This window comes from Diceros bicornis, chromosome 3 (genome assembly GCF_020826845.1).
Source record: "Diceros bicornis minor isolate mBicDic1 chromosome 3, mDicBic1.mat.cur, whole genome shotgun sequence".
NCBI classification, from domain to species: Eukaryota; Metazoa; Chordata; class Mammalia; order Perissodactyla; family Rhinocerotidae; genus Diceros; species Diceros bicornis.
Genome location: NC_080742.1, coordinates 89,690,183 through 89,762,271, shown reverse-complemented (window position 1 = coordinate 89,762,271; position 72,089 = coordinate 89,690,183). Strand labels below are relative to the sequence as shown.

At 41.9% G+C, this 72,089-nt stretch overlaps 1 pseudogene and 4 gene segments (V, D, J or C); all 5 read right to left on the bottom strand.

The window, feature by feature from the left end:
- LOC131400280 (T cell receptor beta variable 3-1-like) overlaps positions 1–4,119 on the bottom strand; it is a 15,259-nt gene extending 11,140 nt beyond the window's left edge. Inside the window, 2 exon segments of the V gene segment in view lie at positions 3,281–3,678; positions 3,808–4,119. Coding sequence covers positions 3,281–3,678; positions 3,808–3,856 — 447 coding nt within the window.
- Positions 4,120–17,998: 13,879 nt separating this feature from the next.
- LOC131400269 (T cell receptor beta variable 12-5-like) lies at positions 17,999–18,547 on the bottom strand. The segment is given in 3 exon segments: positions 17,999–18,263; positions 18,338–18,378; positions 18,468–18,547. Coding segments are annotated over 3 exon segments (357 nt in total).
- Positions 18,548–34,301: 15,754 nt separating this feature from the next.
- On the bottom strand, positions 34,302–34,798 carry LOC131400258 (T cell receptor beta variable 10-2-like). The segment is given in 2 exon segments: positions 34,302–34,618; positions 34,724–34,798. Coding segments are annotated over 2 exon segments (366 nt in total).
- Positions 34,799–37,468: 2,670 nt separating this feature from the next.
- LOC131400249 (uncharacterized) lies at positions 37,469–58,873 on the bottom strand (annotated as a pseudogene).
- An 8,799-nt stretch (positions 58,874–67,672) lies between these two features.
- Positions 67,673–68,216, bottom strand: LOC131400240 (T cell receptor beta variable 6-9-like). The segment is given in 2 exon segments: positions 67,673–67,986; positions 68,090–68,216. Coding segments are annotated over 2 exon segments (441 nt in total).
- Positions 68,217–72,089: the final 3,873 nt, after the last annotated feature.

Below are 72,089 nucleotides of genomic sequence, written 5' to 3'. Positions count from 1 at the left end.
TAATCTGTATCTGTGTAGGATGAATCTTCAAACAATACTAGAGAGGAACCACAGAAAAGATTCATCAGCATGTCCAGAGTGGCCATGTGTTAGTAGTGGGACAAAATTAAGCTAGAGCAGGAGTTGGCAAATTACAGCCCAAGGGCTGGTCGCCTGTTTACGTAAATAGTTTAACTGGGGGGAGAATCACTTCCAGAATGGCAGCATGAGGAGCTCTGAACTCCCTTTTTCCAGAGAAAAAACATAACTTCTGTGAATTTAGAAACAACCATTTAAAGCCTCTGAAAATTTTTGCAAGATCATACAGCAAATGGAGAAACACTTATTCAAGGAAATCTACTAAATCTTGGTAAGAGCAACAGAATCTGTGGCGTTTGAGCTACGACTCCCTCCCTCCTGCACCAGCCCAAGCTCAGTGTACCAGAAGCTCCGCTCCTTGTGGGTGTGGAGGAGAACACAGGGATCCTTCAGTTTCCCCGGGGAGGGGCAGGCTGCCGGCACTTCTCATTCCCACCAGCTCCATGTTGTAGAAACGCTATTGTTGGTGCAGCCCAGAGTTCTGAGCTCCCTTCCTCCACCCAGCGCCCATGCCCACTCATAGGGTGCACCCTCTATTCCAGGAACAACAGACCAAGAATACTAGGCCCCAATCTACCGCATTCTGGCTTGCTCATAGAGCAGATGTTCCATGGTGGGAGGAGCAAGTGAAGAAGACGAGGGCATACCACCCCACCCAGGGACCCTCTCAGAGATCAGGCAGATCATTCTAAGAGAAGTGGGCACTGCCCCTGCCCCCCACTCTGGAGCCGAGGTGCAGAGGTTCTGCCCATGAGAGAGGCAGGCCACAAGCACAGAAGCTCCATAGCTCCACTTTCACTTAATGATTCACCTAGAATTGCTGAGATTTTCTTAGAACTGCAGTACAATCTAAGACAAACTTTTCTTCCTTTCTTGCTTCCTTCCCCCCTTTCTCTTCCTTTCCTCTGTCTTCCCTCCCTCTCTCCTTACAGGAGTCAGATCTGCAGCACAGTCTGATGGCCCAGCCTCCTCAGCTTCCTTCCCACTTTCTCTCACAGTCATTTTCTCTACTAAATCCCTTCATGACTAATCCATGGCATCTATTTCTTGGAGGACCTGGACTAATGCATTTCTTATAGGTGGGTTAGTGGTGCTCGGTAGGGATCACTATCAGTATTAAGCTCTGCTGAGGTAACTGAAAGTTCTAGAAAATAGGTTCTGTACATCCATCTGATGGCACTGGATCTTCACAGAGATTCTACTCTTAAAAGATGTCCTTGTTTGGCTGTTGGGAAATGAAAGTCCTGAACAAAAATGAGAGAGATGAGAGGAAGCTGTAGCTGGGATGAGACATACCCCAGGAAGGATCCACTCACTCCTGTAGAAGTGGGACCATGCAGTATTGGTCCTTCTGTGACTGGCTTATGTCACTTAGCATAGTGTCCTCAAGGTTCATCCATGCTGTGCATATTGCAGAATTTCCTTCTCTTTTAAGGCTGAATACTATTTTAGTGTGTGTGTACATCACATTACACTTAAAATTTTAAGAGGGCAGATCTCATGTTAAGTGTTCTTGTCACAATAAAAAAAAAATGAAACTATTCACTCTTGCTCCCCTCCTCTCTCTAAACTCCCAGATCATCCAACACCATGACTTCATGTGTGTTTTCCAGTTTTTTCAACAGATTCTCCTAAGATTTAATTTCCTCCTTCCCTAAATGTGTCCTCGCACTTTTAGTGACCTTCACACCCCCTAGAGAACAAGGTAATTACCTGCTGCTCTGCTTAGCAATGTCAAACTCTGCCCCTGTCCACCTCCTTCTCCATCATCATGCCTTCTGAAGCCATCCAGGTATAAGGATCAGACAGGGTGCTGGAGCACCAGATGCATCTGTATCTTCAGTCCCGGGTCTCACATTTTATCTGGGCCTGGAATGAGATAATGAGTCTGTGCTCTTCATTTCTCTCCTTCCTGTTTTCAGGGGGATGTGGAGTGTTTACATAATCTAAAGAGGGTCTAATAGGCCCCCTGGTTGAGCTTTTTTTGGCATTTCAATCAAGACGCGTCAATATTCTAGACTGTATCATAGAGCTATAAGATGAGAGATGAGGCCCCAGAGACATTTAGCCCCAACACCTCACTTTATGAAAGAAAAAAATTGAAATCTACACAGGAGAATAAAAAGACACAAGCTTTAATAATTTGTGAGAAAAGCAGTGTAGATGTATAGTGAGTAAGAGAGAGAGGAAAAGCAGGATATTATTGTTAGATGGTAGGTGGCCCAGATGACAGTTTTAGCTTCTCTAATTTTTACTTAAAATTATCAGAATTGGATCTTGGGTGGTACTTCTTGGCCTCTTGGTTAAAAAATTAGAAACATGTGACATTATTGTGGACTATATGTAGTGATGTAATAAACTATTCCTTAGTAGGAATGTCTATGTGTTCTTCAAAATTAAAATGAGGACACATTCTCATCCTCTGAGTCAGGCCTCTCATAGCTAGCAGATGCCAATTCCATCTTGCACTGATAAACTTTGTTTACTCAGGAATCCACTTATCAATCAGTCGTCATAAATATTTCAATCTAGCAAAGAACATAAGATACATATTGGCTTTGAGAGAGTTTTTCTAGTAGAAGCTAGAAATCCCTTTTCTTTCAAAGAAGATGTAGTACTTACACTTTTTATTAATATTAAAATGTAGAGAAAATTCTAGTAATTTTACTATATCTTCCAAAGCACAGTATCTAGCTTTTGATATGGATCCTATTTATGTGCCACTTAAATGGTTCATACAGGTTTATATCAGGCAAAATAGCTAAATACATTATAAATAATGTATGTCCCAGGCAATTCATTTCTCTTCAAACCTGGAACAAATTTTTAGCAGTTCTAATCTTCTCTACTTGGTAAGAACACTGTGAGACCACATCCACTTGCCTATGAGGGCCATTTCTTTTCCTTAGGGCAAGGATTCATGAGAATGGGGCTACATCTTCCCTGGGCCTGCTCTTTAATGTATTTCTAAGTCTCCAACTTAGATTAAACAAAACAAAACAAAAAACTGAAAAAAAAAAAGTTGCTATTTATCTACTGAAGAGAACAGAATGGGTGAATTGAATGATCCTGGCAAAATGCCACAAACCGAATGTTGGGGCAGTATAACCACTTTTAAACAGTTGGCGTAACTGTCGATGGTTTTTGTAGTTTTATGCCCATCTTTTGTCTACAAAGGAGATAATGAGACCCATAAACCCACTTCCTGTTGCTGCTGAGGGAGGGGAGGGAGGTCTAAGAAGGCTCTTGGATCTGGGAAACAGAAAGGTTTATGAGCAGAGGGGAGGTAACACTTTAGCTCTGTGTCCATGCTGCTGGCACAGAGATACACTGCTGAGTCCCTCAAGCCTGGTGAGCGGATGCCAAGAGAACAGAAGGACGTGTTAAACCATCTGGGTTGGAAGTTGTCAGAGGTGTCTGTTTCATTGTAAATTTTCTGAGCATAGTAGTAGAACAGCAGCTTTGGTGCTTGGCTCAGCTTCTGTTGGTACCAGTACATGGTATCATGATTCAGATTCTGAGAACAACTCAGGGTCACTGGTTTTCCCTCCCTGGTAACCTGGTATCTTGGGTTCTGGGTGACCATGGCACTCATGTGACCTGCAGAGAGAGAAGGAAAATATAGAGACAGAATCAAGAAGGAGGTGGATATTGCTGCCATAAAATTAAGGTACGTAACTGAGGACGTGATAGCTTTAGTTAAAAATTTCCTTTCTGACCAGGACTCACCTGCTCCAAGGAGACAAAGGGCCATGCAGTGGAGAAGCCTGAGACCCATGACAGAGTCACAACAGGATTAGGTCTTCTGTCTATGGCAGACTCTGGGTTGAGAGGTAGGAGTGCAGAGAGTCCCCAGTTCCCGATAGGTAGATCTGCCTATGGTGACAGTGCTGCTGTTGACCTCACCAGGACGAGGGTCACTCCTTGGTGTGATAATAGACACAGTTTCTTACTTGGCAGGGGAGTCTGGGCTGGGCTGGATCAGGTATGAGGCAGATGTGGTATTCCCTTATTTGCCCCTGTTCCTGTATCCGCCCCATGTCTGCCTAGGCCTCTTCATCTCACCCTTCGTTTCTTACATTCTATAAGGCAACTCAGAGGTTCCTCAACACGGGAATAGCTTCTGCTAAAGTCTCACTTATAAACCTGCTGAGATCATGTCTTTATGTTTTGTTATCCACGTCACAGATGAATGACTGACGTCTGCAATCTATCCCCACCTTAGTACAGAAACCAAGCCCTGGAATTCCTCTGTCTGGATACACTTTTCAGAGTATCAAGGAAATTCACTACAACTTTTGGCTATCCGCGACACCATAGCGCCTCCTTGTGGCCAGTAGAAAAGTGTCTAGAGGCAGCCTTCCTACACTGGGGAAATCTCTGCAGCAGGGTGATTTACAATAAGGCTTTGAACAGTATCTAGTTCCTCATTCTGCCCCTACTGGATCTGTACCCCTCAGATCAACACAACCCCGATGTCCGGCCTTCTAAGAATAACGTAGCCCTTTTGCAGCAACTGGAAGTGACCTTAGAATGTTCAGAACTGGTTGACATACATCCATATACAGCACTAACTCATGTTTTTTACATTAGCAAATCAGACCCTATGGATAATAATGGAAAATTAACTTTAATATGTAATAATTGACTTGGCTTTCTTCTCAAAAATGAGGTTTTAAAAAGCATTTGGAAATGGATTTGTGCTAGACAAATGTAACCTAAACTTATCACCACCATTACCACTATTATCGGTGAGCAACCTACAACCAGTAGTAAATGCATTTTTATTCACTATTGTAATTTCCTTCAGGGAGACTTGCTTATCTTGTGATAAGAAGGGATGTGAAGATGTGGCCACAATGAGAGTCATAATTCCTTTCAGATCAGAGCAGTGAGGTTGGCAAGAAGCTGCTGTACTTTCACCAGGATCACACACACACGCGCTTAAAAAACAGAAATGCGTAGATAGAGTTCTGTGTAAGGAACATGAGAAATCCCCCAAATCACAAATATCTCCACCAAAATTTTCTTGAAACACTTGTATTTCAAGAGTAAATTCTGGTTCTCCTTCTCTTCTCTTCTTGGGGGATGAGGCAAAAGGAAAGACTTCTGTTTAGGGCTGCCATGTGTTGAGAGGAGAGGGGAGAAGGGTCTGGTTTTTTACAGGAAGGGCATGACTCTGAAGCACTGTGTCTTGGCTGCTGGCACAGAAATAAACTCCAGAATCATCCAGCTCTGCAGGCTGGATCTTCAGAGTGGAATACGTCCCTTCAGTCCTCTCAGCTGAGAACCGATCCTTGGGCATCCCTGACTCATCCCGTTTAGAATCTCCTAGGAAGTATACCAGAAATTTTATCTCTTTCCCCACAGCACGTCGGTACCAATAAAGAACTTCATGCCCGGAAATTGGGTCGCATCTCAGAGTCACAGCTCGTTCCTTCTCTATGACCCTGTGGCTGGGGAACTGAGTGACCCCAGCTGATGTGTGTCCTGTGGGAAAAGATAAGAACATAGAACACATGACAAGTGTGGACTGGGAGAGGGCCAAGCGGAGATGCTCAGATTTCTAAAGACTCACTTGCACCCAGGAGACAAAGGGACACTAAGCTGAGAAGCATGGACACCATGGCAGGATCCAGATAAAAAGGAGAACTTTTCCAGATGAGGGAGCTTGTAAGTATGAGCAGAAATGAAAGTTAGTCCATGTCCCCTTGGCCCTAGAAGGTGTGGCCTGGCAGTGACATCACCGTGTTAGCCAATATCCACAGTCTCAGATGCTCCCTCTAGGGAGGGAGGAACATAGAAGAAAGAGCAAGTTTTCTCTGAAGAAGTCTGCCCCTTGAGGGAATGATGGAGAACTGATGCCAATAAAAATTGACCTGTTCATGCATTTAAATAGGTTTTAACATCATATAGGTTAATGAAGAAGTCACCACTCATAGGTCCTGAGTCCAATATCTAGACCCTACCCCATCCCATTGATCCCTAACTTCTCTCATGTATCACATACCTAAATACTGTGGGACATTTCCACTTAAAGTGCCCGCTGTTGCTATTCTTGCTATTTCTAATTATCTATACTTGTTATCTCTAAATTCTCTTTTCCCATTCTTTCTTAAATGTGCTCCAATCAAGATTTTGCTGCCCCCACTCTCAAATTCAGTATGATCAGAAAATGAAAAGTCATCCTCAACTCTGCTCCACCAGCAGCTTTCCTGTTGATCCAGCTGAAAACCTTGTTGTTGACTTGCTTCCTCTGTTGTTGTTTCTTGAGTTGTCCTTGACTCCTCTTCTTCAACTTCACCCTATAGCCAACCCACTGGAAAATTAAACTGACTCTACAATCAAAATATACACAGAATCTGTCCGTTTTTCATCACCATCACTCCTATCAATCTGGACGAAACCACTGTCATCTTTTGCTTGCATTATTGCAATAGATTCCTAACTTGTCTCCCTGCTTCCACCTTCCTTCCTAACTAGCTGTCAAACTAAGCTTTCTAGGACATGTTTTATCATGTCACTCACCTGCTCCAAATCATCTGCTGTCAATTTCATTCAGAGTAAGAGAGTAAAGCTCATAGGCCTTCAAGGTCTTGTAGGATCCACCCACTGATTACCTCTCTGACATAAGCTCCTACTCTCTTCCTTCATTTTTCAGTTGTGCTCGACTCCTTGTTGGTCCTTGAGTAACTATTAGGGCCTTTGTACCAGTTTTTCCCTCTGCCTGGAATGGTCTTCCCCTAGATGTCTGCATGTCTCTCTCCTTCATCTCCTTGATGTCTTTGCTCAAAGGTCACTTTCTCATTGGGCCCTACCCTGGAAATCTTATTGACAGTTTAAACACTCCTTTCTCAGGCAGTCCTGGTCCCTTTACCTTAGTCTTCTTATTCTTTTCTCCATAGAGGGTACCACCTTCTAGATAATATTCAACTTTTTTATTTATTATGATTATTGTCTGTTTTCTGTCTCTGTCCTCCCCAATAAAATGTAAGCATCATGAGGACATGAGTTGTTTTCTTCTTTTTATTTTTTTATTGATGTATGCCCAGAACTTAAAACAAAGCCTGAAACTTTTTGGAAAGGAGGAAATGCTAGAATTGAATCTTGAAAGAAAATGGGAGCCTCTCAATGGTTGGCAGAAGACACGCCTCAGACACGGGGACAAAAAGTCTGTTGGGACTTTGATAGAGATTGTGTTGAATCCATAGATCAATTTAGAAAGAATTACCTTTTTAACAATATTGAGTCTTTTAATCCATGAACAGAGGATATCTCTCCAGTTATTTACATTTTTATTTTCTTTCAGTAATGTTTTATAGTTTTCCTATCTTTAATTCTTGCATTCCTTTTGTTAAATTTCTCCCCAAGTGGTTTTATTCCTTTTGTTGTTGTCTTGAATGAAATTATTTTCTTAGTTTCAGTTTCAGGCGGTTACTGGTGTATAGAAATACAATTGATATTTGCATATTTTTGTATATTGATCTTGTTTCCTGAGATCTTATTAAGTATATTTCTCAGTTAAAAAAACAGAAGAAACATCAGAGCCTAGAGCATATGGGAACTTAGCAAACATTTATTGTATAAACAACTGTGCCAATAGCACCTCAAACTTAATATATCAAAACATTAGCTCAACATATAAGCTTCAAGTCAGCTCCTCTGACTTTCCTTTCTATTAATCATAGAGGCTCAAAACCATCCAATTATGCAGTTTGTCAGATTTGTTCTGGAAGCACTTGGATTTCTCTAGCATGGCTGGAGTTACAGGGGCTGAATTCATGTGTTGAGCACTGAGCTGATCTGGGAGCTTGCATTTCTTCTATAGGTCTCGATACCATGCTATATTCTTTGTCTGTATCACAGTGACTCATGTCATAGCAAGTATCTAATGACAATAGTTTTCAGTGCTGTATCTACAGAAGGAACCCGACATCTATTGACATCTTAACCTATGGAATTCATTGTACAACAAAAAATTATGTTTTTTTCCTTAGGGAAGAAAAGATTAGTTTCTTAAGGAAGTCTGACCTACGTTTCTGGTAATCATAATTTGACTTTCGTCCTTTAACACAGCTCTCAATAGTTCTTCCATAATTTATACAGGAACTCCTCTCATTCATAGAGTACTGGGAGTCTCCAACTCATTTTCTGTCACTACAGTTTGGAGATGAGTGTTAGATAAAAACATGAGGGTGAGGTTTAGAAACAATAACAAGAGGACACGAGTTTCTTGATCTAGTCTCAGATTAACTAGACATGTCCGAGTGTATTAATTTCCTGTGGCTGCTAGGACAAATTACTTGATTGCTTAAGACAACAAAGAATATTGTCTCACAGTCTGAAGAAGAGAAGTCCAAAATCTGTATCACTGGGCTGATCAGGGCATCATCAGAACCCCGCTCCCTCTAGAGGCTCCAGGGGAGAATCTGTTTCTTGCCTCTTCTGGCCTCTGGTAGCTGCCAGGACTCCTTGGCTTATGGCTGCATCACTTCAATCTCTGCCTCTGTCACACTGCTTTTTTTTTCGTCCATCTGTGTCAATTTCCCTCTGCCTCCCTCTTATAAGGATATACGTGATTGCATTGGGCCCACTTGGATAATCCAGAATAATCTCCCCATCTCAAGGTCCTTAACTTAATAGCACCTGTAAAGCGCATTTTTGCCATATAATGCAACATTCACAGGTTCCAGGAATGAGGACATGGATATCTTTGCGTGGGGGGTTGGGGGTCATTATTCAGCTATCACACTATACATAATGTTTTCCTGATGAGTTTGGAAATTTTCATAGGTATCATTTTCCTGCAATACTAATGAATCAACCTTAGTCCTTTGTACATAAATCTGTAACTGGCATTCTCTTCACTGCTAAGCTTCAATGTCTGTCATCTCACAGAAATTAGCTATGGTGGAGTCTGTGTGACCCCAGCGTGCTTGGGGGCTGTGTGCAAAGGAGACTGAGGAGGCAGGGTGTACACTTGGAACTGGTAGAGCTAACTACCTGAGAGGCGTCCTTTTGGACTCTGTGGTTATGAATCAGGCGGCTGACAGTGACTCACAGCTTTCTAGGACGCTGACATAAACACTCAGACAGCAGCAGGCAGTGATGGCTGCACTGAAGAGGCAGACTCCAGTTAGATAAGGGATAGACAGAATTCAAACATTTCTGAAGAGAAGAGTTCAAAAACACCCACAGAAAAAAGTCTCTGAGTCTACCATGTTTCTATTCTTTTAGTTATTTGCATGTGTGTTGTGGAAATGATAAACTGGAATGTTACATGTAAGTTGAAATTACTAGTATTCCAATGCATCTCTGGGAATGTAAAATGGTACATCCATTCTGGAAAATAATTTGGTAGTGTCTTTAAACAATAAGCATACACTTACCATAAAACCCAGCAATCTCACTCCCGGGCATACATTTATCCCAGAGAAATGAGAATTTAGGTCCACACAGAATTCTGTATATAAATGTTTATATATAGCTGCTTTACTTGTATTAGTCAAAAAATAGGAACAACCAAAATGTCCTACAATAGGTGAATGGCTAAACAGACTTTGGTACATCCATGCCGTGGACTGCTACTCAGCAATAAAAAGCAAAAAAAATGAGCTATTGATAAAAGTAACAGTTCAGATGCATCTTAAGGGCAAGATACTGAGTAAAAAAAGCCAGTCTCAAAAGGTCACCTGCTATATGATTCCATTTATTAAACACTCTCAAAATGACAGCATTACAGATATGGAGACTAGATCAGTGGTTCCCAGGGGTTAGGGAAGGTGTGTGTGTGATTACAAAGTGAGGAAGATTTTGTGGTGTTGTGATAGTTCTGTATCCCGACTGTGGTGACGGTTATATGAACCCACATATGTAATAAAAATGACTTAGAACTGCTTGCACAAGTAGTGCCCACGTCAATTCCTTGGTCTTGATATTTTAGTATAATTAGGTAAGATGTAACCATTGGTGGAAACCGGATGGAGGGTACACTGGACCCCTTTGCTCTACTTTGCAGCTCCCTGTAAATCTACAACTATTTTTGAATGAAAAGTTTAAAAAGATGATCTTTTGAAAATGCGAATTTTTTTTTGTTAAAATTAGGAAGACAATTATGAAAAATGCATAATGAGAATAATTCAGATAAATTGGAAAGGGCTGGCAATTCTGAGGCTATAACCATGGTCTGTTTAACCATTCTGAACATTCTGATGGTGAAGAGGGGAAACTTTTAATCATAACTGAAGATGCTGCAGGCTAGGTAACTATCACTGTGCAATGCTGCACAGTTTTAAGCTCACTTCATCACTCGAAAGCTCAGTGGGTGACAGTCACCCTCAATCTTGACTCAGTCACCCTCTGTGAGAATTAGTGAGGAATGCCAAGAACCACCCCCCTATTGCCTTCCTGTGGAAAGTTTCCTGATGTGATTCCTCATTACATTCTGTTCTTGCCTTCCCTGGGGGCAGTAGAACACCAAACCCAGCTCCTTCTCCTCATAGGGGAGGAGCCTGGAGAGACTGCTACAAGGGCTGGGGGCTGGAGGGAGAAGGGGAAGTGAGGCATTCTGCAGAAGTTGCTGGTGACTCTGCAGCACTGTGGCTAAGCTGCTGACACAGAGGTACACGGCTGAGTCCCTGGGTTCTGTGCGCTGGATCTTCAGAGTGGAGAATGATCTATCAGGCATCTCAGCTGAGAATCGGTCCTTGGGCATCCCTGTCTCGTCCATAGGAGCTTGATTGCCTAAGTAAATCAGAAATTCCAGTCACTGCACTGAGGTCTGCCTGTATCAGAAAAGGGTGTCATGGCTAGAAATTGGCTCACATCTCAGAGTTACTATTTGCCCCATTTTTGTCACCTGGTGTCTGGGTTCCTGGGTGACTCCAGCATCTGTGAGGTCTGTGGAAGGGGACAGAGTTTGGTGACAGATTAAGGAACATAAATGAAATCAACTGAGAATATCCAAAGATGCAGGTTCTTTATTTCTGGGGACTTGCCTACTCCCAGGAGACAAAGGGCCACATGGCAGAGGGACCTGGTGGCCATGGCAGGTGGGGCAGCAGAAGGCTTCACCCAGATGAGGCCCTTGTGGACATGAGCAGAGGGGTGGGGGGTTCTAGCCCTTCTTGTCTCCACAAGGTGAAGAGTGGCCTAGCAGTGACATTGCTCTCTGTCCCTGCTCAGAGGACCTCCTTCCAAAGGTGAACATCAATCCTCCACAAAGATCAACTGGAGTAGGTCATAACTATTCTGGGATGTGGTTGGCCAGTTCAGAGACTCCAGGAACCTTCATCAGGTGTCACCTCTCACAGCCCCAGGGCTTCTACCACTCTGCCTTCTCTGTGTATCAGATATCAACCGACTGCTGGTATTTCCACTTGGGTGTGCCATCAACACCTCAAATTCTGGACATCAGTACATTCCTTTTTAAGTCTCAAGACCTTCATTACTCCTCTCACTGGCAATCCTTATCACCCTGGCACACAAAATCAAGATAAGTCCTTGCTGAGTTAGGGCTTTGCCTCAGGTCCCTCCTGGAAGCATTTTGACTTGGCCACTGTGCTCATTACAAAGAGGCCTAAACAGAAGCCTTGGGAAGATATAGGACTGTGAAGGCTATATTCCTAGTGAAGGCTGGAGACCAATGCCCTTGTGCTGTGTGATTCCTCCTGGCCCACAGCCCAGTGCCTCTTGTATTTCTGCATCTCTACCATATAGGGGGTTCCATTTTACTTCTCTGTGGTAAAGCTCAAAATTCATTAATCCTTCAGGCACCAGTATGGATTGAACAGTGAAAAATGAGGGCTTTAACTTTCCCTGAAGATCCACAATAAAGAACTGTCCAATTAATTCTAATCTTCTTAGAATTCTTGCTATGCTTAGCAAAGCTCTGGAAGGTTCTTCAAGTGATAACACCTGGCTCTCTCCCTATACTAAGGCAACCAGTACCCACAGATTAACTTTTTCCGGTGGTGAGGATTAACATCTGGAAAATGAACTGGTTCTGGGGGTAGGGATAGTAATAAGATTTCTGTCCACAGAGAAGCTGGAACACATTAGCTTCACTTTGCTGTTGGCACAGAGATACACTCCTCCAACTCCCCAAACTGGGAGTCTGACAAGTTGAGAGAGAGAAGCATATGGCGAGCTACTTGGAATTTATGATCATGAAACTCTCTTAACAGTGGAGAATCAGCAGTGCTCACTCCTGGTCCAGTGTCTGCTTGTTTCAAGACAGCACCTTGTGGCCTGCAGATGAAGAAGGCAGAGCTGGCTACAGGGTGCATGAGGGGCCATAATAGCAGAGTCACGTAGAAAGCACTCTGAATCAGGGCATAGCATCCAGGATGGGGATTTCTTACTTGTGTCCAGGATTCATCTTCTTTAGGATACAAAAGTCATGAATCAGAGAAGCTGTGAACATATAACAAGTTCTGAGCGAGAGTGGGCTGGCTCCTTCCTCAGTGCTCTGATCTCTAGCGGTGAGAAAAATCAGACTTAAAGTCAATCTGGGCATTGCTGATTTTTTCTGGTGATATTATTGTATTTGTGGACTTCTGAATGTTCAGGGCCCTCTGCCTTAGAGCACAGTCAGGCCTTCCACCTCAGGACCCTGCCTGAAAAGTCCCCTCACAGCAGCAGGAAGGAATCGAGTTGGGTTTAGAGGGAAGCCTGTTCCAACAGGTTCTCTGAGGTCCATGACACAGGAGCGGTTTTGCTTTCCCTCTGTCAGGACACACAATTCAACTCAACCAGCAACCTCTCTGCTCTCTCCTGTGCAGACTCCGAGGAGACCACAGAGCAGACAGATGGCCTTGGAGGCTCATTTCCTAAATCTTTTCAGTAATTTAGCAGAGAGCTGGCTCAATGATCTTCATTAACTCACAGAACAACAAGATATTCTTTTCTATCTTCCCCTAGAAGGGGCTTCCATTATTACACAGGCACAGAGATGGACCCTGCCCTGCCCACATGGCCCAGTGAATAAGTAGAGCATTATGGGGCAGAGTCTTGCTCTACTAGAATATTGGCCATGATCCTTGCAGTCTACCTAAGACCCACCTAAACACACATCTCCGTGGGTTAATGAGACTTGGGTTGGAGGATGGATGGGGATAGGAATCAAGTGTGCTCGTATACTTCTCCACTTGTATGTTTTTCCCACAACACACACACACAATCTATCTTAATTGGGGATATATTGTGCCATTATTGTGTGTGTAGTGGCCCCTTTGCATTGAAACCATCCCAGGCTTTCCCAAAATCCCATGATTGCTATTGGTCTTAACCCATTTGCCTAAGAATAGAAGTCTTTGTGCCCTACTCTTCTTTCTCCAATGCTTGCTCAGTGTCTGCAAAACATGTTCACAATTCAATGACCAAGCCAGAGTCTGTCACTAAGCCCCACGCTGGCTCCTCCCAGAGCCACTGAGTAGTGGTGGAACCACAGTGTCCCCTGCTGGCCAGTGGGGCAGGTCACTAGAAATAAGCCCTGTGTCAAGACCTATAGTGAACTGTGCTGTGTTACATCTGCACAGGGTCAATGGGGGAGATATAGCTGTTGATGTTTTAGGGGTTCAAAATAACCACCCCTATTTCTAAGATTGAAAACATTTGAGAGAGAGATATTGAAGTCAGATAAATCCAAATAGTAGCTTTGGTGCTGTTAATTGTGGGACTAAAATATGCAGCTAAGTGGGCTAGCTAGCATTCCCCTGAATTGAATGTGCCACCCCCCTGACTACCCTTGTCCCTAGCAGCCAGGCTTCCTTACTGAGTAGACTCTGCTCACTAATTTTGCTGTAATTCCAAGGCAGGAGAACAGACAGCATCTTCTCTACAGGCCGACAAGTACAAGGATAGAAGTGGGAGAGTCTGATCTGAGCATGTCCAGTTCTTTCTTTCAAAAATCACTAATCAGATAACTGGGTTCTCTGACCACAGAGAAGAGTGAGGGGAAGAGAGACGGACCAGGAACGTTTTTCCAGAGAACCTCCCACAAAGGAGAGTGGGAATAAACGTTTTTCCTAAGATTCTCAGGATTTGTTTTCTCTAAACACTTTGGGCTCAGCTATGGTGCCTGTGAGCAGCAAGAGAGAAGTCGTCTGTTAGCACAGTTCTCCTCTCACTTTGAGGCTCCCTCTCAATGTCAATTACTGCTCCTTGGGATGTACTCCTGGAACCACAGCTGGGCTATAAAGTTGGGCCTCAGGGGACATGAAATGGTTCACAACAGTATAGTCATTAAATAACTCCAAGACCACATTGGCTGAGAAACGTGAGAAATAGCTTTCCATTCTCCTTTCCCTCCCCAATCTGTCCTGTCATATTTCCCATTATGACAAAATAGAGGATCAATGACATGATTAAATGAATCATAATGGACTACCAATAATATAATAAAATGCCAACACCCAGAGATGCCCTGAATTTGAATATGCACTACATCCATTATAAAATTCCTGGTAAGGACCTAGGAGAAACCAATCTAAGTCATCAATTTTTCTTCATCAACTCTCCCTTTTTTCTCAAATCTGGAATGTTTCAAGTTTTAAAATAGTATTTATTTCCATTACAGCTTTTTTATTTCTATCAAGAATGACAAAAATTTAATCATTTTATTTGCCTCTGCAATTACCTAATCTTTAAGAAAGATTAAGTTGAATTTCCAAAAGTTTAAAATGCTTTTAACATTCATCCTGTTCCTTCTTAAACACAGGTAGTGTTGGCAGTAATCCCCGGGCTTGAATATCTTCTTTAATTTTCTGTCAAATGGTGCCATATTGGACTTGTACTTTTAAAATTTGTTTTAAATGTTTATCTATTTTATCCAAGTAAATTTAGTTTATTCGCATGTTGAGTGATATAAAATATTGGATGAATTTAGAAGAATTTCGTTATCTATTCTCTTATTGATACATTTTTTAATTGAATCCAATTTTCTTTTACAAATGATGCTCCGATTGATATTCATGTATATGTCCCTTTGTGAAAATGTGCTGGAAGAGAATTTGTGACTAAGATGGAGTTCCTGGGTCACAAAACCTGCGTGTTCTCAACTTTATTAGATACTGCAAGACAACTCTCCAAAGATTTTGTAGTACTTTGCACTCTGACCAGCAGTTTATGAAAATTACTGTTTCTCCTCATACTAGCCAACTGAATATTATCATGTTTCTGAATTTTTCTATCATAAAGGATGGGGAATTGAATAGTTATTATTGTTTGCCTTTTACTGATGCTAGTGAATTTGAGCATCCTTTCACATGTTTATTGAACATTCAGCATTGTTCATATGTGAATTGCATAGTTATACTTCCCATTGTTTTTCTTGTTTATTAATGCCAATTGGTTACAATTCTGCACACTTAGTGTAGACTTAAACTTCTCTGACAAATGAACTTCAGAATGGTTGCTCCAACACAATGGAAGCTTATTTCTCTTGGCGTACTCCGGGCTTCTCGCTGGCAGGGGACTCTTCCCATGTTGATTGGGGACCATGAAAAGACCAGCCCCAGCACCAAGGGCTCCATCTGATGAGAAATACCGGTCACCTCTGTGGCCTTCACAACCTCTTACTGCTCTGGCTTTGCCCCTGTCTTTTCCTCAAATCTGAGAATTTTACTTTATCTTTTTTGAGATCTCCTATGAGCTTGAAGAATATTTTACAATTTACGTTGGGAATAAGTGAAACTCTGTGAGACAAAGTTATACATAACACAAAGCTAGGCATCACCCTGCCCTTCCTCCAATCCCACCTTGTTGAATTACTAGTAAGAAGAACTTGCTCTATTTCCTTCCATAGCTTTCTCCTTGCTCATATGAATTTATATAAAAGTATGATATGCATAAAAGATGTGTTTTTGTTTATACCTAAGTAGAATCATTCTCTATGCACTATCTTGCAATTTCTAAAATTTGAGAAAATATATAAACTGTTCTATTATTCAGTAGATGTAAATTTATCTCTATTTACCTGCTTTCTTATTCATATATATTTTTTTACATAATGGGATCATATCATATATTTTGTGCTTAATTATTTAGTTCTTGTATAGTTACAAAGTTTCTGGTATTTAATAAAAAGACATCAACAGACTCAAGGAAATAGATTCTATCACCGTAAGCAAAGTATCCTAATTACCTATACATTTACCTGTACACACCTGACGGCCCAGTGGAACGCTCTTCATTGAGTAGCAGAGAATTCCTGCCCATGATGAGAATGTGGCCTAATCACTGTAGGAATGCTGTCGGTTCATTCACTAACTCCTCCTTTCCCGTTCACAGGTTCCCAGACGCAACTGGATTTAACTAGGGTTGACATTGTGGCCTTAAATCTTGATCTCTGATTTAGACAATGTGAGAGTTAAGAACACAGGAGTTTAAAAGCTGTTGGATACACGGACAGAGGTGCAGTGGATAGAATAATTGTAGGAGTAGCGGCCCTGGAGTTCACGAGATGGAAAGAAGAAAGGAAGTGTTGGAGGATAGGATGATGGAATGGAAATTGTGGAAAGAACTTATTTGTTGTTCATTACATGGTCTGCAATTGTGGAAGTGCAGCTGAAAAGGATTGGAGGCTAAAAGTCACCAGAAGTGAGGCAGTCAAGAAACTGAGAAGCCAAATCAATGAATAAATTGTGGACGTGATGATTAAGCCACCAAGAATGATGACAGGATTGGTCGCAGAGAGAAGTGAATGAGAGGGACAGATCTGACGATAAAAAAGTAGGTGAAAAATAAAGGGTAGTGTTCTAATGTCCTATGTGTAGAGGAAGTGGGTTTTAAAGCAAGAAAAGAAAGTGATCTGGAAGCAGCAGGGAGGAGCCAGGAGGACAAAAAATACACTGAAATCAGACCTAGGAGCAGAGAAGACTCTTGGCATGCATACAATAGAAACTGAATTTCATTCTCCACAGTTTCCACGTTGAAAGTAAGGGCCCCTGAATGGCAAAATGCAGGACACCGGCAAGTGGAATTTGCTTATATGACAGGACCCCAGTAAACCTGAACTGCCGTGGGCATTCAAAATACAGGCACCTTTTGTGCGAGCTGCCAAAGATGCCCCGATAGGGGCTGAGAAGGGATCAGTATGTAAAATAAGACCATAGAAGAGAGTAATTATAAACATTCAGAATGGATTCCAGGTGTTATATGGAAATTTCTGGCATAAATCATAAAAATATATAGACTTGGGTGTTAAGGACACGTGAGCAGGGAGGAAGGTCTGCACACCTTTAGACATCATCTGCGTGCATGTAGATAGTGTGGCATCCATGCTCATTGTTCCAGAGCGGGCAGCTGTGGAGGCCCCGTCAGCCTCCTGTGAGCCCACGCCAGCCTCCAGCTGCTCTGGCCTCTGTTGTCTGTTCTCAGTCAGGCCTGGCTGGGCTCTCTTTAGGCAGGACAGAGCCAGTAAGTCCCAAGATTCCAGAAGTGGCAACTGCACATAATGTATTAAACTGTCTGCTTTACCCACATTTGAGATACTCTTTGAGTGTAGTGAAAAAGCCCCAAATAAATGTTAAGATGATATTAACATTATAAAGGCATGTCCACGATCATAGTAAAGAGGTTTCTGTTACCATCAGGAAAATTGTGGTGGGGACATTCTGTGAACAGTTTAGAGTGAGAAGAGAGTGGAGAGGACTGAGCAGCCGTTACCAGGAGCTCCCTCCGTTCAGATGGGGATGGCAAGTGCAGGAAGGTGGGAAATTCCACAGTGTGGGTCATTAAGGTTTATCTTACATGTGTGGTGATTTGTCAGCCCACAGACAATGTGTGAGGAATCCCTGAAACTCATTTCCTACAGTATTTCCTGCACAAGATTTTCTAGGTTGATACTTGATCATTTTCTGTTCTTGTCATGTTCTAAACCCAGTCATTTCTCTTGGTGAGAGAGGAGCAGGCAAGACCTTTACTCAGGATGGCTGAAAGCTGGAGCAGGAAGGGGAAGCGAGGGTTTCTGCACAGGGAGGTGGTGACTCTGCAGCGCTGTGGCTAAGCTGCTGGCACAGAGGTACACGGCTGAGTCCCCGGGTTCTGTCCACTGGATCTTCAGAGTGGAGAATGATCTGTCAGGCATCTCAGCTGAGAATCTGTCCTTGGGCATCCCTGTCTCGTCCGCAGGAGCTTGATTGAGGAAGTACATCAGAAACTCCAGTCCCTGCACTGAGGTCTGTCTGTACCAGAAAAGGGTAGTGTGGGTTGAAATTGGCTCACTTCTCAGAATTACCATTTGCCCCATTTTTGTCACCTGGTGCCTGGGTTCCTGGGTGACTCCAGTGTCTGTGCACTCTGTGGAAGGGGACAGAATAAGAAAAATATTGGAGTCATAACAGGGAAACCCAGCATGAGGATGCTAAATATTCCGGGGACTCACCTACCCCCAGGAGACAAAGGACCACAGACACACAGCAAAGGACCCGAATACCCATGGCAGGGTGAGCAGATGTGGAAGAACCCCGACCAGGGCCCTTGTGAGCATGAGCAAAGAAGTCAGTTTTGGGACATTTTGTCCCCACAAGATGTGTCTGTCAGTGACATCACTGAATGAGACACCACCCCCAACTCATGGGCTCCCTTCAGAGAAGGAAGCCGCATCTCTGTGTGGTGAATCAGGTCAGAATGAACTCAAATAAAATTGATCTGAAATACATAGTTATACTTCCAGAGGCTCCCTGCAGATTTGTTTTGGTATCATAAATTCCAAAATAGCATAATTTTAGAAATATTCTACTCTATTATACCAGAAGGGAATAATTTTGGTGTTATCAATTCCAAAATAGAGAATAATACGTTCTCTATACTAATTCTTATCTGGAGCCTGCCAACTATTTTCATTTGAACTTCAAACTTCAAATACTCAAAAGGGAATTCACAGAGAGGCAAGTCAGCCTCTCTGTGAGCTCTCACATTCCTCTCAGTGATGCTCCTGGTCATATACACACTCTCAGAATCGTCCGTCACTTAGTTAGGAGTTAGGCTCTGAGTTCTCCAGGAAGAACAAGAATACGCACTGCAGTGTCATGGCTTCAGGAGCTGAATTGATGGCCTGAGAACTGATTCCATTTGAAAGCTCTTATGCGCAGTGGAATACCTCTCTGAATTTATTTATCCTTGAGCTCTATTAAATTCCCGAAGCCCATAGCATAGAATCTCCCAAATTTCTCTATCCCCACCATGAAATAAGCAGAGAAATTTCCTATTCCTGAAGATTTGCAAATAAAATGCTCTAGAGTTGATTTAAATATCTTCCCCCTAGAAAATCTCAATGTTTTTAATCGTTCACACATGATCTTTTCCCTCGAAAAGGGTCCTGGTGCCACAAACTCACTTCCTCTCATGGTGGAGGTTATCGAGAGCTGAGAGAAACCTCTGTTTCTTGAGTTGATCAGTTAAGTTATTTGTTAACCAAGAAGAAGGACCAGTTCAAGTCTGTATTTTGTGGTTATGCAGAAACGAACTGCTGCGTCCCCTGGACCTGGGGAGCACACACTAATTTTAACAAGCAGATAGTTGCAGGCTGGATTGTGTGACCCAAAGTACCTGTTTCTCTTGTGAGTCTGCCCTGTTGGTTTTTCTTGGAACCAGAACATAAAACTGTGGCCATTATTCTGTTTTCCAAAAGACCATTGTTCCTTCCCTGTTACCGGGTACCGAGGCATGGTAGGTAGAATGATGGCTCCGCGAGGATGTCCATGTCTAATCTCTGGAATTGAGGATGTGTTATATTACATAGTAAGGGGGAATTAACGTTCCAAATGCAATTAAGGTTGCTAATCAGTTGACCTTAATATAGGGAGAGTATCCTGGAATTTCTAGGTGGGCCCAATGTAATCACAAGGGTCCTAAAATGTAGAAGGAGGAGGAAGAGGAGGCCAAGTCAGAGTGATGCAGCATGAGACTGATCATTGTCGACTTTGAAGATGGAAGAGGGCCATGAGCCAAGGAATGCTGTGGGCCTCTAGAAGCTAAAAAGGCAAGGAAACAGATTCTCCCCTAGATCCTCCAGAAGCCTCTCTGCTGACACCTTCATTTTAATCCATTTAGATCAATTTTGGACTTCTGATCTCCAAAACTGTAAAATAATAAATCTGTATTGTTTTAAGCCTCAAAATGTGTGGTAATTTTTTAGCACAGCAATAGAAATCTAACAAATTACAGTACCCATGGGACGATGGGTTAAAGAGGCAGTAACTAAATACAAGGTCCACAAAGGAAACTGATGCACATCATGTGGAAAGAACTTGAAATCAGGCCAAGGGAAGCCCAGGCAAAAACTTCTTGTCTCTGCCCAGACCTCATCTGCTTCCAAGGGACACACGGGAGGGAGTCTGGTGTAAATGACAAAATCAGAACTACGTTGTGACATCTTCCTGATGAGAGCAAAAGTTCCTGGGGAGAAATTGTGTTGTTCTGGTCCACCCCAGTCCCTGCCTGATGAGTGGATATGCTGCTGGTGTCCCTGTGACTGTCAGCTGCCTGAGGCCAGGGTCCCTCTGATATGGTCCAGGGATGTACCAGCACTTCTCCTGTTCTACCCTCCACAGTGCAACAGAGCAGAGGGGCTGGCCTGGGCTGGTCTGGGTCATGCTCTCTAAGACCTCTCTGACACTCAAACTGCTCCTTTGCTTTTCCCAGCCCAGAATCTGCAAACTTCACCCACCTAGCTCCTTGTGCTGCCACATCTTAAGCAAACGGGGAGGAATGCCCACTGCTAGCACACCTGCCATTCAGAGCCCAGTTCAGAGCTCATTTCAGAGTAACACCCACCACCACACAGCAGAGGGAGAAGGCTTGGTCTCTAATTCCTTCATTCTCAGCTGTCATTCAAGACATCTTCAACTCCCTAGATCTAAACCCAACCCCATGGTTTTCCCCTAATCCTCTCCTTCCAGGCAGCTCTCTCAGCTTCTCCACATAGAATCTAGGTGACAACACAGGCACAGTACCTACTAGTGCTGTGGGCAGAAACAGCACAAATGTGTTCTCTTGCCAGGACCTAAGGGAAGTTGTGCTTTGTTTCTTTGAGTACAGGGGACATGGGTATTATGATTTGTTGTTGTCAGAGTGTCAATAAATAATGTAGTCTTATTATGACCTAAAATGGAACAACCTGAGAGTTAGACCTTGGAGATAGACAAACAGAGATAATAATGTCAAGTTTAATATCGGTAAATAACAGGGCTCAGATGTGAAACCAAATGGGCAGGCTAAAACTATGCTGAATTAGAATTTAATTCATTTTCTCTCCCCTCCAAACTATGGGCTGACCTTGTATGGAGAAGAAAGTTCTGCACTAATCTTAGTGCATGTTGAGAAAACACCAGAGAATCTCTCTCTTCTCTAGGTAGCCAGGAAGAAGGCAAGGGAATGAAGAGAGACTAAATTAGATGAAGAGATAAATAAGATAATTTATTTCCTTTCCCATAGAGTAGATTAGAACCAGAGGGTTACTTTAAGGAAGTCCCTCAAAATGGGGAATGTATAATAAGTTTTTGTCCCAAGAGACTGGCTGTAAGTGGGAAAGATGGACAGCCACATGTCAGTTATTCTTCTCAACTCCAACCACTGCTCCTTGGGTAGAATCTTAAAAAAAAATGTAGCACAAATGTGTCATGACAGTGCAGCAATTAAAAGAATTCCAATTCCATTCTGTGCTCTCTGACCAAGTCTTAATATTCACTCCCTATTTATTTTCCATCTTGCCACATGGTCCAACGGAATGTCGGAGGTTGTGCAATAAACGTAAAAAAGAGAATTAAATGGCAAGAAGAAATAGATTCCTCAATTTGGTTATAAACGTACTTTAGGTTTTTAAAAAATTCTTTGGTTGAAATTAAAGTGTAACATCCATATGCCATTTAAGTTAAATATCAAAGAAATCACAGACTAAGAATCTAACATTAATTTTTTTTTTATTGATGTTTTAATGGTTTCTAACATTGTGAAATTTTGGGTTGTACATTTTTGTTTGTCCATCACCCCATATATGACTCCCTTCACCCCTTGTGCCCACCCCCCACCCCCACTTCCCGGGTAACCACAGTCCAGTTTTCTCTGTCCATGTGTTGGTTTATATTCCACATATGAGTGAGATCATACAGTGTTTGTCTTTCTCTTTCTGGCTTATTTCACTTAACATAATACGCTCCAGGCCCATCCATGTTGTTGCAAATGGGACGATTTTGTCTTTTTTTATGGCTGAGTAGTATTCCATTGTATATATATACCACATCTTCTTAATCCAATCGTCAGTCGAGGGACACTTAGGTTGCTTCCACTTCTTGGCTATGGTGAATAATGCTGCAGTGAACATAGGGGTGCATAAGCCTCTTTGGATTGTTGATTTCAGGTGCGTTGGATAGATTCCCAGTAGTGGGATGGCTGGATCATAGGGCATCTCTATTTTTAATTCTTTGAGGAATCTCCATACCGTTTTCCATAGAGGCTGCACCAGTTTGCATTCCCACCAGCTGTGTATGAGGGTTCCTGTTTCTCCACATCCTCTCCAACATTTGTTGTTTTTTGTCTTGGTGATTATAGCCATTCTAACGGGCGTGAGGTGGTATCTTAGTGTTGTTTTGATTTGCATTTCCCTGATGATTAGTGATGTTGAGCATCTTTTCATGTGCCTATTGGCCATCTGTATATCTTCCTTGGAGAAGTGTCTGTTCATTTCCTCTGCCCATTTTTTGATCGGGTTGTTTGTTTTTTTTGTTGTTCAATTGTGTGAGTTCTTTATATATTATGGAGATCAACCCCTTGTCAGATGTATGTTTTGCAAATATTCTCTCCCAGCTGGTTGGTTGTTTGTTCATCTTGATTCTGGTTTCATTTGTCTTATAAAAGCTCTTTAATCTGATAAAGTCCCACTTGTTTATTTTTTCTGTAGTTCCCCTAGTCTGGGTAGGCATGTCATCCGAAAAGATTCCTTTAAAACCAATGTCAAATAGTGTGTTGCCTATATTTTCTTCTATGAGTTTTATAGTTTCAGGTCTCACCTTCAGGTCTTTGATCCATTTTGAGTTAATTTTTGTGAATGGCGATAGCACATGGTCCACTTTCATTCTTTTGCATGTGGCTGTCCAGTTTTCCCAACACCATTTATTGAAGAGACTTTCCTTTCTCCATTGCATGTCCTTAGCACCTTTGTCGAAAATTAGCTGTCCGTATATGTGTGGTTTTATTTCTGGGCTTTCAATTCTGTTCCATTGATCTGTGTGTCTGTTTTTGTACCACTACCATGCTGTTTTGATTACTATTGCTTTGTAGTATGTTTTGAAGTCAGCAATTGTGATGCCTCCTGCTTTGTTCTTTTTCTTTAGGATTTCTTTAGCTATTCGGGGTCTTTTGTTGCCCCATATAAATTTTAGTATTCTTTTTTCTATTTCTGTGAAGAATGTCATTGGGATTCTGATTGGGATTGCATTGAATCTGTAGATTGCTTTAGGTAATATAGACATTTTAACTATGTTTATTCTTCCAATCCACGTGCATGGGATATCTTTCCATTTCTTTATGTCATCGTGGATTTCCCTCAATAATGTCTTGTAGTTCTCATTGTATAGGTCCTTCACCTCCTTGGTAAGATTTATTCCTAGGTATTTTATTCTTTTTGATGCAATTGTAAATGGTATTATCTTTTTGAGCTCTCTTTCTGTTAGTTCATTATTAGCATATAGAAATGCAACTGATTTTTGTAGATTGATTTTGTACCCTGCAACTTTGCTGTAGTTGTTGATTGTTTCTAACAGTTTTCCAACAGATTCTTTAGGGTTTTCTATATATACAATCATGTCATCTGCAAATAGTGAGAGTTTCACTTCTTCGTTACCTATTTGGATTCCTTTTATTCCTTTTTCTTGCCTAATTGCTCTGGCCAAAACCTCCAGTACTATGTTGAACAGGAGTGGTGAGAGTGGGCAGCCCTGCCTCGTTCCTGTTCTCAGAGGAATGGCTTTCAGTCTTTCCCCGTTGAGTATGATGTTAGCTGTGGGTTTGTCATATATGGCCTTTATTATGTTGAGGTACTTTCCTTCTATTCCCATTTTATTGAGAGTTTTTATCATAAATGGATGTTGTATCTTGTCAAATGCCTTCTCTGCGTCTATTGAGACGATCATGTGGTTTTTATTCTTTGTTTTGTTGATGTGATGTATCACGTTGATTGATTTGCGGATGTTGAACCATCCCTGCGTCTCTGGTATAAATCCCACTTGATCACGGTGTATGATCTTTTTAATATATTGTTGTATTCGGTTTGCCAATATTTTGTTGAGGATTTTTGCATCAATGTTCATCAGCGATATTGGCCTGTAATTTTCTTTCTTTGTATTGTCTTTGTCTGGTTTTGGTATCAGGGTGATGTTGGCCTCATAGAATGATTCAGGAAGTGTTCCATCTTCCTCTATTTTTTGGAATAGTTTGAGGAGGATGGGTATTAAATCTTCTTTGAATGTTTGGTAAAATTCACTGGAGAAGCCATCTGGTCCTGGACTTTTATTTTTTGGGAGGTTTTTGATTACTATTTCAATCTCTTTACTTGTGATTTGTCTATTCAGATTCTCCATTTCTTCTTGGTTCAATTTTGGGAGGTTGTATAAGTCTAAGAATTTATCCATTTCTTCTAGATTGTCCAATTTGTTGGCATATAATTTCTCATAGCATTCTCTTATAATCCTCTGTATTTCCATGGTATCTGTTGTAATTTCTCCTCTTTCATTTCTAATTTTATTTACTTGAGCCTTTTCTCTTTTTTTCTTAGTTAGCCTGGCTAAGGGTTTGTCTATTTTGTTTATCTTCTCGAAGAACCAACTCTTTGTTTCATTAATCCTTTCTACTGTTTTTTTTGGTCTCAATTTCATTTATTTCTGCTCTGATTTTTATTATTTCTCTCCTTCTGCTGGCTTTGGGCTTTGTTTGTTCTTCTTTTTCTAGTTCTGTTAGGTGTAATTTAAGGTTGCCTATTAGGGCTTTTTCTTGTTTGTTAAGGTGGGCTTCTATCGCTATGAGTTTCCCTCTCAGGACCGCTTTTGCTGCATCCCATATGGTTTGATATGGCATGTTATCATTTTCGTTTGTTTCCAGATAGTTTTTGATTTCTCCTTTAATTTCATCAATGATCCATTGGTTGTTCAGTAGCATGTTGTTTAATCTCCACATTTTTGTCACTTTCCCAGTTTTTTTTTCCTGGTTCATTTCCAGTTTCATAGCCTTATGGTCTGAAAAGATACTTGTTATGATTTCAATCTTCTTAAATTTATTGAGGCTTGCTTTGTTTCCCAACATATGGTCTATCCTAGAGAATGTTCCATGTGCGCTTGAGAAGAATGTGTAGTCAGCTGTTTTTGGGTGGAGTGCTCTGTATATGTCTACTAGGTCCATCTCGTCCAGTTTTTCATTTAAGTCTAATATTTCTTTATTAACTTTTTGTCTGGATGATCTATTCATTGCTGTAAGTGGGGTGTTAAGATCCCCTACTATTATTGTGTTGTTGTTGATTTCTCCTTTTAGGTTTGTTAATAGTTGTTTTATGTACATTGGTGCTCCTATGTTGGGTGCATATATATTTATAAGTGATATGTCTTCTTGATGGAGTGTTCCTTTTATCATTATATATTTCCCTTCTTTGTCTTTCTTAACCTGTTTTATCTTGAAGTCTACTTTGTCTGATATGAGTATGGCAACACCTGCTTTCTTTTGTTTGCCATTAGCTTGGAGTATTGTCTTCCATCCTTTCACTCTGAGCCTGTGCTTGTCTTTAGTGCTAAGATGTGTTTCCTGAAGGCAGCATATTGTTGGGTCTTGCTTTTTAATCCATCCTGCCACTCTGTATCTTTTGATTGGAGAGTTCAATCCATTTACATTTAGGGTAATTATTGAAATATGAGGGCTGAATTTTGCTGTTTTGTCACTTATTTTCTGGTTCTTTTGCATTTCCTTTGTTTCTTGTCCCATTTGTTTTGGACTGCCAATTCAGTTTGGTTGTTCTGTCTTATGATTCTTCTAGTTTTCTCTTTGTTTATCATATGTGGTTTTAATTTGATTATTTGTTTAGTGGTTACCTTGAGGTTTGGGCAAAAAATCTTCTGTATGAGATAGTCCATTATCTGATAGCCTCCTATTTCCTTATACTAAGTCAATTCAGTCACTTTCCTCTTCCCCTTCTAAGTTGCTCTTGTTATACCTTATTCTATCTTGTGTTGTGGCTGTGTGTTTACAGTGATGAGGTTAAATTTATTTTTGGTGAATTTCTTCCTTTAATCTTTGAGTTTAGCATTTAAGTGGTTGCTAACCTATTCCGGTAAAGATCTACTATTTCTCTGATTTTGTCTACCTACTTTTCTCCTTACTCCAAGCTTTGTGTTCCCTTTCTCTTCTTGTTTTCAGGCCTGAGGGCCTTCTTGAGTATTTCTTGTAGTGGGGGTCTCATGGCCATGAACTCCCTTAGCTTTTGTTTATCTGGGAGAGTTACTATTTCTCCATCATATTTGAAGGATATTTTTGCTGGATAGAGTATTAAGAATCTAACATTAATTTTTATTTAAAATTCCAAATAACAAAGCTGGAGGTATCACACTCCCTGATTTCAAAATATACTACAAAGCTATAGTAACCAAAACAGCATGGTACTGGCACAAAAACAGACACACAGATCAATGGAATAGAAACACATCTATGGACAGCTAATCTTTGACAAAGGAGCCAAGAACATACAATGGGGAAAAGAAAGTCTCTTCAACAACTGGTGTTGGGAAAACTGGATAGCCACATGCAAAAAAATGAACGTAGACCCTTACCTTACACCATGCACAAAAATTAACTCCAAATGGATTAAAGACTTGAATGTAAGACCTGAAACTATGAAACTTCTAGAAGAAAACATAGGCAGTACGCTCTTCTACATCGGTCTTAGCAACATCTTTTCAAACACCACATCTGACCGGGCAAGAGAAACAATAGAAAAAATAAACAAATGGGACTACATCAAACTAAAAAGCTTCTGCACAGCAAAGGAAACCATCAACAAAATGAAAAGACAACCTAACAATTGGGAGAAGATATTTGCAAACCATACATCTGATAAGGGCTTAATCTCCAAAATATATAAAGAACTCATGCATCTCAACAATAAAAAAACTACCAACCCAATTAAAAAATGGGCAAAAGACCTGAACAGACATTTCTCCAAAGAAGATATACAGATGGCCAACAGACACATGAAAAGATGTTCAAAATCATTAACTATCAGGGAAATGCAAATTAAAACTACAATGAGATATCACCTCACGCCCGTCAGAATGGCTATAATTAACAAGACAGTAAACAATATGTGTTGGAGAGGATGTGGAGAAAAGGGAACTCTCATACACTGCTGGTGGGAGTGCAAACTGGTGCAGCCACTATGGAAAACAGTATGGAGATTCCTCAAAAAATCAAGGATAGAACTACCATATGATCCAGCTATTCCACTGTTGGGTATTTATCCAAAGAACTTGAAAACACCAATTTGCAAAGGTACATGCACCCTTGTGTTCATTGCAGCATTATTCACAATAGCCAAGACTTGGAAGCAACCTAAGTGCCCATCAAGGGATGAATGGATAGAGAAGATGTGGTATATATACACAATGGAATACTACTCAGCCATAAGAAACGATGAAATCCAGGCATTTGTGACAACATGGATGGACATTGAGGGTATAATGCAAAGTGAAATAAGTCAGAGGGAGAAGGTCAAATACCGTATGATTTCCTTCATTAAGTAGTAGATAATAACAACAATAAACAAACACATAGGGACAGAGATTGGATTGGTGGTTACCAGAGGGGAAGGGGGAGGGAGGAGGGTGAAAGGGATAATTCGGTACGTGTGTGGTGATGGGTTGTAATTAGTATTTTGGTAGTGAACATGATGTAGTTCATGCAGAAATAGAAGTACAATGATGTACACCTGAAATTTTTACAATGTTATAAACCAATAAAAAAAAAAAATTCCAAATAAAATTCTTTTGACGTTAATTCCAGTAATTACAGATGAGAGCCCTCAAATCAACCCTTCTGTTGCTATCTAAATAGTTAGGTAAAATAACATCAAAAACCTCAACTAATTAATGTCATAAAAATATAATGAGGGGCACCATGCTGGGATCCTGGGGAGGGTGAGCACCAGGGAGTGGAGCACAGCAGGCCCTTTGCCCTTGGAGACACTTTGCCTGCCCTGACTCAATGCTCACGAGGTGACTCACAGGCCAGGGGCACAAAAGTCAGAGCAAATGTGGAACACTGACAAACTCAATGTACAGAGAGCTAGAGGCAGATCTGTTTTCTAGGGGATCCAGGACACCTCAAGCCTTGAATTCTGATTCAGCTTACCCCAGAGAGTTTATAACCCCATGCACTTGGCAGAAACAAAATAAGAGAAGAAGGTCTGCGTCCATCTCAGACAGAAAAATTATTTATACAAATCTAGTGTCTGACACAAAGAGTCAAAGATAATTGATTCATAAGGAAAAATACAAACACCATGAAAATACAAACATCATGACTGAGAAGCAGCAGAGAAAGTAAATCAACAAAAATAGCCCCCACAAAGATTTCACATGTGAAAGTGATCACAGAGACTCTGAAACAATGATGTTTCTTAAGTATAAAGAGATAAAAGATAATCTTGGTAAATGTTATTAGGGAATTACTAAATATAAAATGTGACATAGCAGGTTGGAGAAAGAACCAAATAAAAATTCTGGCAAAAAGATGGTAGACAGCTGTGTTCATCAATGACTGAGGTTTTGTCAGACAAGTAAATTGGATGGAGGCGTGGGCAGAGGAGTTGAGGAGACAGGCAATGAGTAAGTGAACATATGTTAGGATCTGCAGTCTCGGTTGGACCAGGATGGAAGTGAAGCTGACAGGGGTGAGGGACAGGGACAGTGCCTTCAGAGGAATCTCAGTGAGCTGCTTTCCAAACAGTTCCCACCAATGCTTCAGAATGGTTTCTAGTGTTATCTTAGAGAGTCCAGGCTGAAGGTAGAGCGGAGGATATGGACCTCCACACAAAGGGTGTGTTATCAGAGGGGCGATTGGATCGGGGGCAATTGGTTGTTGCAGAAGTTCTTACTAAGGAATATTTTAATGCACTGAGGAACTACTGTAGGGCACTAAGGCAGACAGCTGGAAACGTCCTCAGCAGCCTCTGCACTGGCTGGCTCAGCCTAGAGATGGTACTGAGCTGTGCTGGTTACACTGGAGAGTTAGACCTCTCTGGAGAAAAGAGAATTAGTTTTGAGCTAAGATTTAGGACTAGTTCCCAGGATATCCATCTGTGTGTATTCCTCTGAAGTTGGAAAAGGGCTGAGTAAAATAGCTGAAATTATCATCATCATCATTAACAGTATGATTATCAAGGCATTTCTACAAAAACAGGAAAAAAATTTTCCAAACACATACTATGTGTTGAGAGTTTGATGCAGAAAACTTCCTGAGTGAGGGCAGAGAAGAAACATGAGTGAAGGATGTCAGTTCAAATCGTTTAGACGATGACACAACCACAGAGGGAGAACCCACTGTTTGCTACTCTCATATCATCACCATCTGTATTATTAACGTTTATTGAACATGTTCCGTGATTGCATATTTTTATAGGAGAACAATCATCATTAGCCGTTGAGGGCTGAGTCTGTGATAAGTCACTTTCAGCTTTGAATCTGAGTTGTCACCAAGAAGTGCTTCAAGTCCCGGAGCATAATTATTTTCTAACAACATTTTCAGCCTTCATGTTTCAGGAAATAATTCACATCCTTCCTTTACATGAATCACAGCTTATCTCTGCAAACCCACTTCTTGCCCTTGCATCGTGAGGAATAAGGTAAGGCCTTTGTTTAGACCTGCTCTGAGCTGAATAGAGAGAGGAGAATCATGATATTTTGTGCACAGGAAGGAGGTGTCTCTGCAACGCTGTGGCTAAGCTGCTGGCACAGAAATACACAGCTGAGGTCCCCTGCTCTGCAGGCTGGATCTGGAGAGTAGAGTCTCCTCCTTTGGGCTTCTCTGCAGAAAATCAGCTCTTAGGCAACTAGGAATCATCTACTACAGCCTCATCCTCAAAGAGACTCAGAAGCTCCAGGCCCTGTCCCAGGGTCTGCCAGTACCAGTAAAGGGCACGGCGGTCAGAAATAGGATCACATGACAAGGCCACGGCCCGTCTTTTCTGTGATCTTGTGTCTGGGGGACTGGGTGACTCCACTTTCTGTGAGTTCTGTGGGGGAAAAAGACAGAACTTGAAAATAGAAGAAGGAAAAGATTGGAATAATCCCTGGAAAGATGAAATGCAGAGATCCTGGTGTCCCTAGGACTCATCTGTCCCCAAGAGACAGAGGGTCACCCAGCGGAGGAGCCTGGTGCCCATGGCAGGGTCAGGACAGGAATGGGAGGGTCGGCAGGTCAGGGTCCTTGTGAGCATGAGCAGAGGAGGAGGGACGTCCCTTGTCCCCACAAGGCACTTCTCATAGTGACATCACCATCTCCACAAAGGCCCACAGTCTTAGAAATCAAATACTGTGCCTGTGCCATAGGTTTGCTCCCTGCTACTGGGAGCACAACCACAAAGAAAATAGAGCAATTAGACAGCTGGCTTTTGGATTGTTTCTAGACCTTTCCATGGATAGAGTTAGGAAATATACTATCTTTAAAATTGTAAGTTCATATTGATACCTCCAACTCATCACAACATATTTCTACCTCATCTTTTTCTGTTTCTTAATTATATTTCCCCTTTCCTAGTAAGAACCCTAGTTCCCAGCGACATCAATAAATTTACTCATTCTCTCTCTTCTACAGTATATTAAAAATGTATCAGAAGTAGTACATGCACAAAAAACATTACCAACAACCAATCTCCCAAATGGAGTTCATCCTCAACCTCATTTAGCCTCATCACAGTAAAACTACTAAAATACAAAGACAAAGAGAAGCTCTTAAAAACAACACCAACAAATAAGAGGTTACCTCCAGAGAAGATACACAAATGGTCACTAAGCACATGAAAAGATGCATAACACCGTTACTCATAGGGAAATGCAAATTGAAACCACAATGACTTTCCACCTCACCCCTACTAGGATGGCTTTTAAAACAAAGAAAGAAACAAACAAACAAAAATGAGTGTTGGTGAGGATGGGGAGAAATTGGAACTCTCATTCTTTGCTGATGAGAATCTACAATAGTATAGCTGCTGAGAAAGCAGTTTGTTAGTTACTCAAAAAGTTAAACATAGAATTACCATATGACCCAGCAATTGCACTCCTAGGTATGGACCTCAGAGAACTGAAAACAGAAAGTCAAACAGATGCTTATAGGTCAATGTCATTGCAGAATTATTCACAATAACCAAAAGGTGGAAACAGCCCAGATGTCTATTAGCTGTTGAATGTATGTACAAAAGCTGGTATATCCTCGCAATGGAATATTATTCAGGCATAAAAGGGAATAAAATTCTGATACATGCTATAACATGAATGGACCTTGAAAGTATCACGCTGAGTGAAATAAGCCAGACACAAAAGGAAGAATATAGTATGATTCCACATACATGAAGTGTCTAGAATAGGCAAATTCATACAGACAGAAAATAGGTTAGAAGGTGCCAGGGCCTAGTGGGGGAGGAGAGGTGAATGGGGAGTTAGAACGGGTTCAGAGTTTCTGTTTGAGGTGATGAAAAATGTTTTGGAAATAGAGGTGAGGGTTGCTCATTGTGAATGTCCTAATGCCACTGAATTGTACATTTAAAAATGTTTAAAGTGACAAATTTTGTTGTATATATAAGCACGATTTTAAAAATGTTAAAAAATATATATTACTATTATATATGTAAAACAGCTGAATTCTCCATGATGGAATCTAAAGACAGTGAAAAGGACCTAAGTGATTTGAATATTTTGATAATTCATCCAGAAGTGCTCTGTGCCAGAGTATCTCCCACAAAGGGTTTTCTGATATAGCTGTAATTTTCTTCCATAGGATAAGAGAGTTTCCACTAGTCCATATCTTTACTCAAATTTCAGACTGTCATTCTTTTGAAAATTTTCCATTCTTGTACGGTCAAATTAATAACTTATTGTCCAATTTGCAACACTTTGATTCTAAATCAGGCTGAGAATCTATTCATACTTTTAGTGATAATTTCTGTTTATTCTTCTGTGAGTTACCTAGATTAAATACTGCCATTTTTATTGGGTTGTCTTTTTCTTATTAGGTAGTGAAAATTCTTTATTCATTCTACATACTAACTCTGTTAGACAAGGTCAGCTATGCTACAGTACAAAACAAAACAAATCCTGAAATCTCAGAGGTTTAACTCTAGAAAGTTCTATTTCCCATGACCACAAAGCCCAGTGCACATGAACAGCTGTCTTCAGTGGTTGTCCACCAAAACATGACCCAGTGAGCCAGGCTGCTCCCATACTGTAATCGGGCGAACTGCAACAGGTACCTTCCAAGTTCACCAAGACATGGACAAAAGAGTTGAAGGGAGCCTGTGCAGAAAAGAGTGTACACAGCAGGTCAGAGACTGCCATGCTTAGAGAGCCCTGCTTGCGAGATTGGCCTCTGGCTGCTATCTGGGAATTTGGTGGTAACCAGTTGCCTACACTACTATAAACTTTTCCTGACTGAGAAGGGTGGCTCATTGTGCCTGAACTGTTAGTGCAAACAACAAAGTTTATGCTGAACCCGGATTTCCTTCCGGGAGACTAGATATTCAGTGTGTGGTGGGCAGTGGGTGCCTGTGTGATCAGCTACCGATAAAAACATGGGCATCGAGTCCCTAAAGGCTCCAATGGCAGAAACATCTCACCCGTGTTGCTGCATTTCTGTTGCTGGGGGGAGCATGAGCTCCATGGGACCCGTCCTAAGAGCAAACGAGCATCAGGAAGCCTGTGTGTGGATTCCTCCAGACTCCACCTCTGTCTTTTTCCCTTATGATCTGCCATGAGTATTTACTGTGTCACTAATAAATCTTAGCCATGACTACAACTATACGCCATATCTCATGAGTCCTTCTAGAGCATCTCCAATCGTGGGAGGATAACAAGGACCGCCAACACCATGTCACAGGGTATTTTTAAGGGGAAGGCTTGTAACTGGCTTACATAATTTTTACCCACACCCCGTTGTCAGACCCTGGTCAGGGCTGGTTCCCAGCCCTCCAACTGCAAGTACGTCTGGGAATCACAGAGGAGCCATGGGGATTTGGTGAAAACGAATGGTCTCTGTCACACCGATTATCATTCGTCTGCATTCATCAGATCTTTTCCCAGTCCATGACTTACCTTTTCATTTGTTATGGTGTGTTTTGATGTACAAGAGTTTAATGCAAGTGAAATTTTCAATATTTTTTCCACGTTGTTTGTGTTCTTTTGTGTCTCCACTAAAAAAAAAAAAATCTTTCCTCAAATGAGTGTCTAATAATATTTTTCTTCAATTCTTTTAGTAAAATTTAAGTTTTACTTTTCACAATTAAGAATAAGTATGCCTGAAATATATTTTCACGTAAGGAATGAAGTAGAGATCTGGAAATCAGGGGGAGGGATGTATGTTCACTGCAAAAGAAGTAGACTATAAAACAGAACCCTAGGGTGGAAAGAACACGGCACATATGAGGAACTAACCAAATGTAGATGAGTGCGGCTGGACCAGAGAGAGCCAGGGAGACTTGTGCAAGATGATGGTGAAGAGACAGGTGGAGGGTAAACATTATAGGATCTTGTAGGGCTATTGCCTCAGAGAAGAAATGTTGCCAGGAGCAGAGAACATCTGAGCAAAGGTTCATGACTGTAATTTGAGGGTAGTAGAGTGGGGGAAGGAGGAGATGAGGAAGTCACTGAAGCCCATAGGGAAGAGAAGAATGTTGGGGTTTTAAATTATCAAGGGAATCTTCATGTATCTCAACTAAAGAGTCATTTTCCTTTCTGAAAGCAAAAATAGAGAGCTGCAGAACTGACAAACAACAAGCTACGGCTGTTAGGGTGACCTCCGATCAGGCTGAGACTGGCGTAGGGATGGACTTCCACACTGAGGGTGGTATTGCCCACTGCTGGAAGGGCCCATGCTGGCAAGAGCTCTGTGGCTCCTGTGGAGGCAGGGGCTTCCTGGGGTTTGGGCCAGGCCTCACGAGTGCAGGGCAGTCTTTCTAACTACCCTTTACGTGCAGAGAGGAGTCAGCTGTGCATTGCTGTGGAGTAACTGCTGGCACAGAAGTACACAGATGTCTGGGAGGGGGTAGCGGACTCCAGCATGAGGGAAAAGTTCTCTGTATTTGTTCTAGAGACATTGTACCCATCGGGAACATCTCCCTTTTCAGTGAAACCAGCAGCACGTGAGTAATGGAGCAGCCTCAGCCCATGTCCCAGGTCTTGTCGATACCAGTACATATAGTCATGGTTCTGAGTCTGGTGACATGTTAGAGTCACCCTCTTCCCTGTCCCTGTGATCTTGTTTGGGCTCTGAGTGATTCCAGCACTAGAATCCACATGTCCTGTAATAGAGAGGGACAGAGCCTGATGTTGTGATCCCAAGAAGAAGACTTGTATTAAAGTCTTGGGAATCTCAGAGAAGGAACCCTCCTGTGACCAGTACTCACCTGTGCACAGGAAACAAAGAGCCACACAGAAGTAGAGCCTGGTGCCCATTTCCAATCTAGGGCAGAATCTCACATCCTTCAGCTCTGTTTTGTGGAAATAGAACTTGGGCTCTTGGTGGCTCAGTGATGTCAGTGTCCCCAACAAATGCTTGGGCTGCAGAGCTAACCTGCCACGCCCCTTTCCCACAGGAACAAATCAGTTATTTACATACATACACAACTGAATGTTCAAAGGAATGGGAATAAGTTGTAAGTCTGTTTTTTGAAGAAATCTTATAAATATATATACTTTTCCTATCACTTTTAGTAAGAAATTTGTTCCTCTATGCACATTTTATTTCCATAATGATACAATTCCTTATTTGTACAGTGTTAAAATTTTTCATAATATTTCTGTTGACTCAGAAACATTCTTATAGCAGTCTGGTACTTTGTGGGTTCTCTGCTCAAAATTTGCCTCCAAATACCTTTTACTAGTTTTTATCTTTGCCTAACTCTGGATAATTGGACGTCAGCATACAGTGATCTTCTCATTTAAAAGAACAACTTGACATCCAGAAAGTTCTCAGTCTCAAAGTTAGGGTTATTGGAATTTGAAGAATTGCTTTATGTCGTCTCACAATTCACTGACTGATGGGAGCCCTGCCATCTGTGCTCAGGTCTCTGTGCTCTCCTGGGCAAGATTCCTTCCTTTGTTTCAGGTGCCGGCCACAGAAGAATGGACCATTTAAGCCCAGTTATTGTGAGGCTTCCCTATTTTTGTGACTGTGTATCTTGATGTAATCTTGATGGATAATTCCTATAATCACACAATAGTGAGAAAGGACACGAAATCAGAAATCAGAGACGAGGAGGAGGCAGATGTAGCACCACATAGAAAGCCTTGCGACTGGGTCCTGGCAAACCCATGAAGGGCTTTCCCATCTACGCCCAGGACTCACCTGGTTCCAGAAGACCAAGAGCCACAGGGCAAAGGAGCCTACTGCCCAACGCAAAAAAAGGGGAGTTTTTCAGGTAAGACTCACATTCTTTGGGGTAGGGTACCTGGAATCCCAGAGATCTGCAAATTGTTCTCGTAATAAGGTATGATGTGGCCATAATGTTAGTATTCTTAACAATATCCTAATTTCTTTAGGGAGAGAAGAGCATTTATCAGGAATATCTCTTTTTAAATTTATTTTTAAATTAATTATTAATTATTGAGTCACAAATTTGGTGTTGCTGAAAGCATACATTTCACCTCAAAGCTTTGTCTTTTTTTTTTTTGCACTTGTGTTTCCCAAGTACCTGGAACAGTACCTACACAAGGAGGGTGGATTAGCCATGAGGCCAATGAAGAATAACTTCAGGCCTTCTCACTTGCATGGGAACTTTCCTAGACTTTAAAAAAGTTTTCTATTCTCTTTTTCCAACAGCACTCTAAATTTTTATCAGCTTTAGGACCCACAAAACCTGGGTCTACTCTGTACCTGCATTCAATATGTGTTTGCTGAATGAATAAAGAAAGGAATAAATGGTTTTCTGAGTCCATGCAGACTCTACTTCTACAAACATGACCCTAGTCCGTACAGTCACTAATATGTTCGCAGCTTTAAGGGATCAGAGACTAACGTGAGTCCTTTGGGAATTCAAAATAACCCAAAATGAACTGGGGAAATATTTGTTCATATTTGTTGTTACAAGACTTTTTGAATGAATGGATGGCAATATGAATGAAAGAAAAATGGTGGTCTCTTCCAAAGGGAAGAGTCTTCCGATAGTCACGTCATTCTCTCACTGTCATGGTTTAGGCTGCCCCTGGATGCAAAGTCCGAGACCAGGACTTAGGTGTAAATAGTTTATTTGGGAAATGATCCCAGGAAGCAGGAGTAAGAGAGCACAGAGAATGAAACAGGGAAGGAGAAAAGCAGGATGAAGGTGCAATATTGAAGTTGTATTAGGGCAACAGATGGATTCCGTTGGAACCTCCTGAGAAGCGCGTGGAATGCCCTTGGAATTGTCTGAGGAATGCAGAGGCAGGAGCTTTTCTCCCACCAGGAGTTTTAGCACCCTGCAGCTCTGGCTGCCCTCACGTACTGGCCAAATGGACTTCTGTGACACAGAGAAGGCCCTGGGGCAGAGAGCAGGGCCTTCATGCTTGTGAGGAGTGGGCTGTCAGCGTGAGGTGAATGCATGCAGACTTGGATTTAACTGTCCACTGCAGCTGAGGCTGAAATCAGAGGTGGGCCAAAAATGTGAAAGAAGGCACTAGAAGCTCCTTTATGAGGGTCTGTCTTCAAATGAAACTGTCCCTTCATCTATCAGATCTTTTGTGTGATCACCAATTGCTGGGAAGCCACAACTTCTGGAAGCACCACATTTTCTTGCATATGAGACTTAATATCAAACAAGAAGTTCTGGCCTGGGTCACATTTTCATTTTCCCTTAAGAGGCAACTCTTTGTAGTCAATTTCACATAATGAATGATCAGACCACTGTATTTGCATTTCAGATGATTTTGTATCTGGAACATAGGTAAGTAAGGCAAATGTCATCCACGCCTGCCTTTGACCCCAGAATTACACATAGTAAACAATTGTGCTAGACCAGAGATTCGTCAGAGAGTTAATAGGAAACTAAGATTTCTTGAGCCTATACTTTGTATTAGGCAATTTGTTTTATTTACTTGTGTAAAATCTCTGCAACACACATTTTACTGGCCTCAGTTAGCAAATGGGAAAACTAAGATAAATATTTTCCAAGTCACTAGCCCGAGGGGTTCAGAATATGAACAGACTGCGGTCTTCGAAGTTGGAGCTCTATCCACTTCAGCTTGTAGCCTCCCAGGTGAGACACATTCTGCAAATGATGTGTGTCAGATCCAGAGTTTCTGAAAAGAACTTCTGGGTCAGTGTTCCAATTCTGAAGACGTCTCCCTCTGCCCAAATGCAGGAGGGTGGGTGATCTAAAGCATGGGAGGGGGAGTCAGGATGGCCTATATCTGAGTCCCAGGTCCAATATTTATCAGCTGTGCCTCTTTTAACAAATTATCTAAACTCTCTAACAATCAGTTTTTCACTCTAATGTCGATAAATTGTTCTACCTCATGTGGTTCTTAAGAAAATTAACTGAAACACTGTACTTAAGTATATGGCCCAGAAAAAATGAGCACTAACTAAGGGAATTTTCTATAAGTTCACTTCAGAGGAGTAGAATTAAGGCTGTCTGTGTTCACTAATAAACTTGCACCTACAGGCTGTAAATATCTACTCCACACATTTATACCTGTGATTCTAAGCTGTTTTCTGTAGTTCCTGACATGGGCAGAAGAGCAATTTCAGATTTTCTGATCAAAAGTTGTGGACCTGACAGCAAGCTGCAGACTTCGGAGACCCTCCCTCCTCCAGACCTTACAAGGGTTTAGAAGCTCGAATTTCCTGTATTAACTCCCATTCTGCTTGAAATTTCTAGAGGGTCTCTGTTTCCTCGGCTGAATCCTCTGCGAGTCTGGAAATGCTGCTAGTCACTTAGCTCCTGTACCAGGGGGATGTCATGGCCCCACTCTACGTGGAACTATGATGGGACAAACATACATTCTCTGGCTTGAAGTTATATGTCCTAGAAGTTGGCAGGCCATAATCTATAGTGACCACACACCATGAGGGGTGAGCTCCCCACCACAGTTCAGCTGGTCTTGAAATGCCAGAGACAGTGCTCTGCTACATCTTATTGACCAAGGCCCAGGGAACACTGCGGAATTTTAGGAGAACAATGACTCTTGAGGCATGGAGATTCAGGCTTGACTCCTGCCTCTGACACTTTAAATATGAAGTATTTGGGAAGTCCATGAGCTACAGTTTCCTATCTATAAAATGGTATACCAAGATATCCTCATCTATAATGTGGACATACTGATGTCTATCTTACATTAAACACACGAAGTTCACCTGCACTCCAGCACAGAGTAGGAACTCCCACCATTTGCTAGGAATTGGAAGGTGATGGCAGAGATGGGAGAATACTCAGTAAACCTGGAGCCCGAAAGTTCAGGAGTGCTTTGGCTGAGCTCAGAGGGCAGAGAGAGTGTTAGAAAAGAACTATAAGCATCGCTGGAACTTGGCTAAGCACCCCACACCCCCATCCCCCATCACATCCTTGGTTGGGACAGGAAGGTTTGAGTACAGAGAGCCGGTAACCCTGCAGGGCTGTGCCTGAGCTGCTGGCACAGAGGTACAAGGCTGAGTCTTCCAGCTCCAAGGAGCTCATGTCCAGCTCAGAGCTGTAGTCACTGAACTGCTGAGCTGAGAAGCAATCAGGGATGTTTCTTTTATTTCTCTGCACCTTTTCATAATATTCAACGAGGAACTGAGGGCCCTGCCCCAGAGCCTGTTGGAATAAGCTAACTCTGCTGTGTCTAGAGCTGAGATAGCATTTCAGAATGGCCTTCCCCCTCCACTTGCCTGTGATTAGGTGTCTTGGGGACTGAAAACACCAGCATCCACTGGATCTGTGGAGAAAGGAGACAGAAGCTGGAGACCTAGTACAGGAAGGAGTCTGATACTCCAGCAAGTCAAGGGTTCAAGGGACGTCCCACCTGAGCTAAGGACTCACCTGCCCCCAGGAGACAGAGGGCCACACAGCAGAGAACCTGGGTGCCCCTGGCAGACTCAGGCAGGACAAGATGGGGCATCTCCTACTCAGGGCTCTGGCCTCCTGAGTAGAGAGCAGATGTTTTGTTCCTCCCTTTTCTCCCTTGGGAGGGCTTGCCTGTGATGTCACTTCATATGCCACTCTCCTTGTAGGCTCCTGCAGGCACCCTGCACCCCTCGAACAGGCTCAGCTGATCCCCCCTCTCTCTAGCTGCCTGTTGAGCAGGGGGAGCTGGCTGTGCTGAGCTAGGCTGGCCAGTTTCCATCCCCCAACAGTGTGTCTAGTGTCCTTGGAGCAGGTGCTCCTTTCTCTCCACCTGGCTTGGATTATCCAGGCTGCCCCACTGAAGCCCCATCACACTCTCCACCAAATGTAGGCTCCAAGAGAGACCTTACTCCATACAAGGTGAAGTTCCTAGCTCCCTGCTGTGACAAACACACCTGCATATCAGTTCATGTGAGAAGACTGTGATCAATCCTTCATATGCCCGCACTAACCCTGATTCACCAAATTATCTCCCTGATGCAGGGACCAAACCAAGACTGTCTCTCCCTTAACCCTCCCTCTCCGGGATGTGATGAGCAGCTCACTCAGTGGATCCACAGTACCCTCACGTGGCCACTTGTGCAGGAGCTCCAGTGACACTGCCCAAACAGGAGGGTACCATTTATATTAGGCATCAAGATCTCCCAGGACACAGCACAGGTCTTGTTGATTTGATGCTTTCCTGCCTCAAGCTCACCTTTTGCATGTGGTAGTGAGGGAGGCATGAAGCAAACATTTTTCCAAAAAGACAATAAAAATTCTAAATCTCATCAGTTAATGTTCTAGGACAGGAAATACCAGTCAGTCATTAGATGCCAGCTGCTCTGGGACTGGGATTGAGATCTTGCAGTCTCTGCCCCACTTACTCAACTCTGCCATTGTAGTGCAAAAGCAATCAGAGACAATAGGTAGATAAATGAGCTAGGCTGTGTGCCAATAAAAATTTATTCTGGATAATGAAATCTGAATTTCATATAAATTTCGTCTGTCACAAAATACTATTTATTTTTATTTTTTTCAATCCTTAAAAATGTGGAAACCACTGTTGGCTTTGGGGCCGTATGCAAACAGGCCGAGGCCACGTCTGGACCACGGGTCTTAGTTTGCCTGCTCTTGGTTCATGGAGTGAGATGAGGATTGAGATTCATTATGTCACTATATGATATATAGTTTCTTCAGCACCATTCATTGAAAAGACTATTTTTCCCCTCTTTGTGTTACTTTTAGTGTTTGATCTAGGGATTACAATATGCAGTTTTAACTTATCATAGTCCACCTGAAAAATGTTCTAACTATAGATTTTTCATAAAGGCCCTTTATTAAGAGCACAAAGTTTCCAATTACTCCTAATTTGCTAAGAGGTTTTATCAGGAATGGACGTTGGATTTCATGAAATGTTTTTGAGCATCTATAGAGATGATCATATGAATTTCCTTTTTTTTTAGTATTTGACATGGTAAATTACACTGACAGTTTTTTGTGTGTTAAACTGACTGCATATTACTGAGATAAACTCCATGTGGTCATGATGTCTTACCCTTTTTAGATGTTGTTAGATTCGATATACTGGATTTTAAAAGGATTATTAATCTGTGTTCATGAGGGAAATTGGTCTGTAGTTTTCTTTTCTTGTAACTCTTCTGTCTGATTTGGGTCCGTAGCCGTGCTGGCCTCACGTTGAGTAGGGGATTATTCCTATTCTTCAGTTTTCTCCTAAGTACGGCTTTGGTGGCATCCTACTAATTTTGGTATGTTATATTTGCATTTTTATTCTGTTAAAAACACTTTATAGTTTCCCTTTTGATTTGCTCTTTGCCCTGTTTTTTTGCTATTTAGAATATTGTTATTTAAGCCAAATATTTGGGATTTTTCCAGAGATCTTTCTGTAGATTTCTAATTTAGTGTCTCTGTGGTCATAGAACACAGTTGCATGACTTGAGCTCTTTTAAATGCACTGATAGGTATTTTAGGCCCAGAATCTTTAGTCTTTCCTGGGACACGGTCAGTGTGCCCTGGAAGAGAACGTGTTTCTGCTGCTGTTGGGTGAAGTCTTTCCTCAACGTCAGATAGGTCAAGTCAGTTGATAATGTTGTTCATGTCTCCTATATCCTTACTGATTCTTTTTTTTGTCACCTTGTTCAATCGATTACTGAGAGTTATTGAAAGGTCTGACTCTCATTGTGGATTTGTCTATCTCTCCTTGCAGTTCTACTTGTTTTGCTTCAGTATTGGAAGCTCTGTTTTTAGATGCATAGATCTTTATGACTGCTATGTCCTCTTGACAAATTTACCCTTTTATCATTAGGATGTGACCTGCTTTATCCCAGATGATATTCTCCACTCTGAAATTTACTTTCTCTGATATTAATATTGCAGCTTCAGCTTTCTTTTGATGAGTGTTAGCATGGTCCATCTTTTCCATCCTTTTACTTTTTACATTCTGAGTTTTTGTAGTGCATTTCTGGTAGGCAGCATATAGTTGTTTTTCCTTTTTTATTCAATATCACAATCTATACTTTTTAGTGAAGGCATTTAGACTGTTTAGATTGGATGTGATTATTGATCTGGTTACGTTCGTGTCTATCATCTTGCTATTTGTTTTCTATTAGTCGCATTTCTACTTTGTTCCTGTTTCCTTCTTTTTTAACTTCTTGTGGCTCAATTGAACATTTTTGTGATAATTCATTTTATCTCTAGTGTTGGCTTATTAACTACAACTCTGTGTTTTGTTATTTTAGTCATGGCTCCAGGGTCTGTAGTTTATGTTTCCACTCACACAGTCTACGTTCCAGTGATGTTGTACTACTTCCCACAGGTTATGAAAACCTACAGGTTGTGATATTTATCCATTCATCCCTCCCTGTCTTGCTATTGTTGCCATACATTTTACTTTTCTAGTAAACCCCAAACTATGTTGGAATTACTTTGATGCAAACAGCCAACTATCCTATAAAGAAATTTATATGTAAAAATCTTTCCATTGGGCAATTACACACTAGGCTACCTGAAGTGGTCCCACAGCTCACTGATGCCCTTTTCTTTTCTCTCTGTGTTTCATTATGAATTGTTTATTGTTACGTCTTCCACTGTATTTGTCTTTTCTTCTGTAACATCTAAGCCGCTGTTAAACTCATCCAGTGTATTTTTCATCACAGAAATGTATTCTTATATCTAGAAGTTTGATTTGGATCTTTTTATATCTTCCCCATGTCTATTTAACTTTGAACATGTGGGATACAGTTAAAATAACTCTTTAATATCTTTTTTCTGCCAGTTTGCCATTTGCGGGTTGTTTCTATTCATTGATTTTTCTCCCCATTATGGATTATATTCTCCTGCTTTTTTGCATGCCTGTAATCTTTGAATAGATGCCAGATATTGTGTATTTTACGTGTTAGGTTGCTAGATTTTTTTATTCATATTAATATTTTTAGCTTTGTTTCATGATGCAAATAACTTACTTGGGAGCAAAAAGAAAAAAAATTACCAGCAGGCATTTTTCTTTCTTGAAGAATTTGACAAGGTGATTCTAAAAAGTATGTGAAAACTACAAAGAGTCAAGAACCCTTAATAAAAAGGAACAAAGATTGAGGAATTAGATTATTAGGTATCAAGAACTATTATGAAGCTATAATAAATAAAACAGTGTGTTATTAGTGCAAGAACTGACAAAACAGACAATGTAACAGAATAGAGATCCTAGAAAACAGACTCACACGTATACACTGACTGATTTATGACAAGAGTGATATTATAAAATGACAAGGAAAATATTATCCTTCAACAAGTAGTATTAGGTCAGTTGGATAACCATGTGAAAAATATAACTTGATCCTTTCCTCATCTCATATACAAAGAATTAATTCCATTCGCTTTACAAATCTGTGTGAAAGTTATAAAATATAAATAATTTAGAAGGAAATGTAAGAAAACTTGATTATTTTGAAGTAGGCAAAAACTTCCTAAATTAGACACCAAAATACAAAATGCAAACCAAAAAGGGTGAAAAAGGAATGATTTTGGATTGAGAATTTCTGTTTATCAAAAGACATCATTAAGAGAGTGAAAAAGTAACCCACAGACTGTGTGTGTGCACGTGTGTGTATGTGTGTGCATGCCAGCTGACTCTCTCATTTACCTCCGATGAGAGTGTAAATTCGCACAACTGTTTTGGAAATCTCAAAGAATTCTGAATGATCAATATAATTGTCATTCAGGTCTTCTTTGACTCAGTTCCCTTTAACACCTTCTCAAGTGGGGTTACATTTTATTAAACCTACCTAAATTTAAGTTTCTAATAAAAAATAGACTCAAGAAGAAGGAAATTAAACTGCAGAATGACTGCAGGATTGTCAAGAGAAATAAAAAAGCGATATATGGACATACTTAACGCGCAGTATTGTGGGTGACAACTGCTAGAGTAATTGATTTCAATGTCATTTCCTACTAAGGACGCTCATTTATTTATTTCTAAGGCTGGTAGCTGCCTGTGGCCTTACAGGATTCTGGATCGGCTAGCCCGCACCTGGACATAGTGTGGTCTGAGTTAGGGACACGCAGTAATAGGAGTTTATTCTAAATGTGCTGAAACTTCATAGTTTTACAAGAGAATATTTCACTGTACCTGAGGCTAAGCTCTGATAGTTGATCACAAATGTGGAATCTTGAACTGTTTAAAGGAATGCCAGAAATCCATAAGCCACAATTCTTACTACCCGACATTCTTTCTTCCAGTGTTTGGAAGGGTATTCCCTGACCTCCTCCTGTCAGAAGAACAGCAGATCCCAACGCACTTGTTCCCCTTGATGAGGGAAGAACAGGGTGACTCCTTTGTCAGGATTCTGGGAGTGTTGAGGAGAGGCGAGCACATGAGGGTTTGTGGAGAGGAAGGAGGTGACTGTGCCACAGCATGAGCTGCTGGCGCAGAGATAGAGGGCAGAGTCCCCCTGTTCTGCACACTGGATCTTCAGAGTGAAGTAGGATCCCTCGGGCCTCTCAGCAGAGAACCGATCATTAGGCATCCCTGATGTGTCTGATGCAAAATCATCCTGAAAATAAGTCAGAAACTCCAGGCCCCGCCCTAGTGTCATTCGGGACCAGTAAAGGTGGGTGTGTTCAGAAATAGGATCACTACATCCTGTCCTCTCTCTGTGACCCTGCACCTGGGGGACTGGGAGACCCCAGCCCTTGTGTGATCTGTGGAGATGGAATTTGGGAACAGAATGAGGAAAACAGTTGTAATCATCACACATACACACACACACACACACACACACACAAACACACACATTTGAAACTGCTTGGTTTTCTGAGGATGCACCTGTCCCCAGGAGACCGAGGGTCACACAGCAGAGGAGCCTGGAGCCCATGGCAGGTTCAGGGCAGGAATGAGAGGTTCACCAGATCAGGGTTCTTGTGAACATGAGCAGAGGAGGAGGGACCTCCCTCGTCCCCACAAGGCACTTGCCATAGTGACATCAATGAGCCTCAGGATTACCTGATATTAATTAATTAACTAATTAATTAGTTAATTTCATCGACGATGCCAACAACTCCAAGATGCACCATTCCATTATGTACCATTAGGAAAGAAAAAAATTACTGTCACTCATAATCAGAAATGTTAAAAGGTGCAAACTTGTGAAGCATAGAATTAATGAAAAATGGTAATTCAAAAGTGGATTTAAATATAAACTGATTCTGTTAGGTTCCTTGGGTGTCACCCCTCAGAGTTCCAGTGTCCTGTGCGCGGATCCCACACTCGCCATCTGTCCGGTCGTCTCACTTCTCTCGTTCCTTTCACATTGTCAGCTGGACATTTCCATCTGGACGTTTCAACAGCACTTCAAATTTGTGGTAGAAAATGCTGACTTGATCATCTTTCCTCTGAGCTCTTCTATTTCTGACTTCATACCTCCATTCGCCTGGTCCTGTCCCTGGCTTGCACAGGAGTGGGATATGCGGTGTGGTGGATGGGACCGTTGACAAGTCTTTGTCCTGAAAGCAGTTTGAATTCACAATCCAGAGCCACAAGAGATGAAATGGTGCCTCTGGCAGGTACCAACCTAAGTTGGAATATTCTGTTCATTATGGAGGTAAAAAGATAAATCCCTCTATTAATTCATTAATCTCCATACTGCTTTTTGTTCTCAACTCCTTATCACAGCGCCTCTTGTGTTTCTAAGTCACTTCTAAAATAAATAAATATTCCAAAATCTTACCTTCAGAAGGAGTCAGAACTGTTTTACCTTAGTATTCCGGGGAGAGTTAAACAATATAAAAATGGGGTGAAAGGTTGAACTGATTGTTGTCCTAACAGGCTGCATTGTGAGTAATTAATTTCTCATTTTCATTCCCAGTGTAACTTTCACAGCCTCATTGGCGGCCCCCTTCATATAAGGAACAATAGTCACAATCCTTCCCAGAGAAGTGGAGATTCTTCCAACCTGGTTATGCAGGACAATTGACCCATTTCTGGCCCCTGAGAGTCTCCTTGAACACTGAATGATTTATTAGTGTGCCCCATTAAACAATTAACCTGTGGCTTCTTCAACTTCACCATTTCTTTCTTCATCACCAGCCTTCTCAAGGAAAAGGAATAGTATAGATGTTAACGTCACCTTCAAAATAAATCATCGCACCTTCAAACGACTTAAAAAGCAAAACTTATCAGGACCAGCTTGGATTTGAGTTAACACTGTGTTCCTCCACATTTCACATACATGAAGAAACCACTTAGTTTCCTCTCCCCCTCCCTCATTTTAGCAATAGCTTCTCACAGAGCTCCCTTCTCTGGTTCATCCACATTCATGTCTCTGCTGCATCTTGTGATAGGAATAATTTTCTCACAGCTCAGCTCTTCTAGGGCCAGGCCACTGATCAAAGCCCTCCAGCACCTCTCCACTGTCAATGTCATGATGTGTTTACCTCCAGCGGTGTAGGACACATGTGAACCCTCCCACCTCTGGTATCTGACCTGAAGACTGACAACCCCAAATGGTTCTAAATCTCCCCCTCCTCATCCTCCAGTGACCTTGTGGCTCCCATGTCCTCCCACACAGGTGCAAACAGACTGTCTTTTGTAATATGGCTGCACCATTTATTAGCTCTGAGAAAATGCCCAGGCTATTAACCCTTCTGATCTTCAGCCTCCTCATCTGTCAAACAGAGTGTAGAGCCCTCACAATGTGTGATGAGGACTAACTGAGATACTGTAGAGTCTGATGGGCGTAATAAACATCCATCCTTTCCTCCCTGCCTGTCTCCTCATGTAAGGGAGTGTGGTTGGAGCTCTCGGACCTCTAGGACTGTGAGAGATGGAAGAACTGGGCTCATCAACTAGGTGTTGGGTGGGGAGAACTTGGGAGCACAAAGAGGCCATTCAGTCACTTTAGGAAAGATCTGGCAGCACTCAGGTATTAATCAGAAAAAGTAACGGACAATGATGACAGAGCATCAATGTACCTGTCTACCTGCACCGTGCAATATGAGGTAGCTGAGAGGAGCAAGTTAAATCTATATCTACCAATCTGAAAAAGTAAAGTCCAAAGTAGATTATGAGAAAAGTATGCATGTGGCAGTCAATGTGTACAGGTGGCCCCACTTTTGTACATGTATTTGGCTAGACTGGTTTGCATGAGCGTAGAGAAGAGGGGTGGGAAGAAATATAGCAAAGTGTTAATATTGGTGACTCACCAAAGGTGAGATTGGATAGAGGTGTGTTTGGAGAAGGGAGAGGATTATTAAACACTTAACATTTATTTATACATTGTTGATTTTTTAAATTATGTAACACAGCTTCACCACATGAGAGCTTTCAATTCAGATCTTTGATCAGGTTGTAGAATTTGTGGTGTCTCAATGGGCAATATCCAGAAAGGATATGCAACATGTTATAAGTGCCCATTTTATTAGAATAACCCTAGCATAAAAATGTGTAAACTCTTGGTGCTAATGGCTGGCCCCTGACTGGGGAGGTGGGTTAGCAGTGAGGTCAACACATTGGATGTTGACTTCAGTTTGTCCTGACTATGAATTAACATGGCTTAAACCTCTGCAAGACTGATCACCATGAGGGAGTGGAGGTTCTGACCCCTCATTCTGGAAAAAGCTTTGAATAATCCCCTTATTTGTAAAGGAATGTAAATGAGCACCCTCCAGTGCCTGCAATTCCAAACTCAATAAAAATAAGTTACATTTTTACATTTTCACAGGCTCTAGAAATGCTCTTCTTTTATTTCTAACTCAAGTAGCAGTATTATTACAATGTTTAAGATGCTGTTATTCCAAGGTTCATGAGCAGCAGGTCACAGCTTTCTCAAATACAGTTTTCCCAAATGAGTGAGAAGAGATTCTATCCCTGGGGAAGATGTTCTAGCTCCAGTCTTCTTTATGTTAAACTCTTTGAAATAAGCAGTCTATTTTGGTCTTCACTGCCTAAGCAGATGAAACTGCATTCGTTTTTAAAGCATTGAGGTGAACCATTCAGGCAAAACTGGGGCTTTGGTCTGTCCTTGGGCCATCCTAGGCGATCCTGTATTTGATTGTTTCCACCCAGAAAGACTCTCACCATTCTGCAAGTACTGCTACATGGCCTTTCTCTATAAATGGAGTCTGCTGTCACAAACAGCCATTCCTATTTGGCAAAGGAGGGAGAGCAGGACAGGGGCCTGCAGAGCCCCTTGCATCACAGTCAGGTTGTGGGCAGGAGGAGCTGGAGTACAGGGATGAGTGACCTCAGCTCTGTATCTCTGGTATTGCCTAGTGATACATGGAAGTGGATGTCCATGATGTACTTCAAGTTATCAGGCCTCATGTCCTTGAATTTTTCCAAGACATATTTGTACCTTGGGAAAACCCTCCCCGACGTAATAGAGAGGCCATTTTGTTTCCTTGTCCATCAACTTTTAATGCCGGTTTTTGATATTCTGTTTCTGACCATTCTGCCAGTGATTAGGTTTCCCATGTGGGAAACTTCAAAATCCATGGGGACTGGAGGGAAGGAGACTGAAGGAAGAGACAATTTGAGAAAGCTGATGGGAAGGTATGAAGCTGCAGCCCTGCAGAAAGGCTTGGGATACAGTTACATAAGCCCATGATAGGGATTTGTCATCTGTCTCAGGACTCATCTGATCCCAGGAGACAAAGTGATGCAAGGTCCCTGTTGATATGAGCAGACCTCTGGGATGGCCTAAGTGGGAAGTTGGGTGGTCTCCCATGATTCATCCCTTCCCTAAAGACTGTCCACTGGTGCCCAGAACTGCTGTAGGTGCTGGGAATAACACAGGGAATAAAGAACACCCAGTCCTATGATGTGAGGTTTACAGTCTAGAGTGGGACGGGTTTCTGTTGAATTGTAGCACAACTTCATGTAAAATGACAACTGTGCTAAATGCTGCTGAGTAGTATAAAGTCTGAGCCCTGATATAAGGGGATTTGACCTAGTAACAGAGTGAAAAAATACTTCCCTCAGGAGGTGCTGGGTAAGCGAGATCTGGAGCAGGAGAACATCAAAGGAGAGACCTGTGCTGACAGAGAACAGCCTGGGAGTGGAGAAGCCTTCTGGTGGGAGGAGCAGGACCCATATGAGGAAGGAGCTGAGGCCAGTGTGGTTGAAGCAGAGATGAGGGCGCAGGGCAGGGGAGGGACAACCAGGAGCAGACACAACAGGGACAGAGGCTTGTGACTGAAATGAAAACGGTGTGAGGAAGACAGATTCATAAAAGGCCAGCGGGGAATGAACACAGACCTGAGGCGTCAGCGGTGTCTGTGTGTAGCCAGTTTCAGATAAACTCTCCTTCCTGTAAGTAGCTGGGTGAGAGGATTTCCTCTGAAAGTCCTGAGCTGTGGTAGCTCCAATGGCGGAGCTGCAGGAGGGGCTGGAAGGGAAGGCTGAGTCCCCTCAGACCTTGGTGCTCACCCAGCTGAGACTGAGCTGAGGAGGAATCCCAGCACCAGGCAGAGGTCCATACGCACACGATATATTGTTTCTCACCTGCAAAAGCAAAATTTAAATTATACTAGAATAAGTTAAGGGAAATATTTTAAGGCATTTGTTTGAGGGAGAATTTGTTTAGTCATGACAAAAAAAAAATATTTATAATTTCAGTTTCATTAAGTTAAACTCTTATACCTCAAAATACACCATAAAAAATGAAAACGTAAGCTGCGGACTAGGAAAAGACATGAGGACTGCGTACAGATGATAACGAATCAGTGTGAAGTTACATGTTTCTCAAAGTTGCCACAGAAGAGGCCACAGTAATGACCATGATGATGTATGAGCTTTCCACTGCTGCCCAGCTGGACACTCGGTGACGTGGCTGGTCCTCTGTTCCTACTGACCGGGATGAGGAGGCTACTGATGGAGCAGCTGGGCATGTGGAAGAAGTACGGACTTTATTAACACAGATGATTCTGTTTCCCAGTTCTGCTGCTTCTAAATCATGAGACATTGGGAAAATGACTTAATGTCCCTGAGGTTTTTCATCTATAAAGTGGGTATAAAAATATTTGATTTGCATGATTGTTGCAAAGCTTTAAAACATGTAATGTATACAAAGAATCTAGCACACATCAGTTGTCACTCTTCTATTGATGTCACCCAGGACTTGACAAACTGCTGGATGATGCTGGGAGAGACGTGGAGACATTCAGTGCACACATGTGAACCTGGGTTCCCTTAGTTGGGAGAGCTCTGAGATCAGCCAGATGCAGAAAGTGTCTCTGAAAACACCAACAGCATCCCTGGAAGCAGGGAAACAAGGGCGGGAGCCACCGTACCCTCTCACTGTTAGAGCCACAACAGGGAGGTTTGTGTACAGGACGCTGGTGACTCTACAGGGCTGTGCCCAGCTGCTGGCACAGAGACACTGGCCCGAGTCCCACAGCCCAAGTCGCTCACATTCAGCTCCAAGCGACAGTCACGGAACTGCTGTAATCAGAATGGAACCAGGACATCTCCTGCTCTCTGCACATTTTCATAAAACTCAAAGAGGAGCTGGAGCCCTGATCAGGGCCTGTCGGTACCAAGATACACCGGGGTGCTCAGAAATAGGGGAACATGTCAGCATCACTGTCTGTCTTGTTGTTGTGATCAGGTGTCCTGGAGTGACTCTAGCATCCCCTGGGCCTGTGGGAAAAGCAGATAGAAAATGAGTATGGGGGAGAGTTTGATGGTTTATCTGTAAGGTAAAGCTTAGAAGATCAGTGATCTTGTCCACAGGACTCACCTGCTCCCAAAGACAAAGCGTCTCCCAGCAGAGGAGCCTGGAGCCCATGGCACGGCCGGGGTGGGCAGCACCATGCTTTTTGCACTCAGGGTTCTGGTCTTCTTGGGTAAGAGCTGAGGTCTTTCCCCCCTTTTCCTGATTGGAGGATTATCCTGTGATGGCCCCACCCTGTTGTCATCACCCTGCTGCTTCCTGAGGTCCAGTGCTCCATGCTGCCCCACACATCAGATTCCCCTCCCCTTCTGCAAGGCAGGGGGGCTGGCTTAGTGCAAAGTCCCTCCCCACACAGCTCTGCTGCTTTTTCCCTGAGGCAGGGGCCCCTCAGCTGCACCTGCCCAGGCAACTAGGATGATCTGTCTCCCTCTTGCTCTCCTCACCCCACCTTCTGCCTGAAGTGCTCTGTGCTGGAACTCATCTGCCTGCATATCAACTGAGGGTGAGGGGTCTGTGAGTAAACCTTCTGTTCCCACTCTGCCTGTGTGTCCTCAGTTATCTCTTTGATGCTGGGTTCAAACCAAGCTTTGTTTTTATATTTCCTTCCCCAGGCATTGTTCCTAGCCCCTGCCCTGAGTGGCCAGTGATGTGGAGTCACAAAGATTTAGTCCATCTGATGTGGTCCGGAGAGGGCTTGAGTTGTCTATAAATTACTAGGAGTAAAGATGCCCAGAAACCATTCTTTGACTTTATTGACTGATAGCACAGACCTTGCCAATTTGGGATTGACCCCCTCAAGCCCATTCTCGGAGTAGCGTTCTGGACAGTTTATGTTGATCCCTCCAGATCCACCCTCTGTGGATTATGTTAACTGGGCTCCTTTCTTCTCCATCTGGCACTTGAGTTTTGCTTATGGGAGATAAAGGCAGGAGAGTAAAGGGAGGCAGGGTCACCTACTGTCCTGGTTTGCAATATCTGTCCCTGGGCTCCCTTCTTGCTGGACACATTTCATAGTAGCTGCTTTGCCCTCCCCAGGCTGAGGCACCTGGCAGGCTGCCCTCTCCCTAAGCCACAGCACCCCACTGCCCAGGGATCTACACCTCTCCTCCTTCCTTCAGGACAATGGGAGTAAGAGCCACCCACTTCTGCTAGAAGGATGTTCTCCTTCCCTGACTGGTTTCCCTTGGCCCAGCCTCACCTTTGTGGATAGTCTCTTCACTGGCCCTCCTCAACTCTGCCACGACCCTGACTAATGGACAAAGAAAGGGAAAAATGAGGCTTGGAGAATGTATTTTGCCCTAAAAAGAAAATTAACAAAACATCTAACATTCTGCAATTAGCAGTAATGAAAGTCCTAACATTCTGCAATTAACATTGCTGGGTGGTCAGCAGAAGCATAGAGAAATATGCAATGAGAAAATAAACAGTGTAACTTGAGGACATAGAGTCTGAAGAGGCTCCAGGGAAGAATGACGGTCTGTCCTCACCTACTCCTACCTCGAGATGTCTACAGCAGGGAGATTTCTTCATATATATAGTGGACCCCGTGGTGCTCCCTGCACATCCCTCTTCAGGACCCTCCCTCTGAACCCCCAGAATGTGCCCCTCACTGGGCACTGCCCTCAGCTGCAGGGATCGCCTTTTGTTTAAGAGGCAAGAAGGGAAGAATCAGGCAAATTTCTGAGAAGAGTGGGAAAAGTTTTAAATATTTGAAATAACATTTGTGGAGAAAGAGAGAGTGAGCTAACAAGAGAAACATGCTGGAATCTCAAAGCAGGGTTGTAAAGGCAGGTAAGGTTAGTGACTCTCGATTTGTCACGATACCAGTTTGTGCAGGTGTGTGACTTATTCTGCCAGAGCTCAGCTGCTGCCGTGATAAAAGAGATCAATGCATCCACTCTGGTTGGGATTTGTGTAACGTAAGGGCAACCTCAAAAGACCACGGTAAAAGAAGGAAGGCTATCTGCAAGATAGGACTGAAAGAATACAACATCATCGAATCTACTCTAGTGTGAAGTAATGAAGGTACAGAACGACCCCAAGGAATAGGAAGAAAGAAGAATTACAGGAGATCACAATAATGGAAAAGGCAGGTGTGGTAGGATAAGAAGCTGTGGGCAAATGGTGGGATAATTCATTTCTGATGTGGGAGGGGGAGCATTTTTGCCTGACGACAAAGATCAAGGAATGATGTTACTACAGTGCAGCAGCAGAGCAAGAAATAGGAAAGACTCACAACTTTAGGGTGGGCAAACAAGCCTTAGACAGGATGCAAAGGGCACTAAATGTGAAAGAAAAAACGGTAAATTAGACTTTATAAATATTTAAAACCTCAGTTCACCAAAAAGCAACATTAAGAAAGCAAAAAGGCAAGCCACTCTGGGAGAAGATAGACTCGGTATATTTAATGGAATCTAGAATAGAAAAATATCTCCCACATATCAATAATATAAAGACAACCCCTTCATTAAAAATGGACAAATTTAGAAGCAGACACTTTACAATTGAAGATACGAAGATAGGAATGGCCATAAAGCAAGTGAAAAAAGTAAATATCATTACTCATCAGTGACATGCAAATAAGATACCACCATACACTCGATAGAATGGCTAAAAATATAAAGACAGAGACACTAATGATGATGAGAATGTGGAGCCAGGGGAACTCCCATTCCTTGGTGTTGTAAATTGGTGCAGCCACTTTGGAAAACTGGTCAACTGTTTGTAATAAAAGCAAACATGCAACTTACCCTATGAATCAGTGATTCCGCTCTTATGTCTCTACCCAAGGGAAATGTATGCATTTATCCACAAAGACCTGTACAAGAACATTTAGAACAGCTTTATTCATAGTAGCTAAAGACTAGAGCAGCCCACTTATCCATCTATAGGAGAGGAGAAACATATTGTGATAAATAGTGAAATACTATTCAATAATATGAAGAGTAAACCACTGATATATACAACATAAGTCAAAATATTAACATTTGAGAAAAAGAAGTCAATCAAAAAAGAACCTTTATTATATGGCTCCATTTACATGAAGTTCAAGAATAGACAACACTATGGTGATAAAAATTAGAAAAGTTGTTAGCCGTGGGAAACAAGTTGATTGGGAAGGCCGATGAGGACATTTTCTTGGGTGATGGAAATGTTCTTTATCTTGATGTTAGTCATGGTTGCACTGGTGTATTTATTTGTAAAAATTTACCAAGCCACCCATGTATTAATTGAGCATTTTACTCTCTATTAATTATGGCTTCGTCAAGTATTACTGAAACATAAATAAAGGAATTGCATAAAAGATGGGAGTCGTACAGTTTTATGCTGTATTCCATACAGTCCAATTTAGAAGTGAATCACACACAAATGAGAGAAGACAGGAGCACTCGCATACATAACATTGAGAAGGTGAGAAGTTATCCATGACTGAGACATACAGCATCCAAATCTGGCATCAAAATAAGCAGGACTGAGAAGTTTGTTGAGAAACAGCTGAGGATCAATGGCTGAGGGAAAGCTGTAGGCAAACAGAAACTTCGCACACACAACAAAACCTCAAGGGCTGTTGAAATCATTCCATGAATCCTGAACTACTGTGAACTCCATAATTTGGCTAATTGGTGATTCACCAGTTTCACCATTTAGTCTTTTATTAGGCTTTCAGAAGATTGGACAATTAGTGAAGAGAGGTTTCGCCAAGCAAGCAGCCTGCTCCCCTCTCTGCAGCAGGTCCTGTTGAGCCAGCACTTCCTGGGCAGGCTCCAGGGGGCACATGGGCACAGCAGGGCTCATGGGGCAGCCACACAGGGGGTTTGCACGTCCCGTGAGGCACAACTGTGGACCTCCCAGTCTCTGAGTTAGTGGACCTCAAGTTAAGAAACCTTGCTTTTGGGTACAAAATTCTACCTGAAAGGAGCCAAGAAGAGATACAGGTTTGGGGAGAATGAAACTATTGCCTCTATCATTTTGTAGCATTTTATGAGAAAAAAATTGAGGAGCTCACAGAGTTTAATCCAAGTCAAAGGAATGGTAAGAATTAGCTTCCTTCCTTAATCTGCCCTGAACAGCCTCAGAAGACTCAAACTCTGCTCTGCGCCCATGGGTAGAGGCCTAGTTTGTAGTCTTTTTTGATAACTCTGCACTTGATCATCTTTGGGTCTAATGCCACTGTTTGATGCATCCAGTAACATTTCCCCTAAGTGGTTGGTTTACTTGTGTGTTTTATAACTTGTTTTTGAGAATTTTTTCCTCCAGTGAATCATTGCTTGGTATTCAATGGTTTTGAAGCTCAAGGCAACTTTACGTAATAGTGTTAGACTTGGAGACTCCAGATCACTCAGGGAGTTTAAAGCTGCTCAGAGGCTTGCTGCTTTGTTCTTCTCCACCAAAAAGACAATGAAATATAAACTTCAAGTTGGACACTACTGTGCCTCTGCTTTACTCAAGTACCAGGATACTCCGAATTGAATGAAATAACATTAGGTACTATTTGCAGTTGCTCTCTCTCTCTCTCTCTCATACACACACACACACACACACACACACACACACACACACACACGCACAATGATGGATCTCACGTCACACTAGGTTCACGTTGCACAGGGCCCCTAAGACTGAGATCCCCTTGCTGGGAAACCTGGTGAAAGCATCATAGATGCAGTTTTTCCCCTGATGAGACAAGGGCCTCATCTTGTGGCTGCCCTTTTTGTGCAGAGAGCCTCTGGCTGTGCAGTGCTGTGGATTCACTGCTGGCACAGAGGTACAGACACGTCTGGTTGATGCTGGCTAACTCCAGGGTCAGGGGAAAATCCTCACTCTTGTTTCAGGAGACACTGTACCCTTCTGTGACATCCCCTCTGGCGGTGCTGCCAACAGTCCCTGAATAGTGGATCAGCCTTGGCCCCTGTCCCGGGTCTTTTCTATGCCAGAACATTGCAAAATGGTTCATATTCTGAGAACATCTCCTGTCCTCTTTGTATAATATGGTATTTTGGCTTTTGGGTGATTGCAGCATCCACGGGGCCTGTGGAAACAGACATAAGGAGAGGCAGACATAAGGTAAAGACAAGGCTTAAGGAGTAACCTGGATCAGCAAAGGAAGGGGAAAGGCTTGGAGACGGGACTTTGCAAACTCATGGCAGATGTTTCCAGCTGTGTCCAGAACTCACCTGCTCTCAGGAGACAAAGAGTCACGCAAAAGAAGTTGAGGCTCATGGCAGGGGCAGGGCAAGAGGGGACTGTCCCAGCTAAATGCTCTGATCCACAGGACTGAGAGAGGGAGTTCAGAGGCTCTTCTTCACTGGACAGAGGGATCTGCCTGGGATGTCACTATCTGCCACCCCTGAAGATTGTTCCCAGTACAGGCTCCCTTCTGGGTTGGCTCAGGCAGGGTCTGCTACTCCTCTCAGAGGCCTTGCTTAGCTTGGCCTACAGGGGAGATGGGGAGTGGCTGCCACGCACTGAGTTTAGGGTGCACCCCACACCCTTGGTTTCCTACATTCCTCTGAGACAGCTGCTCTTCTATGCACTTACCCCCTGACATCAAGTTGGCCTTGCCCAAGTCCCTCAACTGTGGGTCTTGGTAAAGTTGGGAGGGACCTCCCACTTCTTCCTGAAAGAAGCCTAGCAATAACTGAAAACTTCTTCAACATCAGCCTAATATAGGACCCAAACCTAAGTTTTTCTTAACCCTTTCCTCCCAGGCAGCTCTCCTAGACTCTCCCCCAAAGCCCCTTAGATCTCAGTGTCATCACAGTGCCATCTTGTGGACAATAACTGAAGTTTCATCATGGTTTTCTTCTGCAATGGCCCAAGGGATGCTGGGAAGTGTCTGCAAGATCAGCAGGGAGAATATTCCAGAAGTAGTATTCGGCAAGTTTTATGCTCAACTTCCTTAAACCCTAATCCCAACATTAATTCGAACTCAGACTCTATTCTTTCGAGCTACCACGCTTAAAATCCCACCCTCATTCTACTTAACTACTATCACGTTATCTGGGAGTTATAGTCCAACTGAGATCTTCTCCCTTAAAACTACCTGCTGAAAGGGAGAGGGTTAGAATGGAAGGAATGGAAGGAAATAATATTTAGTCTAAAATAAGAAGAAAAATAAAGAAGTTGAAGTTAAGATGGTTCTTTTACCTCCATTACTAAAGACAAAACATCCGGCAAATGACAATCAATGTTACCTCCAAAATATAGATCAGCAAAGACCTGGGAAGATAATGAGGTTACTTTCAAGATGGGTCAAATGTGCATGAATGAAAAGTAAAATTGGAATATAAGAAAAATATAGGACATTTTATAAGGCAATAAGCGATCATGGAGGAAACAGTATCTAATGGGGAAAATAAGGATGGATGGAATTAAGATCAGCAAGGACATTGTCTATGAAATGAATAACTTGTACAATGTACATCTGCTAATTTGAGTAGCAGGGAGGGAAGAGATGATTCTGGAAGCAGAAGACTTGTGGGAGATAAGAACACATTGGCACAAAATAGTATAATAAGGAAGGGAAACTGCCAGGGTCATGTGGAGAAAGGTGGCCAAAATTGGAGACTAGGTCTAGGAAGGAAGACCCTGGAATGACATTCCAAGGACTAGGAATTCCCCCTGTGCCCTGGCCTTCCTCAGTCCCGGGAGACACAGGAGAACAGAGCAAGAAGTGGTTTGCTGATGTCACAATTAAAATAAGACCAGGAAAACTCACTTTCAAGGATGTTCATTCCCTGGGGAAAGAAATCTGGAGTCCTAAGCCACCATATCTCTGATCAGTGGATTTGGGGAGACTGTCATTCCCCTTACCCACCATGGGAGGCTCAGGGCACTGCTGTCATGCCTGCGTCTGTGACATTTGTCCCAGTCCTGGATCCTTGAGGTTATCTCTGAGGACTCCCAAGAACCTACGATCCATAATCATATCAGGTCTGACTATGGGTGTAGATTTCACAGACGCAAACTGCAGCTTTGTCCACAGACGGCTGCAAGGTGTCATCACAACATAATTATTCCTGACAAATAATGCATAATATAGCAAATAAAACAGATAAAAAGGAATGGGGGAATTATTATAAAGAAAATACCCCTTCTTCTTGAGTTAAAGAGCTCAGGGAAATGATTTCATATCAAAGGCCTGGGCACCAAATAAATCACTCAATTGCTAGAAATCAGATTTACTGAGGGAATCAGAGGAAACTGGAGAAGTTGTGAAAGTATGCTTGAGTCTAACTTCCAGGACTGGAGCAGTGGGAAAATGAAAACAAAATAGAGGAAACGAGTCACTCAAACAAGGCAGAGGAAATGAAGTTTTATTGTTATCAATGAACCACCACAGAAGTAGTAAAGAATTTTACTTCCAACAGGAAGACAGACTTGGTACTGTTTGCAGAAAACTTACAATGTGACAGGGATGGACGAGGCTTTAGAATAAAGAATATGCCTGAGGAGATAAAATTCTCAGACGGGGACAACAAAGGCAGAGGAGGTGCTGTCACTGCACAGAGCCAGAGCCGTGTGTGGGGGCAGTGACCTTAAAGTCCTATAGAAGACTGTTTGTGTCCAGGACATTCAGTCCTTGCCGTGGAGGGTCAAGCTGGCTCTGTGACTCCTAGAACCCAATGAGCCATATTTGTTTCCATCCACCAATGTTCACAGCCACAGTGTTTCAAGAGTGAATTTATGGTCTCTCTCTACCCGAAGAACAGATGTTGTCCAAGTCTACTTATTTTAGTTGGGGAATGAAGAGCAAAGAAGAGAATGTTTAGGATCTTGAAGAGGTGCAAGGAGAGAGAAATATGAAGTTTGTGAACAGGAAGGGGGTGACTGTGCCACACTGTGGTTGAGTTGCTGGCACAGAGATACAAGGCTGAGTCATGCCTACCCCCACACACACCCCCCACTCTGCAGCTGGGTCTTCAGAGTGGAGGGGGATCCCTCAGGCCTCTCAGCTGAGAACTGATCATTAGGCATCCCTGATGTGTCTGGTGCATTCCTGTTCAGGAACTAAATCAAAAACTCTAGGCCTTTCCCCAGTGTCTGTCAGTCCCAATAAAGGGGATCATGGCCAGAAATAGGATCACACCTAAGAGCTACAGCCTGGACCCTCTCTGTGACCCTGTGCTGGGGGAACTGGGAGACCCTGGCACCTACATGACCTGTGGGGACAGAAATTGGGACTAGTAAGGAGGAAAACAATTGTAATCATCACACACACACACACACGCACTGAAACTGCTTGGTTTTCTAAGGACACACCTGTCCCCAGGAGACAGGGGGTCACGCAGCAGAAAAGCCTGGTGCTCATGGCAGGGTCAGGGCAGTATTGAGAGGTTCACCAGTTCAGGGTCCCTGTGAGCATGAGCAGAGGAGGAGGGACATCCCTTTGTCCCCACAAGACAGTTCCTATAGTGACGTCACTGTCTCTATCAATCCCTATGACCTCAGGGACACATTTATATTATAACATACTTGGATGACTAATTTAGATGTTTATAAGCTCCTTTTTTAACAAAATCAGTGCCCAGGTTGTCACTTTAGGCTCCAACGCTGTCGTGATGCAGTGGTCTCACGTTGTATCTTCTCATCCAACAACCACTCTTCTGTCTGCTGGGCATTTTCACTAGGATGTGTCAACAGCACCTCCAACACAAGATACCAAAGGTGACTTGTCTTGCTGCAAGTCAGGATCTCCTGTGAGTGTCCCTATTTCCATCAATGTCCCCTCCATCTTCCTAGACACACACGCTCAACATTATCCATTTCTTAGGCAATGATGAGTATTGCTGGCTTGACGTGGCTTTGCCCCAGAATGCACAGACCTATTCAGAGATTCAAGAGGTGAAATGATGCTCTGGGACAATATCTTGGTTGGAAGCTCCTATTCCTTCTGCAGGTCAAAGACTAATTGCCCTCTCTGTGTTCATTGATCTCCATGCAGTGCTAAGTCTCCACAGCCCAGAGCAAAGCCTCATGTCATTCTAAGTCACCATGCGTTAGAAAGTAGGTTCCTTGCAGCTTATTCATGGAAGAAGACTCAACTTCATTGACCTTTAAAACACTGGCATGTAACATACAGTAATAAAGTTAAGTATCCTTCCAGAACCCTATGAAGCTGTGTTATAGGTAGTTTAACTCTTCCTTTCACTGCTATCAGAGCATCTAATCGTCCTACAGCCATTAATGTCTGCCACTTTTATTAACAGGTCAGCTGTAGTTGCAAACATCCTTTCCTTCACTTGTAGAGCGAGAACAGGATCAGAAAAGACTGAGTGGTTGTGAGCAAGGCTGTAGGGTCAGAGAGGAGGACATTCTGTAGCTCTGTCTTTACCATTGCTCAAGAAACACTGCTGAGTCCCCTATAACAGGGGAGACCATTCAAATGTATGCAGCAAAATGTTTGGCTAACTTGTGTGAACATTGTCAGAAGTGTCTGCTTATGATTTCACTATTCTCTTCCAAGTGTTATTTATTGCTCATCCCATCTGGCTACTGAGTGTCTCAGAGTCTGAATGACTCCACCCATGAAGCCTACGGGTGATGGAGACTGAAGCTGGAGACAGTCCTACAAATCTACTTGGGAAATGATTACAGTCTAAGTAAAGTGGATTCAGGGATAAAACGTCTTCCCATGGTGTCTGTAATTGCTTGCTTCCAAGATACAAAGGACAACTGTGTATAAATTTCTGGAACCCACAATAGGGTCAGGTCAGCACGGGGGCATCCCCATCTCCCTGCTTAGGGCTGTGGTCCAAGGAGATGACAGTACTGCTCAAGGGCAGTTTATAACAGCCTCACAAAATGTGTCGGAAAGCTTTCTTCCTTTTCCTAATTCCTACAATACTTTGTGTAAGATTGAAATTATCTACTATTTGACCATTTGCTAAAATTTAACTGTAAAACCCTCTGTGCCTAATGTTTTGGGAGGTGGGTAGACATCAACTATTGATTCAGTAATGTTACAATTTCATACATTCTCATTTCTTTTTAACAATGAAAATTTTCATAGTATTCTTTGACAGTTTGAGCTCTCTGCTATTTTTGGTTATCTCTTCTGTTTAATTCCTAACGTTATTTATTTACCATCTTTTTTTCTTCATCAGTCCTGTTAAGAGTGTGTTCATTTTATTAGTTTCCAAAACAATGTTAATATATTCATTAATATATTTTGCTTTCTGTTTCCTCTATTTTTGTTCTTTATGTACATGATTTTATTTCTTATACTTTTGGGGGTAGATTATTCCGTACTTTTCCCTGGGTCCTGAGCATAATCTTCAGGTCATTATTGTTCTGCACTTATTATCCTTTGCATCTATAAATTTTGCTCAAAGTACTGCTTTAGTTGTAACCCTTATTTATTGATACGTAGTATTCTCAGTATCTTTTCTTTCTGAACACTTTTAAAGTCCTACTAAGATTTCTGGTAAAACTCAGCAATTATTTGGAATTATGTTTTTACATTTATAAATATGAGGTTTTATAAAAAATTATCTTTGGTTTTTTCCTTTAATCTTTAACGTACTATTGTCAAAAAAGGTTATCTTTATGATACCAGTACTTTAAAACTGATTGGGGCCTTCTTCCAGGCCTAATGAATAGTCATTTTATATAAATGTTAAACCTGTAATTGTGAACTTTTTTTTCTAATTTCGGTGTGCAGGATTTTATATTTTTTCCTTTCATTGGTCTCATTAATTGTATTGTTCAAACGTTATGTATCTGTATTAACTTATTATCTATTGATCTATTACTTATGAAGGAAGCCTTGTTAAAATCTTCCAGCATAATGGCACGTTTGTCAATTTCTCATTTTAATATTGTCATTTTTGTATCTGAATCAATACTTCTTACACATACATGTTTATTAGAATTTTAACCTTCTAGCATGAAGTGCAACTTGCCCATTTCATAGCCATTAAAATAACCCAACTAAGTGTTAACATCTACCAATCTTAGAAAAGCAATAATGATGCATTTTCCTTAAATATTCTTTATATTTAAATAACGACACCCAATGTCTTCTGGTTGGGGTTTTTTCACCAGTCTGTGTCCTTAAAATTTAGATGTTTCTTTCTTTCTTTTTTTTTTTTTTGGTGACAAAGATTATCCCTGAGCTAACATCCATTGCCACTCCTCCTCTTTTTCCTGAGGAAGATTGGCCCTGAACTAACACTTTTGCCCATTTCCCTCTATTTTATATGTGGGACGCCTGCACATCATGGCTTGATAAGCTGTGCTTAGATCCGTGCCTAGGATACAAACCTGCGAACTCCAGGCTGCCAAACTTAACTACCACGCCACTGGGCTGGCCCCTAGCTGTTTCTTTTTTTAATAGTATAGAACTTGATGTTTTAACCTCTATCTGACAACTTCAAACTGCCAAAATTTTAACAGGCAATGCCTTTTAATATTGTGTTTAATTAATGATGTTTTTATATTTATTTCTAACAGCATTATTAGTGCTTTATATTTGTCCTGCTTTTTCCTTTTTTTCTTTTTGTTCTCTTTTCTCCTTCTTTGTCTTCTTTGAATTAATAATATTTCTTTAATATTGCCATTTCTACCTCTGTGTTGAATTTAATACTCTATTTCTGCCTTTTCAATGGTTACTCTTATTTTTTAAAAGCATGCACAATGGGAAGTCTATTAAATATCTCCACTCTTTTCAAACAAAATAAGAAAATATTATCACTTTCAATTCAAATAATTTTTCCCACCTTGTATGCCAAAGATATTTTAATATCTGCACCCATGTTAGACATTAGTCATAGTAGTCAGTCTGTGTAGATTTGAGGACATGACTATCAGATTAAATTGATTCCATCACATATGTGTTCCATACCCTTCTTATGGGAATATTTTCCATCTATCTTAAGTATGATTTTGAGGTTTTTAAAATTTTCCCCTCCTGGAAATATTTTTTCATCAACCTCATTCTTAAATGAATAAGGACTAGAATAATAACTGTCATTTTTAACACCCTTTCTTGACTTTCACTGTTGCTCTCAGTCTAATTATCCCTTTGGGAGATATTTATTTTTTTCTTTTTACTGCTTTTAAAATCTTCTCTTTGTCATTCATGTTCTACAATTTCACTATGATGTATCTATTTACCTTATGGAGATTCATTTGGATTCTTGTCTGTAATCTGAGAATTTATGTCTCTAAACACCTCTGGAAAATTCTCAGTTAACATCTCATACAACATCACCTTATATAAGTCTCATTATTTTCTCTTTCTGAAATTTCAATTAAATGTAAGAAAAATGAGGAGATTGTAATCAAATATTATATACAATCTAATATAATATTATGTATGATTTTTTTCCCTGTCCTTTAAGTTCTCTTTCATATTTCACATTTAATTTTCCATGCTACGTTCCAGGTAAATTCTTCATATTTGTTGTTTATGTTGTTATTAATCTCTTTAGGAGCATCTACTCTGCTGTTTAACTTATCCATTATTTTTTTCAGTGATTATATTAATCATCTTTAAATATCTTGATGCCTTTTTTGTTAGCTGATTTTTCAAATTATTTTATTGAGGTCATAACACAGTCTTTCTCTTTATTTGTCAGTCACTATATATATGTGCCCATTTACCCCTTATGCCCACCCTCTAATCCCCTTTACCTCCAGTAACCACTAATCTGTTCTCTTTGTCCACGTGTTTGTTTGTCTTCCACATATGAGTGAAATCATGCAGTGTGTATCTTTCTCTGTCTGGCTTATTTTGCTTAACATCATACCCTCAAGGTCCATCCATGTTGTTGCAAATGGGGTGATTTTGTCTTTTTTATGGTTGAGTAGTATTCCATTGGATATGTATACCATGTCTTCTTTATCCATTCATCAGTTGATGGGCACTTGGGTTGCTTCCACATCCTGGCTACTGTAAATAATGCTGCAATCAACATACAGGTGCACAAGTCTGTTTGAATTGTTGATTTCAAGTTCTATGGAGAAATACCAAGTAGTGGGATAGCTGGGTCGTGTTATATTTCTATTTTTAATTTTTTGAGAAATCCATATTGTTTTCCATAGTGGCTGCACCAATTTGCATTCCCACCAGCAGTGCATGAGGGTTCCCTTTTCTCCACATCCTCTCCAGCATTTGTTATTTTTTGTTTTGGTGATTATAGCCATTCTGACAGGTGTAAGGTGGTATCTCATTGTAGTTTTGGTTTGCATTTCCCTAATGATTAGTGATGTTGAACATCGTTTCATTGTTGGCCACCTGTGTATCTTCTTCGAAAAAGTGTCTGGTCATATCCTCTGCCTATTTTTTGATCGAGTTGTCTGTGTATTTCTTGTTGAGTGTTGAGTTGTAGGAGTTCCTTATATCTTTTGGAGATTAACCCTTTGTCAGATATAAGCTTGGCAAATATTTTCTCCCGGTTGATGGGTTGCCTTTTCAATTTGTTCCTGGTTTCTTTTGCCTTGCAGAAGCTCTTTAGTCCGACATAGTCCCATTTGTTTATTTTTTCTTTTATTTCCTTTGCCTGAGTAGACATGGTATTCGAAAACATGCTGCTAAGACCAATGTCAAAGAGTGTACTGCCTATATTTTCTTCTAAGAGTTTTATAGTTTCATGTCTTACCTTCAAGTCTTTAATCCATTTTGAGTTAATTTTTGTGTATGGTGTAAGACAATGGTCTACTTTCGTTCTTTGGTATGTGGCTGTCCAGTTTTCCCAACACAGTTTATTGAAGATACTTTCCTTTCTCCATTGTATGTTCTTGGCTCCTTTGTCAAAGATTAGCCATCCGTAGATGACTGGTTTTATTTCTGGGCTTTCAGTTCTCTTTATTTATTTATTTATTTATTTATTTATTTATTTATTGGTGAGGAAGATTGGCCCTGAACTAACATCTGTTGCCAATTTCCCTTTTTTTTTTTAATTTCTTGAGAAAGATTGGCTGTGAGCTAACATCTGTGCCAATCTTCCTCTATTTTGTATGTGGGTTGCCACTACAGCATGGCTTGATGAGTGGTGTATGTCCACGCCCGGGATCAGAACCTGCAAACCCAGGCTGCCAAAGTGGAGCATGCTGAACTTAACCACTAGGCAACCAGGCCAGCACCTCTGGGCTTTCAATTCTGTTCCTTTGATCTGTGTGTCTGTTTTTGTACCAGTGCCATGCTGTTTTGATCCCTATAGCTTTGTAGTTTATTTTGAAGTCAAGGATTGTGATGCTTCCAGCTTTATTCTTTTTTCTCAGGATTGATTTAGCTATTCGGGGTCTTTTGTTGCTCCACATGAATTTTAGGATTCTTTGTTCTGTTTCCATGAAGAACGTCAATGGGATTCTGATTGAGATTCTGATTCTGCATTGAATCTGTAGATTGTTTTAGGTAATATGGACCTTTAAACTATGCTTATTCTTCAAATCCATGCACATGGAATATTTTTCCATTTATTTTTGTCATAATAGATTTCTTTCAATAAAGTCTTATAGTTGCAGAGTACAAAATCAACTTACAAAAATCAGTTGCATTACTATACTCTCTAATAATGAACTAAGAGAAAGAGAATTCAAGATTACAATCCCATTTACAATCACAAAAATAAGAATAAAATACCTAGGAATAAATTTAAATAAGGAGGTGAAAGACCTATACAATGAAAATTAGCTGATGTTTTCTGACGATCTTTTTTTCCTTATGCATGTTTCAATTCCCTCTTGTATTTATTAGAATATAATTTTTCAAACTTTCAAATGTTATAATGCCAAATGACTATCTATTTCAAACATTTATTGTTTCTGCTCACTTTTGCTCATTTGTCTTAATGTTCTTAATAGTGGGAGAATATTTGTCTAATGTTAATCTGTGGAATTCCTGAGAGGCCTGAATGAAGAATGCAGAACTTTAAGAGTCCCTACTTTTTGCAAGCATCTCAAATCTAACTCCCAAATGCAGGAGCCCAATAACCATCTGCTGTGCTCTGGGCTGAGGAATAAACCCATGCCCTTAGGTTCCTAGTATCAGAAAATGTTCTTGGGGCAGCTCCAGTGTTAGTTTCAGAACACAATTCTGATTTTCTGTTTCCTTTTAATTATAGTCCCTCCATAAATTAGAGCCTACAAGTTCATGCAGTCACGACCTTTGCTTCGTGTTCTTTCAAGGGGATTATATATTAAATGTATTTATTTATATTATATAAATTCCTAAATCTACAGACATCCCCTCTTCTTTCCTTTTTGCCTAAACCAAAACTTCAAGAAATAGCCTACATATCAGGATTATATCTGTAGACCTTATACTCAGTCAGGTTAAAGAACTTGCCATATTTTAAACTGAAAATTCCTATAACAACTGACAAAATGGCTTGCACAAACAAACGCTCCTGTGCTTGTTCAAGAATTAAATGTGCTTTTATAAACTTGTAGCAGACCATCTCAAACACAAGAGGAATCATTGACTCTCATATATTCTGGGTGAGTGGGAACTGCGATATGAAAACCACTAGGACTCCAAGTCCTAGCACCAAAAATTTGTTCTATGATCAGTCAATTTAACACTATTAGGGACCAAAGTACTCAGTTTACTACTTAGTGCTGACTTTTTCAAAGTAAAATTAATATCCTTTAAAGTCTTATGTTCTCCTTTTAGTAGATTAAGAAGTTACATTAATGGTGAATTAAGCCTGCCAGGCTAGACCCGGCCGGGAGAAGACAGAGCTCTTTGCTGAAGAGAACAAGTCTCCAGAGGTCGGTCACTGTGGTGCAGGAAGAAGGCTGGAATCTGAATTACTTCCCTGCTGTTACAAGATGCTGGGACATGTGATATCCTGGCTACTCAGTTGATGGGGGTGAAGAGTGGTCAGACATGTCTTACTAGGACCTGATTGTGGTCAGTAGAGGGAAGGATCATCCTGAGAAATTGTCTTTCAATCATCTCAGATGTGTTTGGACTCTTTAGCCCTCTCTGCTCTTTCCTGTTTTGGGTCCAGGTTTCTACATGGGGAGCGGGCATCTCTACAGCACTCTATTCTTGCTGCCATTGCAGAAATGCACTGCTATTCTCTCAGCTCTGAGGATTTACATTGGTTGTCCTCAGAACTCTGAGCTGATCAGCTCTAAATCAATGAAGAATATTTCTCAGACTGTAAAGCCCAAAGAGAGACCAGACTGCTTGGCTTGGTGTATAACAGAACTGGATCCAGGGATGTATCTAGAAATGAGATTGCATCCCCTGTCTCCGCTGGTCTCCTCACGCTGACTAGGTATCCCAGTGATCATAGAACTCCAGCATTACAGAAGCTCACGAGGGAGAGAGAAGCAGGAGACAGAGCCCTGAGTCTGAGTAAGAGGGAGATGTTTCCACAGTCATGAGAGAGAAGTTTGTAGTTGAGACCTGGAAAATCCAGAACACAGACATCCCAACAGTGTTCCACGATTCACGTGGGAAACACGTGTACTCAGAAGTGTCCAGTCATACTGTGGGAACTTGAATGGGAGCATGAGTAGGAGTTAGACGCTACACAGAGAAAGAGTCGATCCAGTGAAGAGGAAATAGCCTTTGAAGTTTCTGATATCGGAAGGTATGTGACACAGATGAGAGACTAGCAGGGGAGCTAGAGTAGAGAGGGTGGGGTGAGCTGTGCAAGCTGGGGCCAGGGAGGTGGGGAAAGACCCAGCAGGGCCTGTGGGATGACTGCCCTGGACGGGAAACATGGGCAGGAGCAGCTACCACCGGGGCAAGGGGACGACCTTAGAGACAGACAGCAACGAGGTGCCCAGGGAGACAACGGGGTCTAGATGTATCTACTTACCAATGACTTTCCATCCTGGAAACATCAGACTCAGGCCCATGACTGGAAAAGTCAGAGCTGGGGAAACACCTTCCCAGCTAGTGGGGCAGCTGCAGAGGAAACAGAGAGGGCAACGGTGGAGAAATGTCCGCCCGAGGGCCTGGGGTCAGGGCCAGGCCTGGCTGAGACTGCCCTGGAGATGGACCTCAGCACACTGGTCCAGGGTTCACACTGCACATACAGGCCGCTCAGGTTCCATGGCTCCCTAGGAGTCTGTCTAGGAGTCTGCAAAGGGCTCAGCAGAATCCCAGGGTGCCTGGCCTCGCCCTGCCTTTTTGTGCAGAGAGGAGTCAGCTGTGCAGTGCTGTGGAGTAACTGCTGGCACAGAAGTACACAGATGTCTGGGAGGGGGTAGCAGACTCCAGCTCGAGGAGGAAGTTCTCTGTATTTGGTCTAGAGGCATTGTACCCCTCGGGAATATCTCCCTTGTCAGTGAAACCAGCACCAGTTGAGTAATGGATCAGCCTCAGCCCATGTCCTAGGTCTTGTCGATACCAGTACATGTAGTTGTGGCTCATATCCTGGGCACATCTCAGTGTCGTATTCTCTCCTGTCCCCAGGACTTGGAAGTTTGGGCTCTGAGTGACGCCAGCATTCACTGGACCTGTGGAGAAGGAGATGAAGCTGATGCTGCAGACACAACAGAAAGGCTCAGCACTGAGACCTGGAAATTTTCACTCATGAAAAAAATGCCGCCCAGGACTCGCCTGCCTGCAGGAGACAGAAGGCCACTGAGCACAGGAGGCCAACATTCATGGCAGGAGCAGGGCAGACAGGGGGGTCTTCTGTGTCTATGTGCTGATGGAAGGGGAACGGGGCTCTCCCGGGAGTCATTCTGAGATGTCACTCTCCCTGCCTGGGCCCCGGGGCCAACCTGTCACAAAGGGCCACGCCCCTTCCCCCAGAGGGTCAAAGCAAAAGGGACAAGTGAACAGCTTCGAATGGGAAGAATGCATTTGTCTGGATTTGATAAAAGTGTTAAAATTCATACTTAAACTTTTTGAAAAACAGTCTATAACTTTATGTATATTTATTCCTCTGGTATTATTTTTCATTAATACACTGGTTTTAGGTACCTATATATTTCTGTAGTTTTGAATTTTAGGGAAGATCCTGTGGCTTTCTGATGCCTTTTCTGACTCGTGTGTCCCAAATGCTCCTTCAAATATCCGTTTCCACTTTCCTTATTGACCGCCATCCTGTTAAGGTCCTTCCACCCGCAATGACTCTCCTGGTATCTGGTTGCCAGTCCTCAGGGGCGGGCTCACCAACATTTGAGGAGCCGTTTTTGTCTGTCTTATCAATTCACTGACAGGTGGGAGACCTGCCAAATGCACTAGAGCCCCTTCATATTCCCCAGAGCACTTGCTTTCTGGGTTTGGGGTGAGACAACAGCAAGCAGAACAGCCTCATAGCTGTGACTGACCTTTCTCTGTGACAGGATGATGGCTGTTCAGCGCTGTGGATGACCCACTGGCACAAGGAAATACAGGTGTGTGAGGGACTTGGGGAGAGGAGGCAGACACCAGGATAAATGAAAAATGCTCTGTTCTTTATTTCAGACATCCATTCTATGGGGAATATCTCCTTGTGAAGAATGGCTGCCATTAATTAAGTAATAAATATCACGGGGCTTAAAAACCATATCTTATTGCACACAATCCCACACTTAGAAGGACTCTGTACTTGGTTCAACTCTCTGCTGTCATGATCTTCATATTCTTAATAATATTTGCACCATGGGTCCTGCAAATTGAGTAGCTGGTCCTGAGGACATGGCTTTGGATCTGTGGTCACCTCTCAATGTGCTGGTTTCCTTTCAGCAGAACCACATGTCTGGGGTCCGAGTGACTCAGCATCTCGAGGGCCTTGAGAGAAGGGCACAGAAACTAAAGTCAGAACCTAAAGGAGAAGCCTGATGTTGTAACCACAACAAGCCTTGAAGCTGGTGCCTGGCTAGCCCATGAGCGGGTTCCGTGTCTGTGCCTGGGACTTCTCTGGTCCAGGAGACAGAAGGATTCCCAGCACAGGAGACTGTTGCCCAGGCAAGGCCAGAGCAGAAAGGAGGGTTTTCCAGCTTAAGGCTTGTGTTTTGTGGGATGGATACTTGGGATCAATGCCAAGGAAACTCCTCTCCTAATGTGGAGTGATCTCTCAATAAAGTCGCCACTACCTGTGGTCTGCTCAGCCCCAGCACACAGTGTGTGAACCTGAAGCCTAGCTATGTGTGTGTCTGATGGGAACTCAAAATAATTTCCTTGGAGATGATGAATTTTTTTCAAAATATCATTATAAAATAATATGAATGAAAGGGTGCCTGAGAAAAGAAATGAATGAAAATGAGTAATTAAATTTTGTAAAAGCAGCTTCAAAAAGCTAGAAAGACCTTCTGATAGTGATTTTATCAAACCATCTATTTCCAGATAGAATTGTCCCTCATGTGGAACAGGTATCTCCCATGGTTTCAAGGACTTCTTTTACCATAACACTTTCCAGAAACACCTAACTCTTTTAACTCGTTAGCTGTGTACTAAAGAGAAATTGTTTTAAGGGGTAGAGATTTTAAATTTCCACTAGAAAATGCCTAAGCAAAACTAATGTATAGCAATAGAAATCATGTCATTTGTTGTCAGCAATGGAGAGAGCCATTGCAAAGGGTCAAGAGGGAACTTTTTGGGTGGTGGAAATGTTCTTTATCTGGACTGGGTGGGTGTTACATAGGACTATACATATATATTGCTCAAAAATTATTGATCTGTTCATTTAAAGTGTCTAATGTTTATTGTACATAATTTGTATGTCAATAAAGTTGATTTAAAAATGCCTGAGGAGGAATGTATGTAACATGCTCCTTTTAATTTCGTGTAATGAATCATCAGGCATTTAAATTTCTATTTCTGTGACATCTCAAATCACCAACTATAGGATTTTGTGCAAATGCGCCCATATCTACCTTTGCACTTAAGAAATGGCGGAAGAGGCTGTCAGAGATGAGCAAAAGGAATCAACATATCCAGATTCCTATTATAAGTCAGGTGCCTTATTCTTAAAATTTTATACAGCCCTGGAAGACGGTATGATGCCTAATTAATGTGTCAACTTGACTAGGCTGTGGAGGAGTTCACAGATATTTGGTTAAACATCATTCTGGGTGTTCTTGAGAGGGTGCTTTTGAGTGGGATTAACATTTAAATAGGTAGATGTTAACATAAGATTAACATTTTAATCAGTAAACCATATTGCCTTCCACAATGTCAGTGAGCCTCATGCAATCAGCTGAAGACATGAATAGAACAAAAGTACAAATCCTCCCCCAGGTGAGAGAGACTAGTCCAGCTGATGGCCTTCAGCTGCAACACCAGCGCTTCCCACCTAACAGCCTTCAAACTCGAATGTGGGCTCTCCCTGCTCTCCAGCACCACCAGCCCAGATTGACTATTTTGAACGTAGCCTCCACAATTGTGTGAGCTAATTTCTTATAACGAATAGAATACACACACACATATATATTTACATATATATTTTCTGTTGTGTTTCTCTGGAGAACACTAAATAATACAGATAGATATTATTAGTCTCATTTTATCCATGAAAAAACCCAGCCTCACATGTCAAGAAACTGGCCTCAGGTCCTGGCTGGCAGCAAGTGTTGGAATTGGCATCAGAGCCAGGTGTACATGGCACCTGGTCAGGGCTCTTTCTCTACACCACTCTCTCCTGGGGAAACTGATCCCTGGCAGTGATTTCATTAGAGCCAGCACGTCTGAAAGGGACTTCGGGGACAGCAGCCTAGTTTGAAGGTAGGTGTCTCTCTTTATGAAAATGCATTCTCGCATCTAGTTACAAACATGGGACTGAAGAGTGAGACAGATAGGGTTTGAGTCCCACTTCTGCATCCTGATAGCTATTTGATTTGGTCAAGTTATTTCACTCAAGAGCACATTCCCTCATCTGTAAAATGAGGACAGTAAATGCATTTGCCTCTTAGGTTTTTCTCCAATCAAATAGAAATTTTAAAAATGAAGGACTTTTATGTGGCATATGGTAAGTTATCAATAAATGATAGCATTATGTTTTTTTCCGAGTCTTCTACCTGAAGCAGAACTGTACTGTGTCTGTGCATTAATGTTCTCAGCGCTTGCATTTCTGTAATTGACCTGCACTCATGTGACAGATGGTTTCCATAGCAACAGTCAAATGTCTAAGGTAAATATTATACATTTAATAATGTAGACCTTAGAACTCTTAAAGACAAGGAACATATCTTCATTTTCTATTTTATGTGATAGGATATCTTGTACAAAGTAAAGGACCAAAATATTTGTTGAGTGAAAGAAACTAAGGAAGAAATAACGATTATCTGGTTCCTTTCTCTCATGGTAATTGTATCATGTATAGTAAGAGGCACTTTTCCTCGCAGATATCCCAATTCCTTTGCTGTGCAGCTGGGAAGGCAGATCCGGAAACCTCCCTACTCACACAGCCTCCATGAAAGATAACACACAACCAAGGTCCATGTAGCAGCTAGAGTGCAGAAAATTGTGCCCTTCTTTTTTGTCACAATGAAGGATCAATGGAATTGGTGGTTGCCGGGGGTGGGGGGGGGGGTGAAGGGGATGGTTCGGTACATGTGTGTGGTGATGGGTTGTAGTTGGTGTTTTGGTGGTGAACATGATGTAATCTGTGCAGAAGTGGAAGTGTAGTGAT